We start from the raw sequence: 72,089 nt of genomic DNA, 5'->3' as shown, positions 1-72,089 counted from the left end.
AGCCCCTAGGAAAAAGAAAAGAAAGAAGAGATTATAGAGAAAGGACTAATGGTTTTTGTTAAAATACAATCACTGTCCAACACAAGATGGAATATACTTAGAATATGGAAAAGCAAAAGTGAAATTTTGTCATTAATTATGATAAACCAAAACCATTAGTTAGTAAAACATTAAAATAGCCAAATATGTAACACAAGAGTTCTATTTCATGTTGTTTTGAAACCATCATGTGCCAGCCTTCAGACAAACATTGTGAAAAACACCTTAATTTCTGAAACAAGTGAAAAATCAAAATAGAAATATATTTGTTATCTATAGCAAAATCAGATTAAGACTCATATAACTGGGCCTATTTCAAAAAGGTAAAATTTAATGCAACCTAGCAAATATTTACCAAAAACTTACCAGGAGCTAGACACTATATTTAACCTCTCCCTGCCTCAGTTTCCTTATCTGTAAAATGGGGATAATCATAGTACCCACCTCAAAATGTTGTCATGATGCTTAAATGAGTTAATAAATGTAAGACATTTAGAACAATGCCTGACAAATAGCGAGCACTCTCTGTGTTAGCTTTCAGAGACACCATCATCATCATCATCTCCACCATTATTAGTGTACTGAGCACCACAGGAGAGAGGAAGCTGAGGTGGTCCTGCCCACCTGGGGTTTGGCACATTTGAAGGGAAATGAGCGAAACACACCAGCCACAGGTGGAAACACTAAGCCACAGGTGGAAAGTTCCCTCGAAGGTGACCAAGCAGACTCAGAGGCGGAACCCTGGTCCGTGAAGAAGAAATTATGTAAGCGAGATTGCTCACCTGACATTGCTCACCCTGGGTATGGGAACTGTGACTCTCACAGTCAAAGGATCTACCCAGTTCAGGCGTCTAACACCCAGAAATGTTCTTTAAACTTGGGACTTCGTGTGAATGGGAAAAGGAGTTGTTTACAATGAATAAACATATATTGTGTAATAAGAACCACACACCCTTACGCACAATGAGTCAAAAGGATATGCTGGTGTCTGTCTCCAGGCCACTGTCGCTGAACTGTGGAAGCTTCTCCAGGGTGCTAATCATCTGCTTGCATCCCCTTCTGCGATGTCCAGACACCAGAGTATCTGCATCTTACTTCAGGGCACTCAGGATTGACCACGGGTAGCTTCAACTCTCGCTTTTTAACCCAGAAATGGCTACATCATAAATGCTTCAGCTGTCTCTCTACCCCAAGCATGTGTGGACGTCTATCGCCACTCGTCTGTTCCGTCTGTGGGATGAGCACTGGGCCATCCTAATTGCTGTGCCCTCTGCCTGCTGTGGCCATGAGGGATGTCTTTAAGTCCCTAAAGGAAGACGCTTCTAACTTGGGGTTAGAACTGAACATATATCCCTCATGTGTGCCATGCCACAAAACTTCCTGTGTTAATGCCCCTAAAATATTTCCCAGGCAACAGTAGCTTGGGACACTGTTGTGAATCATCTGGGGTTGGTATCTCGTGGGTTGTGATGTGAGAGCCAGAGCTAAGCTATAGGGTTTCAGAGGTGAGAGAAACCACCGGTGGGCAGGCTGGTAGATGGGGGTGGAGGTTGGAACATAGGTCAGGAAAGGTGAGGAATGGCATTTGATAAGGTCTTGGAAAAATGGACACGAGGATGGGAAAGAGGTGAAATGAGAAGGAGAGAAACATTGTAGACATTGGGCTGCTCCATGAGAGCAGGCCCTTCTCCACTATACACCTGGTGCCTTGAACACTGGCTGGCACATGGCAGGTTATAAATATTTAGTGAATGAATAAATGAATGAATGAGTCAAGGGAAGAGCACACGCAAGGTGCAATGGGGAATAGTGATGAGGCAGATTTTCACAACACTAATTATTCTGTTTTGACTCTAAGATGAAACCCAAGTTGGAGAGCAATGGGAAACAAGAAGTTTCTGTGTGTTGTCTAATAGTGACGCATCCTTGAGCAAAAATCATTTACTATTTTAAAGTCTAGGCTTCAGTTTTAAATTTAATCAGAATCTCTTCTTTCCTTCTCGATTTCTATCCTTCTTTCCCCCTCCCTTTCTGTTTGCTAAACCCTTCTCACTCTCCCTTTCATTCTTAAAATGCCTACTACATATTACTTCATTTATAAAGCACATATAATTTATGACTCATGAAAAATTAAAAGCAGAATCTATGCGGTAATGTATTAGTTGTCGTAATTTCATAACAGATGTGACTGACTGTTCCAAACAATGAGGTAAAGATGACTCTTTGCTGGCCTTCCAATCACTATCTTCAAGTCGGCCAAATGGAACAGGGCTCCTAGGAGAGATGATCTTCAAGGTTAGAAATGGGCTCTCTGGTTACAAATCTTCGTGCCATAAATAATATTGCATTTACAAATAGACTTGGAGAAGGTCAGTGCATTTCCTCTGCTCTTTTAAAGCTGCTCTCTTTCTTTATTAAGGTGTTTGGGTTACAGATTAGCTTTCTGCCTTTATTAATGTCTCTCCTGCCTTGAAAGCAAAACTGTACTTGGAGAGAAACAACCAATGCCTGGCTTACTTTATTGCATGTTTAAGTACCTTTAAAGATCACTTCATTTGTGAATTTGATTAATGTCTTGGGGGAAAACATTTACCAGCCAAGGAGAGGAATCAAGAACACACAAAGCCATGTTCAGCAAGAAGTGAAGTTTTGTTCTAGGAAAATATTAGATAAAATTTTAAGGTCACCGCTTAGAAAAAGAGTATTCATTTTTTTAAGGACTCAGTGCTCTGGAAAAAAATTACATTATGAATAATTAGTAACAGAAGTTGAAGTTTCCACTTTTTTTCCCTAGTCATAGCAGTTTACTAGCATACTTTTTCAGGAAACACTTTGAAAGCAAAAAAGGCGGCCCCACCCAGAACCTCGGCGCAGGTTTCTCCTTCCCCGGGCCAGGCTGCCTCAGCCAGCGTCTGAGTCACCCCAGTCCCGCGCCCACGCGGCGCCCGGAGCGAGCAGGGCCGGGCGCTGAGACTCGGGCAGCTCCGCGGTTCTGCAGGCCTCCCCGCGGGCGCAGGGGCGGCTTCACCTGCGGGGTCTGCTCTTCGCTAGCCCTGTCTTGTGAGCACTCAGAGACCCGTGTTGTTTTATTTTTTTGTTGTTTGCCTTCCTTTCTTGCTTCCTCCCTCAATCCCTCCCTCCCCTTTCTCTTCTTCCGTTCGTTCTTTCAAATTCTCTTCGTCTCTTCTCTTCAAATTTGTAAAATCTATTTTAATTGTACAATTAATATAAAAATATATTCTCAAGGTAGAAAATTCAAAAACAAAACTATATCCAAATTTGCCTTGACCCCTATAGACAGTAGCAGTCTGTCTCCTTAGAAGTAGGCACTGTTTTCAGTGTGGACAGCCTTCCAGACCGTCTGCAATGCGACTATGTACTCACAGACGTACGTAGTTTTGCCTGTGTGCATAGGTTAAGGTCAAAGTGTTATACTGTATGTAACATTCTCCAATTTGATTTTTAAAAATATTTTAATATATTACTAAATTTCAAATAGACAAAGTAATCTATAATGAGTGTAAGGTACACAATAACAATAGAACAAACATCTATGCATCTAATACCAGAGTTTAAGAAATAGAATCTTATCTTTGATTTGGAAAAGCCTTTAATCCCTTCCCCTACCCTCCTCCTTCAGAGGTAACCACTTACGTGAATTTTGTGTCTGTCATTATTTTACTTTTCTTTAGAGTTTTTCCATATGCCTATCATTCTTTAAAAATTTGCTGTATAGCCCCCATCCCCCACCCCCGTGGCGCGTAGTGGTTAAGTTTGTGCACTCTGCTTGGGGACCCGGGATTGCAGGTTCGAATCCCGGGCTCAGACCAACACACTGTTCATCAAGCCATGCTGTGGCAGGTGTCCTACATATAAAGTGGAGGAAGATGGGCACGGATGTTAGCTCAGGGCCAATTTCCCTCACCAAAAAAAGAAAAATCTGTTATATAGTTTTTAATGCTTTTGTACTTTATATAAATGAGACCAAATGCCTGTGTGTGTGTGTGTGTGTTTGTATACCTGTGGCTCATTCATTTTCACTGTTCTACGATAGCTGATTGCATGATTAGACCACCATTGATGTCTATATTCTACTATTGCCTATAATTTAGATTACTGCTAATTTTTTTTATGTATTTCCTTGTACATATCCCTTGAAGTACATGTACAAAAGTGTATCTAGAGTATATATGTAGGACTGGCCTGGCCAATGGGTATTCGCATTTTCAGCTTAACGGATAATGCCATAACGGAATGGTTTTCCACATTGGTGGAAAACCCTACAAGCAGGGTGTAAGGGTTGTGGTTGCTCCACATCCTGCCCAACACTTGGACATTATTGGATTTTTAAATGTTGGCAATTAGGTGGCTGTGAACTGGAACCTCGTTGCTTTTGATCTCATTTCCCTGATCGCTGACATGGTTGATGGTTTCTTCTCTTCTGTGAGTGGCCTATTCTGTTTTGGGTCCATTTTTCTAGATGGTTATTTGTCTTTCTGGGGAGAGAGGTTGTAGGAGTTCCTTGTATAACATTCATACTAACCCCTTGTTGCTCATATGTATTGCAACTTCTTGCTCCTTGCTTTGGCTTCTGTTTTTACTTTCTTTGTGTCTTTTGATAACAGAAGTTCTTAATTTTAATGTAGATAAATGCCTCAATATTTCCCTTTTAAATTTATGACACCATGTATTTTTAAGAATTCTTTCCTTCCCCTGAGATTATAAAAGTGATCTCCTTTTTGTCTTCTATGAATTTATGGTTTTGCCTTTCCCATTTAAGTTTTCAATCTACCTAGAGTTGTTTTTGTCTGATGAAAAATAAGATTCAATTTTCCTTGTTTCCATGTGCATAATCACTTGTCCCTGCTCCATTTAAAATAAGTGATTTACATTAAGTGTAATTTTGTTTACTCTCTATTTTAGAATCATCTCGTCAACTTCCATCAAAAGAACCCACTCATCCACCTCCCCAAAAATACTGTTGGGTTTTTGATTGGAGTGCACTGAATCTTTGGATTATACTGGAGAGAACAATATGCCTGTGTTATTAAGAATACCAATTTATGGACATGGACTATAGCACCATTTATTTTGGTCTGATTTAACATCTCTCAGTAATGTTTTATACTGCTTTCATAAAGTTCTTTCACATCTTTTGTTAGATTTATTTCTGTATAGTTTACATTTTAATGATTTACAATAGTATTTTATTATATTTTAAATTTGTCACTGTAGTATAGACATACAGTTAGGTTTTTTGTTTTGTTTTATTTTGTTTTTGGTGAGGAAGATTGTCCCTGAGCTAACATCTGTGCCAACCTTCCTCCACTTTGTATGTGGGACACCTCCACAGCATGGCTGGATGAGTGGTGTGTAGGTACGCACCCGGGATCTGAACCTTGAACCCTGGGCCACCGAAGCGGAGCATGAGATCTTAACCTGCTATACCACTGGGCTGGCCCCCACTTTACACATTTTAAACCCTTCTTTTATATTTTATCATATTAAACACATACTTAATACTCTGTTATAATATCTAAAATCTTTGCAGATTTGATTGTGTTGATTGTGGTAACTTCCTCAGTGTCTTTGTTTTCAGATAGATAGATGATAGATTAGATATGTGGATAGATAGATATTATTTTAAAATGTGAGCTCGCTTTTTTCAGACTTATCTGTGGAAGTTCTTTGAAGACTAGGTTGAAGGTGGCTCCTCTGGAGGTTTGTGTTTGTGTCTGCCGGTTGTCTGGGTTCCTTCCCAATTCTAGGTCCCTTGAATTTGGGTCACTTGAATTTAAGTTCCTGGTTTGAGGTTTGTGGATCCAACCCAAGAGTATGAATTCAGACTGAAAACATGTGGGATCCAGTTTTTGGTTATAAATATGGGAGTGGGGAGAGTCTTTTCTTCCCACTAAGTACCAAGATTTGAGATAGGAAATTTCCTTACTGGGTGCTGGGGGAGGAGGGGGAAGATACAGTTGTGGTCCACCACTATATTGAAGATTTAGTTCTTTAGGGCAAATTTAGGCAAGGGGCTATTCTTGTACTCCTCCATCTATCCTCCAGGGCAGGTCCTGGGCTTTGACATCTGTACTCATAGCCTCTACAAAAAGAAAAAAAGAAAGAAAGAAAACAAAGCAAACAAAGAAAAAAGGAAGCCCACACATGCCCTTAACATGAAAGCCTAACTCCCTGCTCTACGTGCCCCTATGGGTTCCCACTTTCATTCAGTCTTTGGCTGAGGAGTCCTTCACTTGCTGGCTTATCAATACAATTGAAAACATTTCTCTCTGTATTGTATGCAGAATGTGTAGTTGTTCTCAGCAGAAGGATTGGTGCAGTGCTGCCTCCAGCAACACTAACAAGGGCCAGCACACCTGGAGGACTTATCTTGGCCAGGCCTGTACTCCAACGATGCCTCATGGAATCCTCACACCAAACCCAGGAGACAGAGATGACTGCTTTTGCTATTTTACAGCTAGTTTATAAGTAGTCATATTTAAGAGTCCCATCATAATCTAGTTCGACTGTGCAATAAGTTTAGATTATGTGATTCTTGGACATATCGGAGCCAAGAACTTTCTCTGTCCAGAATTATCTTCCAAATAGAACCCACATCAGCACAGAGACAGCAGCTTAAAGATGACTTAAAAATTGAGTGATTTCATATTATGTATTAGCTTTTAAGAACCATTTGACCAGATGGAAAAGAAAGGTGCTCCTTGACTAAGTAACAAGATATAAACCTCTCATCTCAGAAGGAGGCATTCAAGGCCCTTTCACAGCCATCATCGTGGAAGGCCGGTAGAGGATTACTGTATTAAACGGGGAAAAGGTCTACTCGTGTGTGTACCTGGCAAAGACGAAGACTTAGCCCCCAAATTGTCTCTGTTATTAAGTTTTTCCAGTTCAGGTCTGATAGAAGGTTCATCATAGTTATTTTTCTTTCATCATATTCAGAGCATTACATTACTCTTCATTAAAAATTAATTTGTCACTTTAAAAAAATCCCTGAAAAACAAAACAAACAAACAAATATATGTCTGAGAATTCTACAAATATCGGGCGTAAATAATCCTTTCAGCAGACACACTAAATTGAACAATGTAACAGGCATTCTTAATTATCTTTGTTTAAGGCTGCTCTCTCTGTAGAACCTTATTCTAAAAACAAAAATTTCAAGCAAAACATGACACATAGGCCCTGTTTACTATTCCTTACGGCATTTTGAGTCCAGCTATGATTTGACAAATTTTTAGACTTCACAAATAGATTTCTTGGTAAAATTCTGAGGATTTAAACATTGTCAAACCATTCATTGGGATAAAGCTGTTCTTACCTGCAGCAACATGTCACGGGGTGAGACATGTCTCGCTTTTCCGGCAGTAATTTTTTATATTTAGTGGAAGCTGCATTTAGTACAAACACTTTGGCAGTGCAGCTTACATTTCCACGTGCATAACCTTTATAATACTTATCCATCCCGTGCTGGGATGGATATGTTGTAGCTCAAGGGTGAAACAACATTTTTACTTCCATCTCTCCCCTATTTTATTTTATGTCACTGTTCTAGTCAACAGAACAGAGATGAATTTTCTTAAGAGAAAAAACAGTTCATCCATGGAATTTGTCAGGGGAGACCAGAAACTCATAGGACTGTACCCGCTCACGTATGAAGTCAGAAAGTGAGCGACAACACTAAGAGCATACATCTTCCATGACATGCTTTCCCACCTTGCTCTCATTGGCATGAAGACTGGCCGTCTGGAAGACTTTATGACTGTAACTAAAGAGCCAGCCCTTCATAAAGATGGAGAACACCAGCACTGTGAAGACAGTCAGCCTTTAAGAGTGTGGCTTAAACGCCTATCTCATTAACAAGTCAAATGAAGTTTAGTTTGATGTCATTAGGAGCCCTTTGGATTATTCAGATTTACATGTTCATCTTCCTCGCGTGGCATGTTTTTGCTTATTTATTACATGGTACGATGGAGCCACCTGAAATCCTTTCAGGACTAAGTCAGAGCATAAATAGGTACGCACAAAAATAGTTACAGGACACCGTGCATCTGAATCCAGACAGGCAGAGCCTTGAGGAGGTGCGACTGGAGTCGTGTTTTCAGTTAGGATTCTTATATTTTGATAAGAAATTAAAAAAACAATTTAATTGTGGTGAAGTAACACATAACATAAAACGTACTACCTTAACCATTTTTAAGTGTGCAGTTCAGTGGCACTAAGTACATTCACATTGTTGTGCTGGCATTACCATTTGATAAGAAATTTTTTGTTTTGCTTTTTCTTGGGTTATTGGTACATGATGTCATTTTTTAAAAATCTTTACCAACTTTAGCCTTTTTTCTAGGTAGTATACAAAATAATAGTATCTTCAAGAAAACAAAGAAATAGTGTGCAAAATCTGGGTTGCAACGTGTGCTATTTTGGATCCATAAAGAGGATGTGTCTGAACCATCAATAGGGCAAATGCTGTAAGTGGTTTTCCCATGAACACTGAGGATTTTGCTATGATTAAGCCTATTTTCCTGGGCCCTGTTGGGACCAACAGCATGAGTTCTTTAAACGATCAGCTGGAACTTGGGGCTTTTAGTTGCTGCCATATGGTTTGGTTCTTTTTTTATTTGCTGAGGCAGATTAGCCCTGAGCTAACATCTGCCAGTCTTCCTCTACTTTATGTGTGGGTCACCACCACAGCGTGGCTGATGAGTGGTGTAGGTCCACACCCAGGATCCAAACCCACGGACCCAGCTACCGAAGCAGAACTCACCAAACTTAACCACTATGCCATGGGGCCAGCCCCTGGTTTGATTCTTTTTTAAAGAGATAATTCTAATAAAATTATAATAGTGATTTTGATTCTGAAGGAGCTTATTTGTTTCCAACAAGAAAAAGATTTTAAAAATACAGATTACATCCTCAGTTATAATCCTAACACTGACCAACTAATTTATAACTGTATGATATTGAAGAAGGAGGAGGAGGAGGAGGAGGAAGGGGAAGGAGAAGGGAGAAAAAAGGGAGAAGGGGGAGGAGGGAGAGAAAGAAGAAAGAGACTGAATATAAACTCACTCCTGTGGGAAATCATGATGTAAATGTAGATGTGGACACCATGGAGCTGCTGTGGCACAGACTGCCAGTTGCTGCAATAGATCCATTGTCTCTTCCTTGCTTTTATTAGTGGGTCCCAATATTTAGCTGGGCATATTGCCTTCTCACTACAAGACTATTTGGCCAATCCTCCTTTGCAACGTAAGATGTAAGTACATGTGCTATGTGGGGCTTCCACACATCTTAACCCATGAAGATAAGGGCCACTCCTTACACACAGTGCACCAGGATTTCTGACTCTGCCACCTCCAGGCTCCTGGTGCCAGGGAGCAGCCTACCAGCCCTGGGACTGCTTATTTACAGACTTCTTTTACATGAGAAAGAAAGAAACTTTTCTCTTACTAAGTTGCTACTGTGGCGGTTTCTCTTATTTGTAGCAAAACCAAACCCTAACTGATACAGCTTCTTAGCACTACAAATATTGTAAAATGTTTCCACATTTATTATTTCTTTATAGAGTACAAGTAATCCTGTGATTAGGTAGAGGAGATATTATTTCCATTTTAGATGAGGAAATGGAGGCTTAGAAAAGATGGGTATTAGGGCTGGCCCAGTGGCGTAGCAGTTAAGTGGGCGCGCTCCACTGCTGGCGGCCTGCGTTCAGATCCCAGGCGCGCACCAAGGCACCACTTGTCAAGCCATGCTGTGGCGGCATCCCATATAAAGTGGAGGAAGATGGGCACGGATGTTAGCTCAAGGCCAGTCTTCTTCAGCAAAAAGAGAAGGATTGGCAGATGATAGCTCAAGGCTGATCTTCCTCACAAAAAAAGAAAAAAAAAAAAGATGGGTATCTTGTCCAAGGTCAGAAGGCTATCTAGGACAGAAGCAAGTTTAGAATTCGTGTCTTCTGGCCATAATCTTACTTTCCAATATATCATGAATTCTCTCTGGCCTGCTGAAATTAGCTTACTAGCATCTTCATTGTATAAATATTGACCACTTACTATCTGTTAGGCATTACTGTTATTTAGCTTTGCTAATTCAATTAATCTTCACTGTTGCATGGAGTAGGCACTATTAGTTAGTCCTGTTTTATAGATGGGGGACTGAAACTAAGAGGTAAAATATCCAAGGTGACCTGGTGATTAATGGCAAGGCTGTGACCTGGTTGAGGCAGATTGGAGAATAAGCTTCAGAATATGAGAGCTTCACAAGGGTCCTCTAAGCAGATGAAGGAAAAGGTTGATGGACTGGTTGATGAACTGTGGAGTTTCTCCTGAAAGAAGATGAACCACACTGTCTTAGTCCATTACTAACAGAACACCACAGACTGGGTGGCTTATGAACAACAAACATTTATTTCCCACAGTTCTGGAGTCAGGAAGGTCCAAGGCCATGGTGTCAGCAGATCCAGAATTTGGTGAGGCCCAGTTCCTAAACATCTGGTCTTTTGCTGTAGTAGGGGAGCTGAGGGCACTAATCCCATTTGTAAGGGCTCCAGCCTCATGACCTAATCACCTCCAAAGGCCCCACCTCCTAATACTATCATCACTTTGGACATTAGGTTTTCAACATGAATTTTTTTCGGGGTGGTGGGGGGCCACAAACGTTCAGACCATAGCACATATATGATGTTATATTTGGAAGAACTTCCTTACAGTCAATGCCAAAAAAGAATATAAATCCTTCAGGAGTTTTGTAATAGTAGGTTAATCATTCAGTTCCTTGAGATAAGCAGGAGTCTAAGTGAAATTATCTCTTTTCTTCCCCTTAATCATAGGATGTTTTGATCTTTTTTGAGTTAATGAAGTTTTTAGGTCAAATAGGTAGCAATCTAGAATATTTGGAGAAGGGAAAGATATTTGTGTTACTGAATTATATATCTAGAGAAGATCAAATAGAAAAAGCATAAAATTAAATTAAATTAATATATGTATATGTTATACCAAGACTGCCTGGCATGTAGTAGGCACTCGATAAAAATGGTAGCAATTGTCTAAATTGGTCTTTGGATGTTGTACTGTGTAGTATACATCTGTTGTTTGATTAATTCTGTGTCTGCTTAGCCTTCATTCCTCCTTCTTCTGGTAACAGCACTTCAATTTTCCTTTGAAAGCCATTCTCACTCTCAGTCCATGTGATTCTTCCAGAACTAAACAGACTCCTTTTCCAGAGTGAACACATGACCCAGGGTTAATTTATAACATCAGTGGTCTGGCTGCCCACCCTTCAGCACTCGCTGTGATTCTCGTGGGTCAACAGTCACAGTTAGACCACCGGCACTGGGGCCTCTGTCGACATACACAGCAACAGAAGCAAGCAGGAGTTCAGGGGATGGAACTCATTTCGTTTGAAAAGCAAAGTGGGGACATTTCAATGTGACTGAGCATCACGAAGAAACATTGCTGCCATTAGAAATTTGACTTCTGGCATTGCATGGGCCTCCCGGTCTTTTAAGGCTTGCTATAACATGAAGGGCCATCAAGTTCACATGTATGGTTGACTTATTTCTCCCTTATTTACACTGGAGAAGGTCTTTCCTCACTAGAGGAGGGAAAAAAACTTTCTCATATCTTCTCCAAGATACTACCCAGGCAAAGAGCCTACGCTTTCAGACAGAATGATAACTTTGTTTACTGGCCATTGGCTTCAAGCTTAGTTACTACAATAGGCTAAAACTGGTCACTACAGGACCAATCCTTAATTCTGTTAGAATGATATGAAACCAAATCTACATTCAGGAAGACTTGCTAAAAAGGTTGTTGCTAAAAATGCTTGTTTTCATGGGATGAGATCCAGGCCTTCTCAGAAAACTCTTTGGCGGAACTCTATGCTGGCAATCTGAAAAGTTGCGGGTGCTTCACAGCCATTGCTGTGGAGATGCTAAGGGAAGTCTTGACAGTCCAGTCTCTGATAGAAGGCTGCAAGGGAGTTCTCCCAAAAGGTGAGGGCTAAAGTAAGGCAGGAATGTAAATTCTCTTTGGGGAAAGAGAAGGGGTGGAATTGTGTTTAGCATAGAGACTGCTTAAGTGATTGTAACCTGCTTCACAGAGGAGAGTAAGAGTCTAGAAACAGCAGATAGCCAAGAAGTTAGCAATGCAAATTAAAGCTGGTTTTCTAGATGGGCTCAGTGGTTATTTAAAAGAGAAATAGAGATGGGGTAGTGGGGGATGGGGAGAGAAAGAGAGGAGCCCTGATCTTTTAGTAAAGAAGGCAACCCCCTCTCTCTAACCAGTAGACAGATGAGAGTTTCGATACAATGTGAAATCACAGAGCCTAGAGCCATACAAAAGGATAGGGGTTGTTGCTAAGGCCTGAGAGATGTTGCTAAGGATTTCTCTTTTTGAAGCCATAAGGAAGGAAAAAGAAGAATCATAATACTTAAGGATTAGTGAGATAGGTAACAAGTTCTGGCTAAGACCAGAGATTCTCAAGTGGTAATGTGCACACTTCCCCTGGAGGGAGAGTCAAAATGTTTCAGATCATGTAGCTCATGGAGTCACTTAAAATTCCTTCAGTAATTTTTCTATTGCTTTAGAAATAAAATCCAAACTCTCTATCTTGGCCTCCAGGGCTGAGTGAGAGCTTGTTCTAACCTTTCTCCCAGCCTCGTCTCTTAGCCTTCCCCCTCACCGGAGGCCTGGAATGAACCTCACTGTTTCCCTTCCTTCTCGACAACACCCCAGCCTTCCCTCCTCCAGGACTCACTCTCGCTGCTGCTTCTGCCTGGAACACACGTGCCCTCATCCTTGGGTCTCCACTTGTCACCTCTCAGGGAAGATTTCCCTCCCCACCAGGGGCCTCCCTAATTGTTTACTTTCTCATCACTCAGTGTTTGTTCCAACCTGTAATTATTTGGTTTATTCATCCATTTATCTTTCCCCCTTAGAACAGTTATCCATTCAATAGTTATGCATTCAAGCAATATTTATTGAGCCTACCGCTTAGAACAGCACTTTCTTTTAGGGTTTATCAGTGGACAAAACAGACAACAATGCCCACCCTTGGCAACCTTACACGAGAGACAGGGGAGACCACAATAAGTGAAGCACCTAGCATGTCAGATGGTCACAGTGATACCAGACCTCTTAATCTCAAGTTCCTGTGCCCAATGCGCAGTAAGCCAATCATCAAAGCGTCGGTGCTTGGAGATGGAGAAAGGTTTATTCAAATTGGCCAAAACAAGAAGGCGGACGATAGGTTCTCTCAAACCCCCCTTAACAAGAGAAGAAAGCAGGGGGTTTTATAGAGGTGAGGGGCGTGGCAAGAGGAGTTTCAGAGAAACAAAGGGGTAATCCGTGTTTCTTTCACTCCAGAGAAGCCCTTGGGCAGTCTGACTTCTGGAGGTCAGCAGCAGCTGGGAACTGGTCATCTGGTGATCCTAACTTCCTTGAAAGCATTCTTTTTCTTCTGTAAAACAAGCTCATAAATCCTTGTGACCCTTGAGTCACCCCTCAAGTTAAACAAGAAAACAGCAAATTGACAAGATTAACTTCTTTTCATCTACGTCTGTTTTGGGAACAAGGTACTCTTGTTGAATATTTACCATAACCTGAGGGTACCTGCTTCAACATTTGCTGTGGAAATGTAAAGCAGGAGGTGAGTACAGAGGGCTGGGGGTGGGGTGCGACCTGAGCAAACTTTGTCATGTTTACCCAAGCACAGTGTGGCCTGTCCACCAGTGTGCGACAGAGGGAGGGAGAGAGGAGGAAGAGCAAACACCCAACCAAGGAGTCTTTTTAAATTTCTACCACACCTATAATCATGGTCACATCCTACAGGCGTGCTGGAGCGGAAAAAATTTGAGAAGCACTGCCTTAAACTGCACAGTTTTTAAACTGCTTCTCTGCACCCTCCTGAAATACAGTGATCTATGTGCTATTTCTCTGCTTTAGTGAAGTATTTTTTTGATTGTATGACAGAATTGATTGCAAAGCTTGCCAGACAATATGATATTAAATAGTCATGTCAAATCTAAGATGCATCTTGATTTAAGACATGTTAAAGTTAAAGTGTTGTAAAATGTTGATCATTATTTAATCAAGGAATTATTTTAATTTTTGATCAGTGGAGAAACCATGATCAGTGGAGAAACCATGAGTTTAATTTGGATTTTAGCCAAAGCTCTTGTCTTGTAATGCAACGCACCAGAAACTCTTATTGTCTGCAGGCAGTAGACAATCGTTACAGTGCTTAAGGAGGGAGAGGCAGCCTTGGGGCTTTATATGAAAGCTCAGAGAGTGCTAATTGCAGACGCTGAAGTCTCAAGGTGCTGTAAACCAGCCTAACAGCGCTGTGCAGGAACCCCACCATTACAACATGGAGTGAAGTTTCCTTCTAGAAACGAGTTTTATTTTTTTTGTGAGGAAGACTAGCCTTGAGCTAACATCCGATGCCAATTTTCCTCTTTTTTTTGCTGAGGAAGACTGGCCGTGGGCTAACACCTGTGCCCATCTTCCTCTACTTTATATGGGACGCCACCACAGCATGGCTTGACAAGCACTGTGTCAGTGCATGCCCGGGATCCGAACCTGCAAACCCCAGGCTGCCACAGCAGAGCGCGCGCACTTAACCGGTGCGCCACTGGGATAGCCCCTAGAAGCGAGTTTTAGATACTAAGTTACAAAGAGGAATTTGTACAAGGAGAGATGCTCATTATAGGAAAACCCCAGTGTATTTTGCATTTAAAATATCCTATTTGCATTTAAAACCAATGCAATAATCTCAAGAAGTGTGTGTGATAAATAAGCCAATAAATTTGACTCTCCTCCCTGCCAAATGCGATTCTAACAACAAAATAATTGCTTTGCTCCTGGAATTACATGCCTTGTCCGCCTGGACAAGAAACTAACAAACTACAAAATCTATCCTTACATGGCAATGTTGAAAAATCCAGTGACATTGCTCAGGGTGAAAAATTGCCATAACAAGCTCTAAGAGAATGCTCACATAGTTTGCACGTCCTGCAATGTGGTTGTATTGAATCTTGCTTTTACTATGCCATTGGTATCAGCCTAGAAGCTTTTCGTTGTAATGGAATTCAGCCTGTACTTCCTTTGTACTTCTTAATTATTCATGCTAAATGGAGAAGGCTATTAATTATTCAATTAATCTCTCTCTGTGGTAAAATGCTCTTTGGATCCTTATTATGTATTTTAGGTACGTAGTTAGACATAATTAGCCAAATAAATGATAACTCTCTGTTTTTTAGGAACCATTCATGCATAGCCCTGGTTTCAAGAATAGATTTCTAAATATAATATTATTACTCACAGCAAGACTGCTAAAATAGAGTCTGGTACCGCACTGATTATCAAAGTGACTGGAAATACTCTTTTGTAGACTAGACAGGCTGAAAGGTGGCCCACCTTTATTCTCAGCCCCAGCAACACTTCCACATTTTTCCACCTACCCAATCAATCAATAATGTTTTAATAACTTAGGTGGTGGTTATAAATCATCTGTGACATGTCCAAAACATTTTATTGCTGAGCCAAAAGATGATCATACTTGAGTCGGGCATCTCTTGCACACATTTCATGATCCTCCAAGGCCGCCTCTCTGAGGGCTCTGACTGCTTGTCACAGGTGCACTCTCACACCTGTGCACGCCTCATCCTCCCTGCCCTGGGGCCTGCTGGAGGCTATGGTGAAGGATGCCAGTAGGGACCCACTCTGTATTTGCACCTGCACAATCCAGAGTGCAGGAGACATGAGATGGATTCCAGCCTCTATTCCCTGCAGAAGACAGTTCTGAGATGCATTTCATAAGGCTCTTCAGAAGATCTGGGTTGAGCAGAGCATCAGTAGCCAAAATGGAAGCCTTTGGAGAATATGCTCTTGTATTAGCTTTCCCTCCTTCCCTGCTCAACGCCCCTTGTCCCACATTCCACTCCTGGGAAATAAACCACCCCTACACAAGCTTTTGTCTCAGGCTCTGCTTTGCGGAGGGACCTACGCAGCACAATACTATTTAGTTTATGTCTTTCTACAGAAACAAATATTTCATTTTTTCTTCAAAGCCCAAACAGAGACAATCCTGGTAGAAAATCACTAAGCCAATATATAGCCCGGTAAAGTGCTAAGAAGGGCCTTAAGAATCAAAAAAGAGGGCCCAAAGGGCAGACCTGGGCCCTCACTTGTGTGGTAAATATGCAGTGGGCGTCTGCCCACACCAGCTCTCTGCCATGGCCCTACGCCGGGGAGTGTGAGCGGGGCCTCGTCTGCCACCCTCCTCCAAGCATCTCTGGAGAGGAGATGCGTGTAGCATGGGGAGTCAGAGTCCCGGACTGGAATTTCACCTCTAGGTTATGTGATCTTATTATTACCTAAATTACATATCATACTCAAAATAGTGATTCCTATCTTATAATACTTAAAGCAATCATATTGCTCTGCTTGTGTGAGGTCCTGCCAGGCTGGGAAGCTGTGCTAACCCTTCAGGCCTCATGTTCCCCCCAGCTTTCCACACCACCAAGGCCCAGCCTCCAGCAGCGCTCCACCAGATGGTCTGTGTGGTGTAGAGGCGGCTGGTGGGGCGAGGCAGCCGGGCTGGGCTGGGCAGACCATTCCCCCAGGAGCCAGTAGGCGGTGCTGAGGCAGCACGGGACCCGGGACCCCAGGCTAAATTCGAGTTTAGCACTTCCCAGGTGGGAGAAATGAAACATGCTTCTTCTTTCGACGTTAAGCAGGGAGTGGATTTTGTAATCCTTAGTATTTTGCAACTAAAATCTCCAGGTCATTTGTCTTGAGCTCATTTTAGGCTTTATTTATCCCAAAATTTCAAAACTCAAGAAAAGATTCAAGGTTCTCAATAGCCTATTAAGCCAGAGGTCTTGTCTTACCTTTGTGTGGTCGAGACCTACCAACTTAGTAGGAGCTCTAGAAATGCTTCTGAGGTGGACGAGGTGCCCACACGGGTGAACGTCTGAGGCGGATGGGGCGCCCACAGGGGTGAACCATTCATGGATGACTGGGCCAAGACTGAGGGGCGAAGCTGCTTCTTCAAGGCCACACCAACAGCCTGTGGCCAGCTCCAGACTGGACCCAGGGCCCCCAAAGTCCTTTCTGCTGTTCCACACCACCTAGCTGCCAATTCTGAGAAGCTCTGGATTACCCTCTTTATTATTGTTTATGAATGTTTATTTTTATGTTTATTTTTTAAAGTGTTTTAGCATATGAATTTATATATAAATCAATGAGAAATTTTAAGTCCATGTACAGAGAAATTCGCCTCACAGGCATATCTATTAATACATATACACTACTTTTAATTAAATAAGAAATCTTCATGTCAAAGTCCAAAAACTTCAGTTTCCATCTATTTCAAATGATTCAGTGTGGCATCATTATACACAGCAGGGGAATTGTATAATAGTGAAACTTCAGTTATCCAACACTGGTGGGGGTACAATAAGCTAATTCAAAATGTGAAGTCACCAAATTCTACTGCTATGGACCTCTAAATACTTTTGGAAAATGCTAACCATTTTGTATGACTAAGTTTCTTAAACATAGTGTATAATTCTTGTCAGGAAAAATGGCATATAATCTGAGTGGTTCTTTACGGCTGAGGTCCCCCCCGAACTTCACTTTTCCCCTTCACAGTAACAACTTTGGGGCGAACGAGGCCATGTTTGACAACCAGCCCTGTTTGCTGTGGCAGAGAAGGGCCTGGGCTGCTTCTCGGTTTGGTTCTTGTTTCTGCTTGTTTGGGTTCTCGTCTTCTCTGCACTGTCACTGCGCTGTCTGCTCTGCATTTCCCTGCCGTATCTGTCGTCTTTCCGCTGCCGTCTCTAAAGACCTTCTCCACCCTGCCCACACACACAAGCTACTTCCAGTCTATTGTGGGCTGGGAAACAATTGTCTATAAAACTAGAATAAAAGTAAAACCCCAAAACTGTGTGCCTTGCATGAGACCACAGTGCAGGAAGTATGGATACGATTGTTACCTGCATGGCCTTTGAGTAGGAGTTCTGCGCCCTGTTCCAATGTGGGGGCCAGGGAGGGGTTTCCCACACCACCAAGCAATACTCAGACACCAGCTCGGTGTCCTATAATTCAATTCAATTCCGACACTATCTACCTGGAGATAGTGTCAGACCCCAGGTTAGGGGATCAGTCCTACAAGACTGCCCCCCACACCCTCCTTCAGACACCAGTTGTGAGTCTGGGTTATCACCTATGCTTCTGACCAATTGGCTATAGATCGGAGGTTCCAACATCCCCCCACCTTGAGTTCAATTAATTTGCTAGAGTGGCTCACAGAACTCAGAGAAATAGTTTACTACTACATTACTGGTTCGTTATCCAAGGATATAACGCAGGAACAGCCAGATGGAAGAGATGCACAGGGCAAGGCATGGAGAAAGGGCGCCTCTCCAGGCCCACCACTCTCTGCACATCTCCACATGGTCCCCAACCTGGAAGATCTCCAAAACCTGTCCTTTTGGGGTTTTATGGAAGCTTCATTACACAGGCATGATTGATGAAATCACTGGTGATTGACTCAACCTCCAGCCCCTCTTCCCTCCCCTGAGGTCAAGGGGTGGGACTGAAAGGTCCAACCCTCCAATTACATGGTTGGTTCTCCCGGCAAACAGCCCCCTTCCTTAAGGGCTTTCCAAAAGTCATCCCATTAACATAAACCGAGGTGTAGTTGAAAGAGGCTTGTTATGAATGTTAAGATATCTTGATTGCTCTCATCACTTAGGAAATTCCATTGATTTTAGGAACACTGCCAGAAAGGGGAATGAAGATCAAATATATATTTCTTGTTATAAGTCACAACATCACAGAGTACTTGCTTTTGGAGCGCAGAGGCTTTTTGCCTGACTATGCTTTATGTAGTGAGCTTGCTTGAGGAACAACTTCTAGTTCTGTGAGGTTTTCATTTTTCTTATTTATTATATTTAATGTTTGGCATATCCATTTAGCTGATTTTTAACTTCGGTGAGCTCCTGCCTAAACATTTGTAAAGTGCAGCGCACTAGTGATAGAGACAACTTAAACACCAGCAAGGACTGTGTAGTATGATTTTTAAGAACTTAAAAGAAATAAATCTCGTAATTTTCAAAGAAAAGAAACCAAGTAATATTTACTTGCCACAGTCCTGGAGAAAAGCCAGTATTTTGGGGGTGGCTCTCTCCAGAGCTACAGCTGTGAGAAGGGGCTGGCAGTCCAGGCTGCCAGCTGAGGACAGGATGCTCCAACAGCATCCGTACTTTCAGGAGTGACAAGTGCATGTGCAGCCCCACTGCAAACACCTTCTTCCTGAGCAGGACTTCTTTTTGTCTGAAGACCTGTTGGCTGTCCTGTAATCACTGGCCTTTTGTCTTAATTGTGGAACCACGTCTAGTGATTCCTATGGGCGGACGTGTCACATCCCTGGCTTAATTGCAAATTTTCCATTTTAAAAAAGCCCTGTTATTAATGATATTATTCAGCCAAACATGCTAAATTGAATATTGTCTATACTTCCCTCAATTTTGAATACTCTGGGGAATATAAAAATCTTTGAAATAACATGATTTCAATACCATACACTTAGCTTCTCTGGTCCTTTGCCAGAGAAGGTCTCTGGTTCTCATCTAAGCTCTCTTCTGGCTCTTTGTTTTGCTTTGGCATCTGGCTCTTCCTCTCTCCGCCCTCTGAATGAGAAGGCTCCCCAGAGGGTGGCCTCTGGCCCTCTGCCTCCTCCGCCCACAGCCTGTTTGGGAGCACTCCTCCACGTTCACAACTCCACTAACAACCCATGCACAAAACTCCCAAATGTACGTCTCATGCCAGCCACCCCCTCTCACCATCCTTTCAAGGTCAACCCAGTTCTCCCAGTCACCCAGCCTCAAAATCTGGGATAATTTTTGACTCTGTGAAGGCTTTAATGGGCTTGGTATGCCAGGCAGAAAACTTCACATCAATTTTCCCCTCAAAATGTCTCCAAACCCTGCCCCTTTCTCTTTATTCTTTGCTACATCTAGGCCTCCTCTCCCACCCCTATATAAGCCTCTGGGTAGTTGTACTTGCCTTCTAAATGATCTCTCTGACTTCAATTTTTCCCTCCTTTAATCCCATCTGAATATTACCATCAGACTTATTTTTAAAATATTACTACATTAATTATATTACTTCCCTACTTAAAAATCTCCGCTGGTTCCATTTTTCCTTACGGCATTCAGTATCAATTCCTCTGCCTGCCTTGCAGGGCTGTCTCTATAGCTGGGTATGGGCTCGGAGTCAGCAGACACAGTTTCATATCCAGCTCTGGCACTTACCATCTATAAAATAGGGATAATCACACCTACCTCAAAGTATTTTGTGAAAATTAAGTAAGATTTGCCACATCAAGAGCAGAACCTGAAAGATGGTCACTAGAGAAACATGCGCCATTACCCACCCAATTTATTTCTTGATGAGATTGAAAACAGTTACATTATTGACACTGGAGCAAACCAGCAGAACACTTGTGCAACGTGCTTGATGAATGGATGGATACATGAGGCTGGGAGTGTTCATCTGAATGAGTGTTCTGGAGATGGCACTGTTTCAGAGATGACGAATTCCACAGTAAGATGGTAGAAATGAGTGGCCAGGATGGCGGGGGTGGGCGGGCCCCTGGTGAGGAAGACTGTGATCCAGATGACAGCACTTCAGTGGTGACACTGTTACTGCTCAGATCCAAGGGTCCGTATGCACATCACGAATTGCAGGTACACCAGATGTCATGAGTCCTCTAAATTGAAGCAATATGAGGTCCACAATGTTGCCAATGATCCATTCTAGCCAAAGATTCTTAAATTTGATCCATCAAGTCTTAAGATATAATTTCCACTTAGATATAATTTAGATACAATTTCCTGGAAACACAGTTGTGGCAAAGATGGGATGTTGAGGCACAGAACTCCTGTTGTAGGGGGTGTGGTTGACTGAAGACCTCTGGATCCACCTGCATGGCTACCTTCCCACCCACATACCCCCACCCAGTGTCAAGAGCTGGGCATGCGTGGGGTCCTAGTGCAGGCCATTCCTGTGAAGTGCAGGTCTTCTCTGGTGGGCAAATTTTGGCTGAGGGCTCTCCATCAGCCTGGCTGGAATGTTCTTAGAAATGCACTGTAGGGCCGGCCCCGTGGCTTAGCGGTTAAGTGTGCGTACTCTGCTGCTGGTGGCCCGGGTTCGGATCCTGGGCGCGCACCGACACACCGCTTCTCCGGCCGTGCTGAGGCCGTGTCCCACATACAGCAACTAGAAGGATGTGCAGCTATGACATACAACTATCTACTGGGGCTTTGGCGGGAAAGAAAATAAATAAATAAAATCTTAAAAAAAAAATATTGAAATGCACTGTAGTTTGTGATTATACGATTAGACTTCCTAATTCCTTCCTTCCCCTTCTTCTTCTTCACAAGGTTCAGACCTGCGTCACAGTCTGACAGCTCACTACCTTCCCCAGTTCCCTCCCATTTATAATTCAAAGGCATATCTGTCAATAAATATTTTGCACATCTAATCCCATTTTGGCATCTGCTTCTCGGGGGACCAGAACTAACACTAATGGTGCCAGGAGTTGTCCAAGAAAATAGACAGTAAGATTGGACTTGGAGACTGGCTCATTTACCTCCCAGTGGACAAAGAGAATGTCATTCTGAGTGTTATGGGAGATGAAGGTAGTACCTGGCCCAAAAAGGGGCCCAAATGCTAAATATTTTACTGGTGGTGACCTGGGGAAAGTGCCAGAGAAGGAGAATACCCTTGTGGGTGAAATTATTCAGGTATTTGAAAAATACGGGGGGAGCAATGCCTACAAGGAGGGCAGAACTGGCTGATTACTGCTCAGTTGTATTGCTGCCCCGCAGAGGGATAGTGGAAGACTGAGGGCCATTAGCAAGCTAAGTGTGAGAGGCAGATGGTCTCTCTCGTATCTCACAAAAAGGCCCTTATCTCCTGCAGCAGAAGAGTGGACACGGCTGTGCAGCAGATGCAGGCCCTGATAGAGTCAGGGAGCTCCAGAGATGTTTAAATGCTCAGCCAAAGTCTGGTCTGCTAAGGGCAGGGCCAGTGGTATGCTGGAGCTAGCTCTTCCTAGTTCAGGAGAGCTGGTTATTGTGTCTCTTCAGAGTTCTACATTCAATGACATTGTATTCATAGCTTGAAATCAGCCATGGTAGAATATTCACACCACAGAAATTAGCAAATACTAAGATTCAGAGGAATTTTTCCCCTCCTTTTCAGAGAGCTGGTTGTTAAACACTTACCAGTACGCCACTAGTCAGAGCCTTGGCTGGCTAAGCCTGGGATTCTGAAACGTGGGATGAAGAGATCTGGATATAAATTCCAGAGGCTGCTGGCTCTGCAGATGGCCTGTTCCCTCAGAACCTGCAGAGGTGGCCCACTCTCCCTAGGAAGAGCTGGTGCTTCCCCATCCTCAAAGATGCTGCTGAGGCCTCTCTTCTGCAAAGCAATAGGTGTTGCTTCCACCTCCTCTCCCAGCCTCCAGGCCAATACTTAGGGTTAAAGCCAAGCATAATCTGGCTGGAAATGGGCTGTACCTTATTGATAAGGGAAGAAAGCGAATATACATGGAAGGAGCTGCAGAAATTACCTAGAATGCCCTGACAGGAGCCAGCGGGTAGCCCTGGTACTAGATTTTGAGGATGCTTGATTAAGAGGAACAGAATATAAGACTGAATAAGCAAGAATGTATTGATTTGGGGACACTTTTTGAGGCACAGGATTTAACACCCTGGCAAGGACCCCAGGGAGGGTTGCCAGATGAAATAAACATATGTCTCATACAATATTTAGGACATACTTACACTAAAAAGTATTTGTTGTTTATCTGAAAGCCAAATTTAACTGGACATCCTGTATTTTTATTCACTAAATCTGGCAACCACAACCCCAAGAGATGGGCAAACTTGCTGCTAGGGGAGTTCTTGGAAGCCTGGAAAAAGTGATGGCCAACACTAAGTGAAGTGGAAATGCCTGAGGTGTCCTGGCAGAGGTAGAAGAGATAAAGAGGCAGCGGGAGGTGGGCAGGCTGGAATGTATATATTATGAGGTCAGAAGGGCCCCCAGAGGATTAAGTTACACAGGAGGATCCCAAGGACACCCCATCCGTTAAGGCTGGCAGGCACACCCCGATGAGACGGCAGCAGCATCACTGGGAAGTTCAGTGGGGGGCTCCACTGCAGGCTTCAGTCTTACAGCCAGTGGGCCACAGCTCCCCTATCAATCAAGGAGAGACTGCAAGGGGACTTGTGGAGATGTTAACAGAAGATGGTGAGGGAATCCCAAATTTGCACTTTCAGATAGGCTCATAAATGAGGCCAAAGAGACATGCACAAGGATAGTCACTGCAGCATTTTTCTAATGGTAGAATAATGCAGAAGGCCTAAAGATCCAGGACTAGTTAAATAATTATACATTCACCCTAGAATAGACCTATTAAATAGAATGAAGTTGAAGTTTATGTGTTGTTGGGAAGGTCTCCACAATGTAGTGTCAAGTGAAAATAATAAGTAGTGGAAGAGTGTTAATGTGTGAATTGACTTTGAGATAATTCATCAAGCTGATTGGTACCCTTTTCTGTATTATACTATACTTCAGAAAAAGTATATTGACAAACAGAAAGTATGAATAGCACGATCTCATTTTATAAAAACAAACACATTACGTGAGCATGCATATACATGTGTGATTATAATTACATGCGCACATGAGACGTACATTCTTGTGTGTCTATGTGTATACATACTTGTGTAAAGATGCAGGTATGAGTCTACTGTGTACGTGTATACCTGTGCCAAAGTGTACATGTGCCTATACCAGGTACACATACACGTGCAGGTGGATGGCTGGGGGCTGGGTTCTGGGGTGCAAAATAGTTACTTTCAAATGTATACCTGATTTGAATTTTTGGCCAAGCACTTCTATTCCTTTTCCATTTGAAAGTTAAATTTTATGAGAAGGTGACGTCAGCATCATGGTGGAGTGAGCTTTCCCCATAGACTCTCCCCACCAAGACATAACAAAAAGGAGATTCATATACCAACAGAGGACATGCACAGAACACAAAAGATGTCTGAGAGATCCACACAGCCATACATTGAAGGTGGAGGTGCTGGAACCCCCAGAGGAAGTAGAAGGAGGTACGGAAAACTCCTCTCCTTCCCAAATAACAGCAACCCTGGGACAAGGACCATGTGGCTCTTGGAGGGGGGAGAGGCGGCCCTCTGTGGGAAAACTGTTGCTCTCCAAGATCTCTCACAGCCTGTGGGAAAGTCCCATATGGAGGGGACTGAACTGCTGTGGGGGTGTCTTCATCAAGCTAGCACCCCAGGAGAGCAGATAGCAAGGGAAGAGCGAGAAGCCCCCAGGATCCGGCAGGTGAAAGAAAGAGACCCTCCCCCCCACCCCGCACAGTGCCCCAGTACAACCGCTCGGTTAGAGAACCCACGGATTGCAGCAGGCTCAGAATACACAGCTCTTGACCACCACCTAGTGGCAGCAGGTGGAAGCTGTGACCAGATATTTTCAGAATGAGGAAAAATAAGCCCATGCCCTCAAGCAGTATGCAAAAATTTATTAAATCACCAGACCAGAAGGAAAATGACAAGCACCCAGAAATCAATCCTGAAGGCACAAAAGGTTATAACCTAAATGACAGAGAATTCAAAATAGGTATCATAAAAAAGCTCAATGAATTACACAAAAACACAGATAGACAATTCAATGAAATCAGGAACTTCTTCACAAAAGAGATTAAAACTGTAAAGAAAAACAAATGAGAAATGTTGGAGATGAAAAACACAATGGAGGAGATAAAGAAAAACCGTGACTCTTTACAGAACAAAGCTGACAATAAGGAGGAAAGAATTAGCATTATTGAGGATAGGAATGCAGAAATGCTCCAGGTGGAGGAGGAGAGAGAATTAAGACTAAAAAGAAAGGAATAAATTCTCCTAGAAATATCCGACTCAATTAGGAAATGCAACATAAGGATTATAGGTATTCCAGAGGGAGAAGAAAGGGAAAAAGGAGCAGAGAGCTTGTACAAAGAAATAACAGCTGAGAACTTCCCAAACCAGGGGAAGGAGCTGGAAATACAAGTGAATGAAGTCAATAGATCTCCTAAATATATCAACATAAAAAGACCCTCTCCAAGGCATATAGTAGTAAAGCTGGCAAAAGTCAAGGACAAAGAAAAGATATTAAGGGCAGCAAGGAGAGAAAAAAAAAACTTACAAAGGAATCCCAATCAGGCTCGCAGCCAATGTCTCGGCAGAAACTCTACAGCTAGGAGAGAGTGGAATGATATATTTAAAATTCAGAAAGACAAAAACCTTTAGCCAAGAATACTCTATCCAGCGAAAATATCCTTCAGATATGATGGAGAAATAATAACTATCCCAGATAAACAAAAGCTAAGGGAGTTCATTGCCACAAGACCCCCACTACAAGAAATACTCAAGAAGGCCCTCGTGCCTGAAGAAGTAAAAGAGAAAGCGGACACAAAGCTTTGAGCAAGGAGAAAAATAGGTAGATAAAATCAGAAAAATTGCAGCTCTCCCTCAACACAGGTTAACAAACATTTAATTATAAATCAAAGATAAAGGGAAGGAAAACACCCAAAATAAATATAACCTCATCACTTTAAACACAAACTCAACACAAGATGGAATAAATTGTGACAACAACAACTTAGAAGAGGAAGAGGAAAGGGATGGAATCAACTTAGTCTAAGGAAATAAGAGGCCATTAGAAAATGGGCTATCTCATCTAGGAGATTTTTTATATAAAACTCATGGCAACCACTAAACCAATAGAATAGAGACACATACAATAAATAAAGAGAAAGCTAAGAAAACCATCATACAGAACTACCAAACTGAAATGGCAGTCCAAAACACACAGAACAAGAAGCAAAGCAAATGCAAAAGAACCAGAAAATGAGTGACAAAATAGCAACATTAAGCCCACATATATCAATAATCACTCTAAATGTACATGGACTGAACTCTCCAATCACAAGACACAGAGTGGCAGGATGGATTAAAAAGCAAGACCCAACCGTATGCTGCCTCCAGGAAACACATCTCAGCTCTAAAGACAAATGCAGGCTCAGAGTGAAAGGATGGAATACAATACTCCAAGCTAATGGCAAACAAAAGAAAGCAGGTGTTGCCATACTTGTATCAGACAAAGTAGACTTCAAGATAAAACAGGTAATGAGAGACAAAGAGGGGCAGTGTATAATAACAAAAGGGACACTCCACCAAGAAGACATATCACTTATAAATATATATGCATGCACCACAGGAGCACCAAAGTACATAAAGCAACTATTAACAAACCTAAAAGGAGATATTAATAAGAACACAATAATAGTAGGGGATCTTAACACCCCACTTGGATCAATGGATAGATCATCCAGACAGAAAGTCAATAAGGAAATAGTGGACTTAAACGAAAAACTAGATGAGTTGGACTTAATAGATATATAGAGAGCACTACATCCAAACACAGCAGATTACACATTCTTCTGAAGCACGCGTGGAACATTTTCGAGGATGGACCATATGTTGGGAAACAAGGCAAGCCTCTATAAATTTAAGAAGATTGAAATCATATCAAGCATCTTTTCCAACCATAATGCTATGAAACAGGAAATCAACTACAAGAAAAAAACTGGGAAAGTCACAAAAATCGGAAGACTAAACAACATGCTACTGAACAATCAATGGATCATTGAAGAAATTAAAGGAGAAATCAGAAAATATTTGGAGACAAATGAAAATGAAAATACACCCTACCAACTCATATGGGATGTAGCTGAAGTGGTCCTGAGAGGGAAACTAATAGCAATACATGCCCACCTTAACAAACAAGAAAAATCCCAAATAACAAACCTTAAACTACACCTAACAGAGTTAGAAAAAGCAGAACAAACAAAACCCAAAGTCAGCAGGAGGAAAACAATAAAAATTTGAGCAGAAATAAATGAAACTGAAACCAAAAAAACAGTAGAAAGGATCAATGAAACTAAGAGCTAGTTCTTTGAGAAGACAAACAAAATTGACAAACCCTTAGCCAGATTCACTAAGAAAAAAAGAGAGAAGGCTCAAATAAATAGAATTAGAAATGAAAGAGGAGAAATTACAATGGATACCACAGAAATACAAAGGATTATAAGAGAATACTATGAAAAACTATATGCCAACAAATTGGACAATTTAGAAGAAATGGATAAATTCTTAGACTCATACAACCTCTCACAACTGAATCAAGAAGAAATAGAGGGGCCGGCCCGGTGGGGCAGCAGATAGGTGCGCACGCTCCGTTTCAGTTGCCCAGGGTTCGCAGTTTTGGATCCTGGGCATGCATGGACGCATCGCTGGTCAAGCCATGCTGTGGTGGCGTCCCATATAAAGTGGAGGAAGATGGGAACAGATGTTATCCCAGGGCCAATCTTCCTCAGCAAAAAGAGGAGGATTGGCATTGGATGTTAGCTCAGGGCTGATCTTCCTCACAAAAGAAAAAAAAAAAGAAATAGAGAATCTGAACAGACCAATAACAAGTAAAGAGATTGAAACAGTAATCAAAAACCTCCCCCCCAAAAAACGTCCAGGACCAGATGGCTTCTCTGGAGAATTTTACCAAACATTCAAGGAAGAATTAATACCTATCCTTCTCAAACGATTCTAAAAAATAGAGGAAGATGGAATACTTCCTAACACATTCTATGAGGCCAACATCACCCTGATACCAAAGCCAGACAAAGACAACACAAAGAAGGAATATTATAGGCCAATATACCTGATGAACATAGATGCAAAAATCCCCAACAAAATACTGGCAAACTGAATACAGCAATACATTAAAAAGATCACACACCATGATCAAGTGGGATTTATACCAGGGACACAGGGATGGTTCAACATCTGCAAATCAATCAATGTGATACACCACATTAACAAAACGAGGAATAAAAACCACATGATCATCTCAATACACGCAGAGAAGGCATTTGACAAGATACAACACCCATTTATGATAAAAACTCTCAATAAAATGGGTATAGAAGTAAAGTACCTCAACATAATAAAGGCCATATACGACAAACCCACAGCCAAAGTCACACTCAATGGGGAAAAACTGAAAGCCATTCCTCTGAGAACAGGAACAAGACAAGGGCACCCACTCTCACCACTCTTATTCAACATAGTACTGGACATTTTGGCCAGAGCACTCTCACCACTCTTATTCAACATAGTACTGGACATTTTGGCCAGAGCAATTAGGCAGGAAAAAGAAATAAAAGAAATCCAAATTGGCAAGGAAGAAGTGAAACTCTCACTGTTTGCAGATGACATGATTCTATATATAGAAAACTCTAAAGAATCCATTGGAAAACTATTAGAAATAATCAACAACTACAGCAAAGTTGAAGGGTACAAAATCAACTTACAAAAATCAGTTGCATTTCTATACTCTAATAATGAACTAACAGAAAGAGAAGACAAGAATACAATCCTATTCACAGTTGCAACAAAAAAAATAAAATATCTAGGAATAAACTTAACCAAGGAGGTGAAAGACCTTATAATGAAAACTATAAGACATTATTGAAAGAAATTGATGATGACATAAAGAAATGGAAAGATATTCCACGGTACCAGTACAAAAACAGACACACAGATCAATGGAACAGAAATGAATGCCCAGAAATAAAACCACATGTCTACAGACAGCTAATCTTCAGCAAAGGAGCTAAGAACATACAATGGAGAAAGGAAAGTCTCTTCAATAAGAGATGTTGGGAACACTGGACAGCCACATGCAAAAGAATGAAAGTAGACCATCTTCTTTTGCCATACACAAAAATTAACTCAAAGTGGATTAAAGACTTGCAGGTAAGACGTGAAACCATAAAATTCCTAGAAGAAAATACAGGCTGTACCCTCTTTTACATCGGCCTTAGAAACATCTTTTTGAATACCATGTCTACTCGGACAAGAGAAACAAAAGAAAAAATAAACAAATGTGACTTGATCAGACTAAAGAACTTCTGCAAGACAAGGGAAACCAGGAACAAAATGAAAGACAACCCACCAACTAGGAGAAAATATTTACAAATCATAGATCCGACAAGGGGTTAATCTCCAAAATATATAAAGAACTCAGACAACTCACCAACGAAAAAGCAAACAACCCAATCAAAAATGGGCAGAGGATATGAACAGACATTTTTCCAAAGAAGATATACAGATGGCAAACAGACACATGAAAAGATGTCCAAGATCACTAATCATTAGGGAAATGCAAATCAAAAGTACAATGAGCTATCACCTTTCACCGGTTAGATTGGCTATAATTACCAAGACAAAAAACAAATGCTGGAGAGGCTGTGGAGAAAAGGGAACCCTCATACACTGCTGGTGGGAATGCGAATTGGTGCAGCCACTATGAAAAACACTAAGGAGATTTCTCAAAAAATTAAAAATCAAAATACCATACCACCCAGCTATCCCACTATTGGGTGTTTATCCAAAGAATCTGAAATCAACAATTCAAAGAGACTTATGCACCCCTATGTTCATTGCAGCAACATTCACAATAGCCAAGACGTGGAAGCAACCCAAGTGCCCATAGAATGATGAATGGATAAAGAAGATGTGGTATATATATAAGGGAATACTACTCAGCCATAAAAAAAGACAAAATCATCCCATTTGCAACAACACGGATGGACCTTGAGAGTATTATGTTAAGCAAAATAAGCCAGACAGAGAAAGACAAACACCATATAATTTCACTCAGATATGGAAGATAAACAAATACATGGACAAAGAGAACAGATTAGTGGTTACCAGAGAGGAAGGGTGTTGTGGGGTAGGCATAAGGGGTGAAGGGGCACATATCTATGGTGACTGACAAATAATAATGTACAATTGAAATTTCACAATGTTATAAACTATTATGACCTCAATAAAATAAAAAAAAAAGGTAGGAAAATTTTTTGTGTTTCTAATTGCCTTTGACCTCCCTTCTTCCCCAACATGACAGCACTCTTGAAGACTATGGCCCACATTCAAAGTGTGGGACTCTAGTCCCTGGTTTTCGAGGGAGCAGAACAGGCCTGATTCTCAAAGAATTGTGCTTGTCTGTCCTCACTTGTCTGGGCGCTACCTGAAGGATGGACACAAGGTGCTTGCCTTTGTTTCCTCTAACTCACTGGTAAAGATAACCACATGTGTAAATAGAAAAGCCAGTATTAATGCACTTTTGGTTTGTAACTCATCTTTCTTTTAATTATATGATTTAAAAGGCAAATGTATAAAACAAAAATTATAAATCTATATAAATGGGCACACAATAAAGATATAATGTAAATCAAATTAAATAAATACATAAATAAATAAAATATAAAGATGGAATCTCTGGCAGTAAGGGGGAGAGATGGTGTAGAGGAGTAGGGCATTTGTAGACTATTGAAACTAAGTTGGTATTATTTAAACTAGGTAGTTATGAGTTTAAGATGCTAGTTTTAGTCTTACGGTCAGCATTAAGAAAATAAATTAAAAATATATAGAAAGAGAGGGAAGAAGGGAATCAAAATGGTGTACTACCAAAATTAAACTAAATTTTAAAAACATAGTAATGTGGGAATTGAGGAACAAAGAGAATATAGACATACAGAAAAGAAAGAGCTAACTGGGAGAAGTAAATTCTTCCTTATCAGTAATTACTTAAATGTAAATGGATTAAACACTCCAATCAAAAGGCAGAGATTGACAGATTGGATGAATAAAACATGACCCACTTATATGATATTTAACTCACTTAAGATACAAAGACACAAAATGTTGAAAGTCAAAATGGGGAAAGGTATTCCCTGCAAATGGTAAACAAAAGAAAGCTGAAGTAGCTATATTAATATCAGACAAAATAGATTTAAAGTCAAAAAAGCTTACAAAAGACAAATAAGGACATTATATTTTAATAAAAATTTCAATCCAGCGAGAAAATACAAAAATTACATACACATTTAACAATAGAGCCCCCAAATATATGAGGCCAAAATTGAAGGATTAAAGAAAGAAGTAGACAGTTCTAAAATAATATTTGGAGACTTATCCCACTTTTAATAATGGATGGGACAACTAGACAGAAGTTTAATGAGGAAGCAGAGGATTTGAACAACACTATAAACCAGTTAGACCTAAAAAAACACGTACTGAACACTACCAAAAACAACACAACACACATTCTTCTCAAGTATACATGGAACATTCCTCAGGATAGACATGTGTAAGGCCACAAAATGAGTCTCAATAAATTTCAAAAGATTGAAATCATGCAAATATCTTCTAGGAATACAATGGAATGAGCTAGAAATAAATAACATAAGGCAAACTGGAAAATGAACAAATAAGTGGAATTAAACAGCACATTCTTAAACAACCAATGGGTCAGAGAAGAAGTCACAAGGGAAATTACAAAATATCTGGAGACAAATGAAAATGAAACACAACATACTAAAACTTACGGGATAAAGTGGAAGCAGTGCTAAGAGGGAATTTTGTAGGTATAAATGCATATATTAAAAAAGAAGAAAGATCTAAAATCAAATCAGTAACTTAACTTACACCATGAGGAGCTAAAAGAAAAAAGCAAAGTAAACTCAAAGCTAGTAGAAGAAGGAATAATAAGGATTAGAGTGGCTAAAAGAAATAAAGAATAGATCCTCAAAAAATCAAGGATAGAACTACCATATGATCCAGCTATTCCACTGTTGGGTATTTATCCAAAGAACTTGAAAACACCAATTTGTAAAGGTACATGCACCCCTGTGTTCATTGCAGCGTTATTCACAATAGCCAAGACTTGGAAGCAACCTAAGTGCCCATCAAGGGACAAATGGATAAAGAAGGTGTGGTATATATACACAATGGAATACTACTCAGCCATAAGAAACGATGAAATCCAGCCATTTGTGACAACATGGATGGACATTGAGGGTATAATGCAAAGTGAAATAAGTCAGAGGGAGAAGGTCAAATACCCTATGATTTCCTTCATTAAGTAGTAGATAATAACAACAATAAACAAACACATAGGGACAGAGATTGGATTGGTGGTTACCAGAGGGGAAGGGGGGAGGGAGGAGGGTGAAAGGGATAATTCGGTACATGTGTGTGGTGATGGGTTGTAATTAGTATTTTGGTGGTGAACATGATGTAATCTATGCAGAAATAGAAGTCTAATGATGTACACCTGAAATTTTTACAATGTTATAAACCAATGTTACTGCAATAAACAAAAAATTAAAAGAAAAATAAGCAAATAAATCTATCTTTAAACATGTTAAAAAAAAAGAAATAAAGAATAGAAAGTCAATAGCAAAAATCAAGAAAAACAAAAGTATATCAACAAAATTGACAAACCTTTAGCTAGACTAAGGAAAAAAAAGACCTAAATAACTAAAATTGGAATTTAAAGTGGAAACCTCACTACCAACCTTACAGAAACACAAATGATCATAAGAGAGTATTATGAACAATTATACTTCAACAAATCTGATAACCTACATGATATAAATAAATTCCTGGAAACACACAAACTACCAAAACTAACTCAAGAAGAAGTAGAAAATCTGAAAAGCTATATACCTAGTAAGGAGATTGAATCAGTAATCAAAAGCCTCCCAACAAAAAGAGCTCAGGACCAGAAGGCTTCACTAGGGAATTTTATCAAATATTTAAAGAAGAATTAACACCAATCCTTTTCAAACTCTTCCAGAATATGGGATAGGAGGGAACACTTCCTAACTCGTTCTAGGAAGCCAATATTACCCTCATACCAAAGGCATTACAAGAAAAGAAAACTACAGACAAATACTCATTATCAAAATAGGTGCAAAAACCATCAACAAAATACTAGGGAACTGAATTTAACAGTATATTTAAAGGGTTATACACCATGACTAAGTGGGATTTATACCCAGAATTCAATTGTGATTCAACATAAGAAAATCAGTCAATATAACACACCACATTAATGGAATGAAGGAAAGAAAGACATGATCATCTCAATGGATGCAGAAAAAGCATTTGAAAAAATCATCATCCTTTCAGGATAAAAACACTCATAAAACTAGGAATAGAAGTGAGCTTCCTCAAAATGGTAAAGGGCCTTTATGAAACACCCACAGCTAACATCATTCTCAAAGGCGGAAGGTGGAAACCTTTCCCCTAAGATCAGGAACAAGAAGAGGACGCCCATGTTTGCCGTTGCTGTTCAGCATTGTACTGGAAGATCTAGCCAGGCAATTAGGCAATGTAAAGAAATAAAATTCATCTAAATTAGAAAGGAAGAAGCAAAACTCTCCCTATTTGCAGATGACATGATCCTATACATAGAGAATTTGCAGGCACACACACACACACAAGCCCCTCTAGAACTATTCAATGTATTTGGCAAAGTTGGAGGGAGCAAGAGCGACATGCAAAAATCAATTGCGTTTCTATTCAGCAGCAATGAACAATCTACAAAAGCAAATTAAGAAAACAATTCCATTTACAATAGCATCTAAAAGAATAAAATGCTTGGGAATAAATTTAACCAAAGAGGTGAAATACCTGTACACTAAAAACTAAAAAACCTTGCTGAAAGAAATTAAATACCTGAATATTTAAATGGAAAGATATGTCTGTTCATGGGTAATAAGATTTAATATTATAAGCATGGTAATACTATCCAAAGTGACCTACAAATTCAACGCAATCTCTATCACTAATAATCTTTTTTTTTTTTTTGCAGAAATGCAAATCCAATTGTCAAATTCATATGAAGTTAAAAGGAGTCCTGAATAGCCAAAACAATCTTGAAAAAGAAAAACAAATTTGGAAGACTCACACTTCCTGATTTCAAAACTTACTACAAATCTACAGTAATTAAAACAGTGGTACTGGCATAATTACAGACATAGAGACCAATGGAATAGAATTGAGAGTTCAGAAATAAACCTTCACATAGATGATCAATTGATTTTCAACAAAGGTGACAAGACCATTCAGTGGGGAAAGAACAGATTCTTTGACAGATGCTGCTGGGATGACTGGATATCCACATGCAGAAGAATGAAGTTGGACCCCTGTCTCACACAATATACAAATACTAATTCAAAATGGGTCAATGACCCAACCATAAGAGCTAAAATCATAAAACTCATAGAAAAAAATACAGGGGAAACTGCAACCCTCACACATTGCTAGTGAGAGGGTAAAATGGTTCAGCTGCTGTGGAAAACAGTTTGTCAGGTCCTCAAAAAGTTAAACATAGAATCACTATATGATTCAGCAATTCTACTTCTAGATATATACCTAAACTGAAAACAAGTGTTGAAACAAACACTTGTACATGAATGTTTATAGCAGCACTATTCACAATAGCCAAAAGATAGAAACAATGCAAGTGTCCATCAATGGATGAATGTACAAATTACATGTGGTATATCCATACAAGGGAATATTATTTGACCATAAAAATAATAAAATATTAATACATGCTACTATGTGGATAAATCCGAAAAACATTACGCTAAATGAAAGAAGCCAGACACAATAGGCCACATATTATATGATTCCACTTATATGAATATCCAGAACAGGTAAATCCTGAGACTGAAAGCCAATTAGTGGTTGCCAGGGGCTGGGGGAGGGGAAAACGGGGAGGGAATCCTCAAAGGGTACAGAGTTTTCTTTTTTGGTGATGCAAGTGTTTTGGTGGTGCTTGCATAGCATTGCGAATGTACTAAATGCTACTGAATCATTCACTTTAAAATGGTTAATTTTGGGCCGGCCCTGTGGCTTGGTGGTTAAGTGCGCGCGCTGCGATGCTGGTGGCCCGGGTTCGGATCCCGGGTGCGCATCGAGGCACCACTTCTCCGTTCATCCTGAGGCCGAGTCCCACATACAGCAACTAGAAGGATGTGCAGCTACAACACACAACTATCCACTGGGGCTTTGGGGGAAAAAATAAAATAAATAAAATCTTTAAAAAATAAAATAAAATAAAATGGTTAATTTTATGTTATGTGAATTTCACTTCCATAAAAATAGAGAGAGAGAAAGGTGGAAAGAAATTGAAGGCAGTGAATTTAGACGAAGTTTAAAGAGTTTTGCTGTAGGTGGGAGTGAAGAAATGGAACTGTGGCTGGTGGGAGAAGTGGAGTCAACAGATTTTGTTTTCTTTTGTTTTAAGATGTGAGAAAATTTTTTTTTTAAAGTGTGTTTCTTTGCTGATGAGAACTATTGATCAGACAGCTGATGACATAGAAGAGAGAGGTAAGAACTGCTGGAAAAATATCCTTGCATAAATGAAAGGGATGGCTTTACCTCCTACAGAGATTTACCCTTAAGAATATTTGCAAGATGGGGGCTGGCCTGGTGGCACGGTGGTTAAGTTTGTGTGCTCTGCTTTGGCAGCCCGGGGTTCAGGAGTTCAGATCCCCGGGGTGGACCTACACACCGCACATCAAGCACTGCTGTGGAGGTGCCCCACATACAAAATAGAGGAGGATTGGCACAGATGTTAGCTCAGAGCCAACCTTCCTCACCAAAAAAAAAAAAAAAGGGAATATCTGCAAGGACATCCCCTACAGTGAGGCAGCCTTGAGCAGATAAAAGGATTAATTGAACTCAACCTACACTGTACAGTAAACACAAAGAGAAAAATACCATAAAGTTTATAAAATGTGTGAACATGGCAGTGTTGTTCTGGAATTACCCATTCCTCCTGCCCAGGGCACTGTCAAACCCTGGGGCTGACGTGGGCCAGGAAGTACCCTCTTCAAGTACCCTCTTCAAGATTCCCCCTGGCTTCAATTTCTCAGATGTTCTTTCCCTGTCTATTTCCTGTATCTAACACATACCTCTTGACTATAGAAATTAATTTTTAAAATTCTCTGTTTACAGTTTCATGAGGATTTGCTGGGTTACTGCCTTTACATGGCGGGTTTTACCTGTAGATTCCTGAAGAGCTTGTCCTGAGCAGATACCACACTTTGTCACTCTCTAGGGATAGTTTTGGGCACACTGTCTCCTCAGGATCCAAATGGACGCTTGGTTACTGCCTTCTTACGTGTTAGAGGTTTTGGAATTCGATCAGAGCCTAATGTTTTAAGCTACTTACTGTCATGATGCCCATTTGAAACCAAAGTACTATCAGTTTTCTTCTCCATCATATAGGTCTACTACATAGCAGTAGAACTAGCACACTAAGTATCTTTTAACTGGGGGAGGAGAAAATCTTTATTCAGAGAAAAAGCTAAAACCAGAATACATACTTTAATAATATAGTATATGTTCAGAATTCAATCTTTTTTATTGTACAAAAGCTATTTCAAGAAAATACCTTATGTTCCTAATTTTAACAAAGTTAAGGATAGTGACTCAATCCTAATAAGAATCTGGATATCATTTTATTCTACTTAATTTTGTCATTAACATTTTACTTGGGATATGAAAAAAATTTTCCCAGTCTTTACATGGCTCACAAGAAAACTCCATGGGTACAGAGATTAGTTTTGATTTCACACTGAAGATCCTATATGAGATTTAATCATAAAACTAACCAGAAAACTAATTAAGAACTATTAGACCCACATAAAAGACAACTGAAAATAACTCTCATTTTCTATTGTGACTAAAGTCTAGGGTTCCCTATCCATTGATTAGTTTTTTTGATTTGATTAGTGAAGCAAAACTAAATGCAAAAATTGAATGTTAGCACAATATTCTAAGAGCATATTGTTTGTAGGACATGCACAACTGTGAGTCAACAGTCTAGTGATTTGGGATCATCCACATTTAATAGTAAATATTAAGATTAAAAGATGGTATGTTCTATTTAGCCATAGGCTGAATAACTCCACTTCATTCATCTTTGTCCTCATATGACACACAAAAGAATCTAAGTTTATTCCAAAGTAACAAAGCCAAAGTCCTACCTCATGAGGCAAGAGCTAAGGTACACCAGCCAAGTCATGGAGCTTACGTCAGTCCAAACAAGCAGGTGTCCCTGGAAGGGCACAAAAGGAGCATCCTTACGAATGTTTAGTGTTCATAAAATTGGCTCTGAAACATTTCCTTTTAACTTCATCATCTGTTATGAACTAAATGTCTGTCTCCCCCAAATTCATATGTTGACATCTAACCCCCAGTGTGATGGTATTATGAGATGGGGCTTTTGAGAGATAATTGGGTCATAAGGGTGGAGCCCTCATGAATGGGATTAGTGCCCTTGTAGGAAGAGGTCAGAGAGCTAACTCTCTTTCACCACCATGTGGGGACACAGCAAAAAGGCAGGAAGAGGCTCACACCAGACACTGAATCAGCTAGCACCTTGATCTTGAACTTCCAGCCTCCAGAACTGTGAGAAATGCATTTCTGTGGTTGATGAGCCACCCAGTCTGTGGTATTTTGTTATAGCAGCCTGAACTAAGAGATCTTCCCTCACTTGTTTTTGAATTCTCATTTTTTTACCTTAGTTTATCTTCTGTTCTCATGTCTACATAACTAAAACAGCTTGATAGACTAATTTTCTACCTTTCCAGGTCTTGACTTTTGATTTGTTTTAGTTGGAATACAAGTCTAACCACCATAACAATGGCCAAAATAGCAGTGGTTTCCACAAGATAGGATTGTATGTCTACCTCACCCAACAGCGTGAGTGCAAATAGACCGGGCTGATATTGCCTCTGTGGTGCTGGGGAGCTGGATTCCTTGTTGTTGTTCTGCTCTCTTCAACACACGGCTTCCAGCTTGTGCTCTGTGACGGTGCTCCTTGCTTCTGCTCGCTTTCCAGTCAGTGGGAGGGGAAAAGAAAGTGGAAAACGTCTCCCTCTGCCTTTAGACACACAACTCAGAAGTTGCATGCACCACTTCAACTCACATTTCATTGGCCAGAATTTAGTTCATGGCCACCTATGGCTGCAAGGGAGCTAGGAAATGTAGTCTGCCTGGGTAGCCATGGGTCCAGCAGGTTAAACGGGGCCAAAGGAAGAAAGAATGGACAATGGGAGACACCAGCACTCTCAATCACAGATTCCATTTCCCCAGCTCTGGGGATTTCCTCCACCTGTGTACTGCCCTCACCTGGAACAGGTATAACCAGGCCCAACAGATACTGTCTAGACACAGAATTTAGTGGTGGATCACTGATGGGAGGGCACGGTCTGTCATGCAGAATATCCTAACACATGCTCAGACATTTCAATCTTGGTCATTTAGATGTTGCTTTAGGATAAATGTGCGATAGCTTTGCTGATGGGAATGCAGCCAAGCAAACATCTTTTGGCAAGCTTGCTTTGCCAGAGAATTACATCATGAGTTCTTTGGGGCCAAGAGAACAGAGAAAGGAGTCAGGACCTCAGAAAGTGGTCTTGGTGGGGCTTGTTTGGGTCACTGAACGGAAATGTACAAACAGTTGTCCAGGAACTGACTGCTTGAGGGGCTTTCCACCACTTAGACTGCACTTAGAGCCGGAGAACAGCTGCCAAGTTAATTTTTGGTTGAGTGGGAACATCTGGTGTTTATGAAAGGTTAAGAAGCCCTTTTATGAGGGCTATGAGATCATCTAATTCCAAAAGTGCATGGCTTTGCCTAGTAGTAAATCTTGAACAGTTTCAGAAAATGTAGGAATGACAAGCCATGGACCTTTCAATAAAATCAAATGTAGCTCTCATATAAACTTTGATTCCCAGGCCATAATCACCAGGTTATAATCAAAACTTAAAATTGACTCTCTAGGGTCTTTCTTGGGAACGACAGTGTGGCCAATATTTTCCTTCTTAGGGATGCCTTGACGAATTTTGAGGAAGGAGGATGTCTGGAAATAGGCCCCAAAGCTTTTTTCATAGGACTGTCCATAAGGCTCAGCGTCCTTACATGAGAATGGGGCTCCAGAGCACGCCATACACACGCAGAATTCCTCCAAGCAGCGAGGTGACTAGATTCCAAACCAACCCTCCCACACACGAAGACTGATGGTCTTTCTCTTCAGGAGTTACTAGTAACCGTCATCAACTGTCTCACCCCAGTCTGAACCCTAAAGGTTTTTTAAAGCAACCACCTAATAAATAATTTTAATTTTTAGTAATTCAATTTAAAATAGTCCAAAAATGTGTGTATGTAGTAAGAGTGACTCTGCTTTTTAAAAACAATAGGTCCAGCAGCTGGGATAAAACTAAAACAGAAAATTCACTGAGCATTAATAATGACAGAAGGAGTCAACTTGAAAGAAGAGAGCACATTTAAGAAAATTTTGATGAAATGCAATTAATCTTACTAAGTAATTTCAGTTTGGGATTAGCTGGAAGTATGCAATTTGGGATAGAAAAAGTTTGATCCATTTGAAAAAAAAAAAGATGGGCACTAAAAGGTGAAGATAAACATGTGGTCTCAAGACAGAGACAGCAGCTATAATTAAGAACATCTAAAGATTTAAAACAATGACATCAAAAGGAGGCCTAATGAAAATAGATTGCTTGCTTTTGTTGTTAACCTGTGTAATAAGCCTGTCTGTTCCCTGCATAGTCCTTTTTCCTAGCAAACAACTTGGGAAATGAGCTAGCTAGGCAGAAAAATAATCCTTTTAAAATATAAATTATTTTAATAAATAAAGAATAACTCAAGCTACAAAGAGTTTGGAAAAGAAGAAAAATAATCACTCATAATATCACTACCATAGCATATTTACTGTTCCATTTCTGGTGTTTTTCTTTCTATCTTTAAAATTTATGCATCTTTTGTTTCATTCATTCACACAGCAGTGAACAATATAGACTAAAAACATCCCTGCCCTCATGGAGCTTATATTAGTAGGCAAAGACAGCAAATAAGTGAGTAAATTATGTGGTGTGTTTGAAGGTGGTAAGTGCAGTGGAGAAAATGAAGCACAGTAACGGGGATGGGTCCAGCAGGTGCTGTCCTTTTTAACAGAATGGTCAGAGTGCGGCTCCTCGAGAAGGCGGCTTCTGGGGAAGCAGGAGAGCAGCTGGGGAGTGAGCTAGGAGGATCTCCGGGGATCAGGGGGCCAGGCGGAGGAGCCGGAGACTGCCCAAGCCCTGCAGGGAAGCCGGCCTGGCAAGTCTGAGGAGCGCAACGCCGCCTGGGCTGGCTGGGGTCTGCTCTGGTCCTCCCGCCGGCCGTCAGCCGGGCAGGTGGCCTCGGGGACCCCGAGGCCCATCTGCCCTTGTATCACGTCACTCACTGGAACCTCTCCAGTGCTCCATGTTTTGCCTTTTTTTCATTTAGGCCCCAACAGTTTTTGTTAAGACTGTGAACCCAGGCATACTGTCTAGTTAGTTACTACTATGAACGGAAACTTTTTCTTAATTGCAATTTTTTAAAAAATGGTCATTGCTGATATATATGAACACTATTAATTTTAGTATATCTACTATATTACGATTTCTCAGTTGATTCTTTGGCCACTTCTAGGCTTAAAATTATGCCACCTACAAGGTGTAATAATTTTACCTTTTCCTTTTCTATACTTATGCAACTAATTTTTGTTTCATGCCCTCTTGTAATTGTCAAAAACTACCTAAAATATTAAATAATAATCAGAATATTGGGCTCCTTTATTTTATTCTGGATTTTTATGAGACTGTTTTTAGTAGTTACCCGTAAGTACAATGTTCACTTCTGATTTAAACTACATTCTCCATCACTGTGAGAACGCATCCTTACACTCCCATTTCCATGCATGATTTTATTAGGACGAGGGGCTGATGATCAAATTCCTTGATTATTATTTTTAAGAGTTCAATCCCCTGATGTGATGTACCAGTATTTAAGCATCTTCTAAAGCTGAACTATCCTCACATTTTCGGGATGACCTTGGTCATGAGTGAGGTATGGTACGGTGCTGGATTACAGTCACGGGTACTATTACACGTAAGACCTTCACGTCTGTGTTGACGCTGCAGTTTCCTTCTGGACGCAGGAAATTGAGCAGCGTATTAAACAAGAAGGATATTTACAGGACTCCACACTAGTCGACGTCAGACAGAAACAGCACAGGTGAAGGACACATTGCGGTGTTGCGGCAGGAAGCAGGTGACTCGAGCGGCCCCGGAGGCCGGCCCGGGGCGACGGCAGGTCTCAGGCGCCCCGCCCCGCCTGGCTCTGCGGGCGCCGAGCCCGCGACGACGGAAGCGCCAGTTCCGAGTCGAGAGCGCCCCCGCTCCCCGCGGCCCTGGACGCTGAACGCCGGAGCTGCGCTCGGAGCGCACGGGGAACTCACGTCACCTGTGCGGGGCCGCGTCCCCTGAGCCCGTGCAGATAGACGCTGGCTGCGAGTTACATTCTTCCAGCAACTATTCTAGAATGTCTCCAAATTGCTTGTAAAATGCTGCCCTGGGGAGAGGGGACGGGAAGCTTTCTCCGAGGAAGTCCCTCCAGGGAGACAGACGCTTAATTTGTTCTGTGGTCATTGAATACAGTAGGTTAAAAAGTTGTTTGCTTAAAAAAAAAATTCCCGCAAATTGGAATTCCGCAGTGGCTCCTGCAGTTATACTAAGGACTATATAAAATAGTCCTTACTAAAATCTTTGGAGTGCCACCTTCTCAGCCTGTGTAAGTTCGCTTCCCCGGCACATCACTATGTCTCTGTCATGCTTTGTGTAACAATATTAATACCAGAGAACATTACTGAACACATACAACATTCCAAGAACATTATCTTGTTTAATTTTCATTTCAACCTATGATTCCTATCATCTCAAACAATTGATAAATGACGACTCAGAAACTCAGATGCCAATTACATTTCCCTTGGTTATGTGGCTAGTCAGTGGGAACACTTGCGTAAAAAAACAGTTGCTTGCTGAGAGAGAGGTTATATAGATGGTGAGAGGGTAAATGGGATTAATCCAATCCAATGAATGTTTACTGAACATCTGACATGAACTAGACTCAGTGATAAAGTCTAGACTGAGTTAATGAAGTGGGCAAGAACCTTTAAGGTCTCCGCTTGCCTTTGTGCCCTTTTCCTACCAATCTCTTTTCTTTTTCCACTACTGCAGCCTCCTTATGACTCTATATTTTAAAATTAATTTTAAAATTATTTTGTGATTGAGAGGAATAGTAGTAATAATGACTACACAGCAACAGAAATAATCCGTAATATTTATTGAACCCATGCTTTGTGCCAGCCACTGTTCTAAACGCATTAACTCATTTACCCAACAGCCCAGTGAGGTCAGTGCTATGGTGATGGCACAACATTAAGTCACTTGCTCAGGTTCACACAGATGGAAGTATCAGAGCCACGCTTTGAACTTGATCTCGGTTTTTCTAGGGAATGGTCCATGAGCCAGGCCCCCAGCAATCAGTGTGCTGTGAGCACCTGCTGGTGTGTTTTCAGAAGGAATGCAGAGCAACGGTTAATGCAGCCAGGCAATAAAGGAGCTGTTTTTACTTCCGGGCTCTATGTTTAGGAAGTAACACAAAGAAATTTTGCTGAAATCAGAGAAAAAAACTAACAGCCAAAGTTATAAAGTAATGAAAAATTAGGTTCTTGAAAAAAATACGATTAGGAGTTTGAATTATTTGATGCATGGAAAAGCTGTCAGAGGGATGAAATCTGAGTGTTCTCAAGTATAGCAAGAACTATAGGAAAGGGTTTTGACTAGTGATGAGCCGTTTCTACAGAAGGCATTTAAAAGGAATAGACATCTTAGGATATAAGGTAATACTTGACTGCTGGTTAAGAGAGAACCATTGGAAAATCTGTAAAGGGACATAGGGAAATTTGTGAGATTTAGAGAAGAGGGCATGAATTCCAGATGGTCACAGTGTCATTCTGTCAAAGGTTTGGACAGAGGAGTAGTTTTCATAGTGTTCTCTGTGCGGCTCTAGCAGTTAATTTATTCCCTGAGTCTTTTTTGAGTATCTACCATTTGCCAGTTTCTGTGTGAGCTGCCTGGTTACAATAGCAAAGGGAAATGATGTGGACTCAGCCTTCATGGAATTTACGGTCTGAAGGGGCAGACAGATAAAAGAGTCAAATCACCACCTAATAAATAGAAAACTGCTTGACTAGATATCTTGATGGTGTCCTTCTCCTTCCCATGCCCCCCTGTCCTCCTCCCATTTGCTCTGCCAAGCCTGGAGCCCAGCCCGGCTCGTGGCCTCAGGGGAGGTAGGGTGGGGCAGAAAACCTAGCTGGTTCCAAGGCTGGCTGCTTTTGTAAAACAAAACACAAACCCTCAAGGGATGAAGATTCCGAGGGTAGAGGAAGTAGTAGAGCAGATAGTCCTGAAACTATAAAGTGATGTCCTTAGGCTTGAGGGGAGGAAGGAGAAAGAGAGAGACAGTGAGATCCCTGGTTCCTGGAGAGAACCCTGCTAGAGGTAGCAGACCCCTAACGTGTGTGGGGTCCCAGAGCAGAGAGGATCTATGATCCCTGCCCCACTGTGTGGCCCCACTGAGGGTGGTGAGACCGCAGCGGGGGAAATATCTTCAGGCAGAACAGCTCCGCTTTTCATAGGGGCAGGCATTGTTATTAGACTCTCTACAGAGAGGAAAATTAAGGCACAGAGATGTTGATACTGGCTTAACGCAAGGTTGACATAAGGGAAGCCATATTGTAGAAAAGAAATCATATTGTAACTTGGTGGGGTTTTTTTAACTTTTTTTATTGCAGTAACATTGGTTTATAACATTATATAAATTTGAGGTGTACATCATTATACTTCTATTTCTGCATAGACTACATCATGTTCACCACCCAAAGACTACAATCCATCACCACACACATGTGCCTAATCATCCCTTTTGCCTTCCTCCCTCCCCCCTTGCCCTCTGGTAACCAGCCACCCAATCTCTGTCTTGCTGTGTTTGTTTGTTTGTTGATCTACTTATGAGTGAGATCATTTGGTATTTGACTTTCTCCCTCTGAATCATTCTGCTTAGCATAATACCCTCAATGTCCATCCATGTTGTCACAAATGGCTGGATTTCATCGTTTCTTATGGCTGAGTAGTATTCCATTGTGTATATATACCACATCTTTACCCATTTGTCCCTTGATGGGCGCTTAGGCTGCTTCCAGGTCTTAGCTATTGTGACTAATGCTGCAATGAAAACAGGAGTGCATGTATCTTTATGCATGAGTGTTTTCATGTTCTTTGGATAAACACCCAGCAGTGGAATAGCTGGATCGTATGGTAGTTCTATTCTTAACTTTTTGAGGAATCTCCATACTGTTTTCCATAGTGGCTGCACAGTTTGCCCTCCCATGAGCAGTGTATAAGGGTTCCCTTCTCTCCACATCCTCTCCAACACCTGTTGTTTCCTGTCTTGTTATTTATAGCCATTCTGACGGGCGTGAGGTGCTATCTCATTGTAGTTTTGATTTGCATTTCCGTGATAGTTAATGATTTTGAACAACTTTTCATGTGCCTGTTGGTCATCTGTGTATCTTCTTTAAATAAACCCACACATCTATGGATAGCTAATTTTCGACAAGGGAGCCAAGAACATACAGTGGAGAAAGGAAAGTCTCTTCAATAAATGGAAAACTGCAAAAAAATGAAAGCAGACCATTATCTTACAGCACACACAAAAATTAACTCAAAATGGATTAAAGACTTGAATGTAAGACCTGAAACTGTGAAACTTCTAGAAGAAAACATAGGCAGTATGCTCTTTGACATCCGTGTTGGCAACATATTTTCAAGTACCGTGTCTGACCAGGCAAGAGAAACACTAGAAAAAATAAACAAATGGGACTACATCAAGCTAAAAAGCTTCTGCACAGCAGAGGAAACCATCAACAAAATGAAAAGACAACAAAGGAAATTGGGAGAAGATATTTGCAAACCATAATCTGACAAGGGGTTAATATCCAAAATATATAAAGAACTCATACATCTCAACAACAATAAAACTAACAACCCAATTAAAAAATGGGCAAAAGACCTGAAAAGACATTTCTCCAAAGGTCATATTGTAACTTTGAATGACCTCTGATTAACTGACATGCTCTGTAGATTTTATGGCCCCTCCCAGCTGCTATAAGTTGATAACTTTGTTCTTTTGAGCTCCTTAGGAATTCGATGACCCCTGGGCAGAGAGTCTATGCTGATAGCTGTCATCAATGATAACTGAAAGATCAGAGTATAGGGCGTTGCTCCATCTCTGATGCATGTCCAGTAAAACAAAAGACTATCAGGAACTAAGACCAGATGGCTGCCCCACCCAGAGACCAGATGCCTCCTGCACCTGGAGACCAGGTCAATATATAGCTGGCCTGTAGTCTTTGTTCTGTAAGATGGTTCTTTTGGACATTAGTTGGCCATCTTCCCCCATGCTAGCAAGCTGTAATAAAAAGCCCTTTCTCAGGGGCTTGGGCCCCGTGGCCTAGTGGTTAAGTTCAGCATGCTCCACTTCAGCTGCCTGGATTCAGTTCCTGGGTGTGGACCTATACCACTTGTCAGTGGCCATGCTGTAGCGGTGACCCACATACAAAATAAAGGAAGATTGGCACAGATGTTAGCTCAGGGCAAGTCTTCCTCAGCAAAATAAATAAATAAATAAAAGACATTAGAAAAAAGTCTCCATTTAAAAAAAAAAGTCCTTTCTCTCCTTCCCCCTTGCCTCTTGACTATTGGCATGTCTTGAGGCTGGCAGACGACCACATCCTTGGGTGGTAACAATGTTAAGTCATTGGCTCTGGATCTCACAACTAACAGCAGGGGTCAAGGGGGAATTTTAACTGAAGCAATTTGACTCTAGAATCCAAATTCTTAGCCATTTGCTCTCCTGCTTCCAAGTAAATAGAGCTCATTTCCTTATTCAAGCATGTTTGTTGACTTTGTCACTCCAGGACAGCACTCTTCTAGAAACGGTCAGACCAACACGGTGTAGTCATTGTTATCTTTCTATAAATTGTGTTTGCTAGTAAATCCTTGCAATTTCTAAAAAATGCAAATAAGGTAATAGCTGCCCATTACACATCTTTGCTAAGAATGAAAAGTGACCTTGCAGAATCTAAATTGTCCAGATGTGTAAGTTTATATTATATATAATACAATAATGTATACACAGTAGGCTAAAAGTATACAAAACACATACTTTATACTTTTTTAGCCCCAGATTCTCTATGCTTATTATTTAATATAATAATTTATAACCATTAATACAGAATAAGTAAATCTGATTACACTTTTGGTGCTGTTGGCTTTATCTGAATTCTTTTTTCCTTTTCACTTTCATTTGAGGATCATTGAAACTGGGGCCTACTTTTGACATTTGGTGACTCGTAGCCTTAGTAATATTTCACAAGCTGGTAAATATTTGTGAGTTGATATGTATGTATGTGAGTGTTTACATAGGAAAACAAAACTCGATGTGTATCAGAAGAATAATTAAGGTACATCAGAGTCATCCATAATTTTTTTTTCCCATTTTTCTCCCCAAAGCCTCAATAGATAGTTGTATGTCATAGTTGCACATCCTTCTAGTTGCTGTATGTGGGACGCGGCCTCAGCATGGCCTGACAAGCAGTGCATCGGTGCGCACCCAGGATCCAAACCCGGGCCACCAGCAGCGGAGGGCGCACACTTAACCACTAAGCCGTGGGGCCAGCCCTGTCATCCATAATTTTTAATACATTTCTAATATGATGGACTACGACTGAAGCAACAGATATAAAATAAAGTGGAAAACTTGTTCAATTGCCTTTTTCATTCAAATCCGTTTCATACCAGCTATGTGCCTAATTCAGAAAAAAAAAATAATGCTTTGGAAATATACAGTACGTGCACTGAATTTTTCACATGACCTTGGACAGCCAGTTCATTCCATTGCTTCTCCGAAGCACAGTATGTTTATGTCTCTTCTTGGTAGTGAAGCTAGAGCACAGTTGAATACGGGGCCATGATTGTATTACACTGTACAAATCACAACACCTTTCACATGCATGGTTTCACTTAGGCATAAAACCAGGCTTAGCTGTCAGTTTAAGAGCCATAGAGCTGGGCCTCATTTTAAACCTGTTTTATTCCTCTAAATCCAGTGTTCTTTCCAATATAAGGTAGCCATTCAGTGTTGGGCCACAGCTTTCAAAAAATATTTTGTTTTGTAGATTCATATTTTATTAAAAGTGCCCCTTCATCTGCAGAACCATAAGACCAAAGGTTCTTACTGTGGAGTTCATGGAAATATAGGGGATCCACGCAGGGAGAGTCTTTGGGCTCTGTGGCCTTCTTAACATCAGATGCAAACTGTACTGTGCATATGCAGACAAGCATTTATTTGAGGAAATAGCTAGTGGTTTCCAAAACATTCTTAAATCTGGGGACCTCTGCCCTCCAAAGGATAAAACCGTTGAGTTAGATATTCTCGACTCAGTCTCTACTTTTCTAATTCTATGATGTGCTTCATAATTAAGGATTAAGTATGGCATGGTTATGCTTGAAAATAATACCTTCTTAATAAATTTATAAAACCATGTGGCCTAAGTCTCATTGATTTGTTTCCTGCATCATTAGTTGGCTGGAAAATTGCATTTTGATTCTTACCAATATTTAGAGGAGGACAATCTCGCCCTTGATTCTGAAATTCCACTACTCAGTTTTGCTCAAAAGCGAAATATAAAAGATAAAAATTTTCCTCACGATCTGGCTCAAAACCACAACTTGGAAATTAAGAGCACAGATTCTTAAGCCAGAAAACTTGGCTTCTAATTTGGCCATAGAATTTATTAACTGTGTAAAGATTTACTGAATCTCCCTATGCCCAGGTATCCCTTTTTTTATTGTGGTAAATATACATAACGTAAAATTTACCATTTTAACCATTTTAAAGTGTACAGTTCAGTGACATTAAGTACATTCACACTGTTGTGTAACCATTACCTTCATCCATCTCCAGAACTTTTTTTATCTTCCCAAACTGAAACTCTGCACCCATTAAACAATAAATCTCCATTCCCTACTCTCCTCCAGCCCCTGGCAACCACCATTCTACTTTCTGTCTCTATGAATTTGACTACTCTATGTTCCTCATACAAGTGGAATCATATAGTATTTCTTTTTCATGACTGGCTTATTTCACTTAGTATAATGTCCTCAAGATTCATCCATGTTGTAGCATGTGTCAGAATTTCCTTCCTTTTCAAGGGTGAATAATATATCATTGTATGGATAGACCACTTTTGTTTATCCATTCATCTGTCAATGGACACTTGGGTTGCTTCCATTTTTTGGCCTTTGTGAATAATGCTGCTATGAACATGGGTGTGCAAATATCTGTCCAAGACTCTGCTTTGAATTCTTTTGTGTACATACCCAGGAGTGAAATTGCTAGATCATATAGTAATTCTATTTTTAGTTTTTTGAGGAACTGTCATACTGTTTTCCACAGTGGCTGTAGCATTTTACATTCCCACCAGCAACACACAAGTGTTCCAGTTTCTCCACATCCTCACCAACATTTGGTATTTTCTGGGTTTTTCTGATGATAGCCATCCTAACAGGTGTGAAGCAATATTTCATCGTGGTTTTGATTTGCATTTCCCTAATGGTTAGGGATGTTGAACTTCTTTTCTTGTGCTTTTTGGCCATTTGTGCATCTTCTTTGGAGAAATATCTACCCAAGTCCTTTGTCCATTTTTAATTGGGTTGTTCGTTTTGTTACTGTTGAATTATATGAGTTGTTTATATATTCTGGATATTAATCCTTTATTAGATATATGATTTGCAAATATTTTCTCCCATACTGTGGGCCAGGTATCTTTTTTTAAAATGAAGATTCTGTTCGTCCTCACTTTATAGATATATTAGTTTCCATGGCTGTTGTAACAAATTACCATGAACTTGGTGGCTTAAGTAACAGAAATTAATTTTCTCACAGTTCTGGATGCCAGAAGCTCGAAATTGGTATCACTGGTCTCAAATCAGGGTATTGACGGACCACACCCCTCCAGAGGTTTTAGGGAAGAATCCGTTCCTTGCTTCTTCCAGCTTTGGTGGCTGCTGGCATTCCAACCTCTGCTTTCGTGGCCACATTGCCTCCCCTTTTCTGCCTGTGTCAAATCTCCCTCTGCCTTCCTCTCATTAAGACACACATAATAGCGTTTAGGGCCCATCCTGATAATCCAGCTTCGTCTCCCTATCTCAAGTTCTTTAACTTAATCACACCTGTAGAGATCACTTTTCCAGAAAAGGCAACATTTACAGGTTGCAGGCATCAAGACCTGATATGTTTAGTGACCATTATCCAGGCTGCTAGAGGAGGCCTGCTCCGAGGAGTCAGGAGATGGCCTAAGTTAACACAGTGCCTGTGCTGTGGTCAATGGTCACGTGTGTGCACTGTCATCATCATTATTATGTATTTTGTAATAGTGGTGTCAAACGCCCCTTGAAATCACTAATGGGGCTCTTTCTTTACATATCTTTTAAATTTTTCTCAAAATTGGCAGTGATGCCAACTGGAACGTCCCCAAGAGAGAGCAAGATGGGGCAAATCACATGCCCTGTGCCCCTCTCCCGTCCATTTCTGCAGAGATGGAGTCTGGCTAAGACTGGCTCAGACCTTGGAGGAGAAACTAGCTCTCAAAAGCTCATTCTGCGGGCCAACCAAAGGCTGGTGCCCTGGTGATTAGGTGGGGCAGGGCTGTGGCTTGACGTGCACTGAATATCTAGTCTCCAACCTTCTCCTGGGACAGTGGTGCATCTCAAGGGCAAAGAGGTGGGGGAGAAAGAATCCTTTATCAGCTTCAATCACCAGAATTCACTCTCCTCTACGGACAACACTGCTATCAAGTGAGCATAGACATATGATCATTTTACTCAGTTTGAATTTCCCAAAGAGAAGTATTAATTATCTCTAAATGGAAAACCATACAAAAAATATTTATTTATGTACATAATATATAATTCATAATATACATAATAAAAATGTATGTATACATAACATGTATACATACACGCACATACGTATACTTCTCTTTGAGATATAAAATCTATTCAACAATTCAGAGAATAATCATTGAATGCCTACTATGTGTCTGGCTTTTTTTCAGGGCTGGAGAGAGAGTAGTGAACAAAATAGGCTCTTGTGGAATCTACATTCTAGTGGGGAAAGAAAGACAGCAAGTGAACCAATAAGTAAACCGACATGCAGTGTGTCACATGGGGAAGAGGGGAGGAGGGTGCTGTCTTCTATAGGATGGTGACTGGAGCAGGACTAAGTCCTGCAGGTGCAAGGGAAGACTTTTCCAGGAAAGTGAAACTGCCTAGTGTTGGGGAAGAGGGAGAATCCCCCTCCTCCGCCCTTTCCCTCAAGGTTCATATGGCTGGCCAAATAATTAAAAGACAGGTTAGCAGGAGAAAATAGTACCAAGTTTAATAACATGTACACATGGGAGAAACCACGGAAACTGAGTTTCTCAACAAAATGGCAGAGATTCTCATCTTAAATACTATCTTCAGCTAAAGACAAAGGAGGATGTTGTGGGTGGGGGCAGTCAGTTATGGGAGATTACCAGAAAAGCACAGTAAACAAGAGTAAGGTTATTATGCAGACTTAAGGCCTCCCCTTCCACATTGATAAGTTTCTAGAGATGAGGTCATCCCCCCTCTTCCCAGTACAGAGAGCAAGATACTTTTACAAATGGAGATTTCCCTTAAAAATGTAAATGTTTGTCTGGGAACTCTTTTCAGGGCCACCTAGAGAATGTGGCTGGGGAGAGACAGAATTTTTGATAAGAGGGGCTTGGTGTCTTTCCTACCGTAACATCTATTTTACATTATATTACAGCCATCGGATGATAGTGGCTCCTTCCTAAAATAGGTCTTCTATGTTAAATTCTTTAGGCAGTTTGGGGAAGTCAAATGTCTGTCAGAGAAAATAATCAAGGTATGGAGACATATTTCAGGGTGGCCAATTTTAATCTCCCACACTAGCAAGTCACAGTTCTTTCTTTATTAGTAGTACACAAAATAATGGTGTCACTAAAAATGGTAGTGTCTTAGAGTCACCAAGAGACACACAAATACTTTTATACTGATGACTATTTTTATTTTCAAGGAAAATTAAATCAGAAATAATATGCTTCTCGCTTAAATTGAATTAAACAAGAAATTAATACCACTTTTTATTTTCTTCTGTGATATTAATTTTAGTGCATCCTTGTGGAAAATATACAGTAACAGAAATCATGGAAACCCAACAAACACTTTTTCTGATCACCTAATTATCACCAACTAGATCATCCTTGTTATGAGTTGAATTGTGTCCTTTTGAAATTCATATGGTGAAGTCCTAAACTCGAGTATCTCAGAATGTGACCTTATTTGGAAATAGGACCATTGCAGACATGGTTAAGTTAGGATGAGGTCTTTAGGTGGGCCATAATCCAATCTGACTTGTGTCTTTACAAAAAATAGAAATTTGGACAAAGAGACAGATATGCACAGAGGAAAGACAATGTGAAGAGAGGACATGGGGAGAAGATGGCCATCTACAAGCCAAGGAGAGAGTCCTGGAACAGATTTTTCCCTCGTAGCCCTCAGAAGGAACCATTCCTGCCAACACCTTGATCTTGGACTTCTAGCCTCCAGAACTGTGAGACAATACATCTCTGTTGTTTAAGCCACCTGGTTTGTGGTACTTTGTTACCCTAGCAAAAGAATACAATCATAATCTAAAAACTATAATTTATTAATTTATAATTAGAGAGAAATGAATATCTAGTGGTTAAAAGCCCCAAAAAATTTCAAAAAAGGATGTTCCTTACTTCATGGATGTTGTCACCATTGGACAAAATTTGTTCTTAAGATAGTCACCCAAGTTCTAAAATTTTGCTCCAGAGCTGTGTAGACAACACACAGTGTCCTTGTGTGTTGTGAACAATGTTTTCACTCCATATTTGCAGGTATGTACACATGTATAACTTTCATTATTTTTCTAATAATGGGACTTAACCTACATTTCCAGGTATTATTCTGCCTAATGACAGAAATTGTGGTCATTTCTCTGGTATTTCCTGATATTTCACATTTAAACTTCAGTTAATTCATGATTTTGCCTTCTTCCTGAGGGACATTCCATTTTGAGGTCAGCTATGGAGTCATGGCCCTGGGGAGGTACAGTGGAAGGAGGACAGGGAGTGGGGTGGCACAAGGCCTCTGCTGTACTCAGCTTGTTCTTTCATCTGCTGGCATCTGCTGAGCCACAACCCATTCTGCCTGGGGCCTGGCTGGGGCCATTCCTCCCATTGACACCTACCAGGGTTGACACCTGCTTAGCGGTCTGCAGCCCCACTGTGGAAGCCAGTGTTCCATGGATGTAGTCTTCTCCCACCTGACCCCAAGGTTCCTTTGGGTGCATCAGCCTTCCCTCACATCATTCATGCCCCTTTTTGGGGATGGCAGGAAGCTTTAGGATCTCTCCCACACCCTTCAGAGGGACTCTCCTAAGCCTGTCTTAGCCTAGAGCTGCCACCACCACTCTATAGGTGCTGCAGAATGGAGGGAGAATCTCACATCTGGCTTGTTTTAGCCACTCTCCTGAGCCTTAAAAGTCACCTCTACCTTGGGCTCTCCAAATTTTCTGGGGGCTTTCTCATTGAATCCACACAGTGCACACACTTTCTGGAGCTAAACTGGCCTTGGTTGAGGGCAGCAAAGCACAGGGCTCCCTTCTCAGAATTACTTCTGGGGGTCAGCCCAGGGATTGCTTCTCTCTGCTAGGTGCAGACAAGAGAGCTGTCAGCTTACACCTGGACCAAGTATTTTGTTTGTCTTCCACCTCCTAAAATAAAAACTAAGAATTTTGAGGTCTCTCTTCTTTGGAGCACAAAAGACCTACATCCAGCAGTCAAAAAGGGGAGGTCCCAGGAACACAAGAACAGAAATGCATTGAAGCCCCTAAGGTAATTAATATGCCAAATACTACCCTGCCATGTACGTTTCCTTTTGAGACAATGTATTCCTACTTCTCTTTCTCAGGGGTTTACTTCTTTTGTAATAATTGTATTGTTGATAAGAGGCTCCATTGTCCCTGGTGTCCACATCACACTTTCTTAGTTAGCTGAGTGCTGGAGAAAGCATGTTAATTTGCATGTTCAGAAAACTTGGTAATTACACTGTTCCTGCTTTCATGTTATTGAAGGATACATATAGGACAGAAAGCATACGATTAATGATTAGTTATTAAATGTGCATATTAAGTTGAACATTTTCACAACAGAAAAGGGACCATTTCAACTCTCTTACAGTGTATCAGTCAAAATGCGGTGGAGTAACCAGTAAAAAGATTACTAAGTAATCTTTACGTTCTTCCTGTACTAATATTTATTTCATTCTTCAAAAATGCATATAATTTATTAGTGTTTCTTTTAGAAATTTAGTTTTGTCCACACTGAATCAACTTTAGAGTTAGAAGGGCCTTTAAAATTTTTAATTCTAATTTTCTAATTATATAGGATAAATTCAGGGCTGGAGAATTTAAATGACTTGCCCAAGGTCATTCAGAATTCAAGATCTTCTGTTTCCCCAGGTTAAACTTCTTTCTACTATACTGTGCTGCCTCTTACACCAGATTTAGAATGTTGTTTATGAGGAAATTTTGTTTAAGGTATGTCTGAATATATCTACCAAAATAGTAGTGAGGGGGAAAAAACTTAAAATAGGGACAGAATCCAATTTATTAGCATGCTTTGCCAGCCTCATATTGTTCCACTGACATAAAGTTCCTCAGAAATGTAGTTCATAGCCATTCTGAGACATATTGCAGGTCTGTATAAGTTATAAAAGATATGATCAGCATTTAATGATATTTTTTAAAACACAGCTGATAGTAAAATGAAATTGAGTCTTTTTCCCCATACATAAAAGTAAACTAGATTGAGCTATTTGATGTTTTCATCCACTTTCAAAAATAATCAGTGATGCAGCTCTGAAGATGGAGGCATGGACCATCTATTATGGTATCATTATTTCCAGAAGAATTGTTAGCATATCAGATAATGTAACCCAAGGAGCATAAATCAACTTGCAAAACAAAACGGAGTGGGGAGGGGAAGAGGATTCTATTTAAATGTGTGGAAAGAAGAGATGCTATAAGTAACAGTAACCCATATGTAGCAGGAAAGGAAAGTGTTCAAGGATTTCAAATGCTGTAAAAGATGTGTCCTGCCAAGGAAACAATAGTTCAAATGGCAGAAGCATCTTTTCTAAAATAGCAAAGCCCTTTCCCCTGGCCCAGCAGGGGAAGAAAAACTTTTGCGAAAGAAGGAGCAGGGAAGGAGCGTTGAAGAGAGCAAGGCAGGCAGCGGATGTAAAAGGACGCACAGTGCAAGGATATGTCAACTCCGCAGCAGAGGAGGGGCAGAAGTGGCAAAAGCCCCGCGCTCACCAATGAGACGCCCTGGGCCCTGCCAGAAGGAGTGGAGGTGGGGAGGGCAGCATAGCACAGCGGCTGTGCAGTCAGACTGTCTGGCTTCACACTCTGGCTCCGTCACTTTTTGGCTATAGGACTTTGGGCAAATTACTTTACTTGCTGGTTTGTGTGGAAGATTTAATGAAATAATATATGTAAAGTGCTGGGCCGGCCCCGTAGCTTGGCGGTTGGGTGCGCGCGCTCCGCTGCTGGCGGCCTGGGTTCGGATCCCGGGCGCGCACCGACGCACCGCTTCTCTGGCCATGCTGAGGCCGCATCCCACATGCAGCAACTAGAAGGATGTGCAACTATGACGTACAACAATCTACTGGGGCTTTGGAGGGAAAAAAATAAATAAATAAAATCTTTAAAAAAAAAAATATATGTAAAGTGCTTAGCTGGGTATATGGAATGCAGTAAGTTCTCAATAAATGTATTAGTATGTAGCACAGAACAGGCATTTTACAAATGTTTATTCTCCTCCTAAACTTCTTCAGGGGAGTTTTCCTAATACCACCTAGGAGAGGGCTTGGAGGCCCAGAAAGATGAGAGCTGGTCTCTAGGAAAAGAGAGTTTACCAACTTTAATGGAAAGAAAGGTATTAGTTTGCCAGGGCTGCTATCACAAAATATCACGGACTGGGTAGTTTAAACAACAGAAATGTATTTCTCACAGTTCTGGAGGCTGGAGGTCCGAGGTCAAGGTGTCCGCAGGTTTGGGTTCTCCTGAGGCCTCTCTCCTGGGCTTGCAGAGGGCCGCCTTCTCACTGTGTCCTCACAGGGTCGTCCCTCAGTCTGCGTGTTGTTTGTGTCCTAGTCTCTTCATTTAAGAGCACAGTCATGTTGGATCAGGGCCCACCCATATTAACTCATCTTACCTCAGTTACCTCTTTGAAGGCCCCGTCTTCAAACACAGTCACATTCTGAGGCACTAGGGGTCAGGACTTCACCATATGAATGCTGTGGGGACGCAATTCAGCCCATAACAAGTAAACATACATGCCTGTGTCAACAGTTTAGTAAGCGTATATAAATAATCACCTGCAGTATTTTTAAAAATTATTTTAAATTAATTCCATTGTTTCCAAGTCCTTATTCAAGACTGCTATTCTATTGTTTATGAGATAACTCCTGTATAATAATGAATTTTAAGAGATCCAGTGCTCTCACCTTGATTCAGAAGTCCTGCTCGAATCCTGTATCAACCACCTGAGGGTTTTGTGATCTCTGGATTTCTTAAATTCTACTTCTTCGTCTGTAAAATGGGGATAATAATTTCTATCTCAAAGAGTTGCTGTGAAGATGAGATGAGGCAATCTAGTAAGAATTCAAGGAATATTCTCTTTGTTTAAGTACACACAACCAAACTTGCGTGCAATCTATTGGTGTCAGTCATCAACTTGGTGCCTAGGCAGGGAGTACTATTAATTATTTAGGCCATCAGTTACAAAGACATCAGTTATAAAACAATTTCCCAACAGGGATATACTTGGTTTGGAAGTGATGACTGGCACCCAAGCAACCCTCTTGAACCATGAGGTAGAAGCAATGTGTTGAGGATGGCGGAGTAATGTGATAGAGGAATCTTGGCCCCTGATGACTCTGGAGCAATCATACAACCTTATACAGCCTGACTCTGGTCTTCAGTTATATGGGAAAAAAATTAATATTTGTCTTGTTTAGGCCACTATTCTTTTGGATTTTTGGCATTCACAGTTGAATCTAATCCTAAACTGACACAGAAGTTTTATTTTATGAATAATAAAGAGTTTACTGTATAATCCTAGTACAGTATCTGTACACAGAGTTCAATAAATTGTAGCTATCATTATTATGATATGAATATAGACTTATAGACTCCAAAAAAATCACTAAAAAAAAATCTTTAGAATAAACATATTCAGCAAAGTTGCAGGGATACAAATACAAAAAAATTATTGCATACCTTTATAGAAGCAACACAAAGGTAGAAAATAAAAGAGATTCCATTCATGGCAATGGCAAAACATTTGATTCTTGGGAATTATTTCAACTTGAACATAAGATTTTGTTAAAAAAAAATTAAAATCCCTTTGGGGAAAGAAAGGAACATAAGAACAAAAAAGAGACAAATATTCTACTCCTAACTAAAAAGACTAAATTAAGAGAACTAGTAGAGTTAGTTATAACAACAACAATAAACACGTAGAGACCTTACAAGGTGTCTAGCACAGTTCTCAATGCTTAATATGCATTAACTCATTTATATACAGCAGCTCAATAGCCCTGTGAAGTAGACATTGTTACAATATGTGTTTTACAGAAAAGGAAACTGAAGTATAGAGAAATAAAGTAACTCCCTCAAGGTCACATACACACTAAAAAATACAGCTAAATTCCCAATAAACCAGATATCTGTTTATGCATATTTGTTTATTCTGGTTCTGAGATGGATGTAAACACGTGACTATTGAATAATAGAGCTTAACATTAAAGATGAATAATCTAGGGTAGCGCTGGTGGGCTAGTGGCTAAGTTTGCATGCTCTGCTTCAGCGGCCCATGGTTCACAGGTTCGGATCCTGGGCATGACCTACACACCACTCATCAAGCCATGCTGTGGCAGGCGTCCCACATATAAAGATAGAGGAAGATTGGGCCTGGATGTTATCCCAGGGCCAATCTCACTAAAAAAAAAAAAAAAAAAAGATGAATAATCCTGTTGGATAAATTCAATTATAAAGTAAAAATGTAACAAAATAAGAAGGAAATTGATATTTTTATATCACAAATAAAACAAAAATTTTATTGTTCACCACACGGCACACTGAGTCTGCGCTTTGAAATACTCCCTTAGCTTCAAACACTTAGCAACAAATGGAAAAAGAATAAAAATATAAAACCAAAAGAAAATCCAAGATCATAAACAAGCAAAACCCCTGAGCGGAAAACTTTAAGAGCACTTCAGAGCAGCGAATAGTGATGAAGACAACCATTAAATTTGCTCTGGTTCTGGAAGGAGGAGGTGGTGGCCACAGAGTCCAGTTTGTGAGAGGCGGAGAGGGGCTGAAGAGCTTTCACTTGTAGAGAGCCAGGGCAGGCTGGGGAGGGGCTCTCACACTCTGAAAGGAGACTGAAGGAAAGAGTTGCTGCCCACCACTTTAATCTGTGAATTTTCGCAAGCTATGGGCCTAGACAGGGGGCAGGACAGACACAGCCTGGAGCCAGGAACTGAAGCCAGCCAACCACCAGCTTCAGGAATGGATATACACTATCCTCAATATTCCCAAGACATTGTAAGAACTCAAAATTCTAGAATTGGCCATTCTCTTCAAATTGATGCATAAAATAAATTCACTTTTTTTTCCTGGAACTCGATATCAGAGATATATATGGAGGAGACAAGAACCAAGAATTGACATTAAAATTTTGAAGAAGAACTGGGGCCGGCCTGGTGGCGTAGTAGTTAACTTTGGTGCACTCCACTTCCACGGCATGGATTCATGGATTCGGATCCCGGGTGCGGACATACAACACTTGTCAGCCATGCTGTGGCAGCGACCCACATACAAAATAGAGGAAGATTGGCAATAGATGTTAGCTCAGGGTGAATCTTCCTCACAAAAAAAAAAAAAAATTTTTTTTTGAAGAAAAACAAAGAGGGGGGAGGTTCCTATCACATATAATAATGCTAAAGTTTGGTGAAAGACTAATACACCAATGAACCAGAAGAAAGAGCCCCAAAGCACAATCATATATATGGCAGTCAGACAGATGACAGAAATCACAAACTAGTGGGGAAAGGTAGGTCTCAATAAACGGTTTTGAAGACAACTGATTATCCATAATGGAAAACATGTGGCTCTCCACCACATACACCAAGAACTCAAATCAATCTTCAGGTAGATTCAACAACTAAGCATGAAAATCAAAACATGGGAAAATATCTTTATGACTTCAAGTTTCTTAGAGAAGATATCAAAAACACAAGATATACTTAAGAAAAGATGGAAAAAATGTAACTTCTCTAAAATTAAAAACTCCCTTGCATCAAAAAACACTATACACTGAAAATGTAAGCCATAGATTAGAATAAAATACCTGTGATGCACATAAGCTGCAAAGGATTTGTATCGAAAGCGTAAAGACCCACAGACATTACGAAAAATGACAAAACTTTTCAACAGAAGAATGATCAAACTAGGTGCACAGAAAAATGACAGAGGAAGAAACAAGAAAGATCTTCAACCTTACTTGTACTCAGGGAAATGTAAAATTCATGGGTTGGTGAAAAACTGTAACGATTTTGCAAAGCAACTGAGTAATAACTCAACCATGTCACTTCTAGGTATATACATAGTATGAGTGTATACATGTATGTATACACACATAGATACATGCATACATATAGGTATATTTACATATGTACATACATCATAAGTATATATTCGAGCAGAAAAAAGATGCAAGAGAAATGAGCAGAAAAAGAAATGCCGGAGAATGTTTATTGAGTTATGGTTTGTAATCTCAAAAAAATTAGAAACTGACCTGATAATTGGGAATAATATACAAAAGCTAAAATAATAACACTAGATCTACATGTTTCAAAGAGAATGAAATGTAAATAGCATATTTTAACATAAAAAAACAAAATTAAAGCATGATACGTACAGAAAATTCCATTTAACTAAAGTTTTAGAACATGCAAGCCATATCATATATGTTTTATGTTTACATATATATATAGGAATAGTATAAAACTGTGCATGGTTATAGTAAATGCTACATCTGGAGGGATGCTTAGCTTTAGAGAGGGAGGGAAGGGGCCTGCATTGAGGAGGGTTACACAGGGGGCATCAAATATATCCCCTCGTAAAAATCAAAACAAACAAAAACTAACAAATATGGCAAAATGCTAAATTTATATAGGTCTATGTGGTGTTTTGGGGGTATGTTTTATATTTTTTCTATACATTTCTGTGTGCTTGATACATTTGATACTCTTTTGTAAAAGCTTGCTTTCTAAAACGTGCAAATAACTGAGACAAATTTATAACTGCTAACACTCAAACTCCATGTGATTATTGGTTAAAGGAAATGAACTGAGCATTCAAAAATAGGGAACTCAAGAAATCATCACACCGATTAATCCATATCCCTGTGGTTGTTTAATAAACAGAAATTTTAGCAACATTAAGATACCATTAGATACCTATTTACTAAATAAATAGAAATTATAAAATGCCACTGCTGTCGGATCTGAGAATGACATAAATTTTAAATGTTTTGATTACATGGTCAATTGTTTTAGTTTTTCTGGATAAAAAACATGATGAGCTATGAAACTATTGGATACGATTTGGCACAATAATCCTGCTCTATGGAACATTCTCCAAGGAAATAAACAGATTAAGAAGTTATTTACTTAGAAATATTTAATCTCATGCTATTTATGATTGCAAAAACAAAAATACATCAGAGAAAACCCAAATGTCTAAGAATAGGAGATGGCTAAGCAAGAAAGTCATATTACAACATAAGATCACTGCAGAGCTATAAAAATGTCAACTGTGTGCTCATGCTGACACATGGAAATATGAAATAAAATTAATTTTATAAAGCAGAGTTGTAAAAATGTCAACTGTGAAAACCATATGGAAATATAAATTGAAATTAATTTGAAAGAGCAGAACACACCATTTCCTGATTTCATGATTTCCACTATGCAAAAACAACAATATTTGGTAAAGATAAGAAGAGAATTTGGAGGGAAACAAATAAATTGAGTCGAGTTTATTGGATTCTTATTCTTTCCTTTACAGTTGCCTAAATTGACCTATATTCCTTAATAAAACAACCACAGGGATTTTGTCAGTAGTGTAATGGTTTTATGAATAAACAAACACGTTTCTGCCCATGAGGTGTGAGGAGAAAACACCTTCCTTTGGTCTTCCAACACTGTTCATCCTCTAGGCACGCAACCACATGATGTACTGGGGAACAACATTTTTCCCTAATAGATATGCCCAGTCTGAATACACCACATTAAAATTTTACAATGGTAATAGTTGTTTATTAGTTTCTTATTTTATAAAGAATATAGCTGCTGCACAATAAAATGTTAAATCCATTCACATAACACTAACTAGAATAGTTTATAACAATCATGTCACCATGAGCTACAAACCTGTATTTCACGTACATTTCCATAGGTCATTCTGTGCCATAGCTAAGGTTGATCTTCCACCTGGATCAAAATGCATATGAGTCAAAGGAACAAATAACGCACAAAAAATCTAGCTTAGTTCCCTTGCCAAAAATCTTTTGTTATAAATGAATGCATGAAGGAAATTATAGAGGAGGTAAAATTCTAACAAAAAGGTTATATTAGAAAAACAAAATTAGCTCTCTGAGACAGAGAAGATGTGAATAATTTTTCCATAAGAGAAAAATTATTTTTAAAGTCTCCTGTTCTATCTTAAAAATCCAGGCAGATTTTGCCCCTACTCCATAATGTATCCATGTTTATTTTAATATGAAAATAATGTTTTAAGTCATCACTTAAATAATTTAATTCTATCTCCTGCCAAAGCTAGAGAAAAACCAAGATTCCAGGAAGATAACTGTGAATTGGTAGACTTTCAGCACATGGTTGCCCACCCCTCCAGGGGAAACCAACCCCTGTCTGGGACCCCGGGCTCCAGAGTACACCCTGAGTGGGAGGGTTTGAATGACAGCATTAAAGCCATGGAAGGAGGGAGAAGAGCTGATGTTTGCTTTGCTCATAAGATTGTCTTTACACTTAACCTTTTTGTTTTTCAAAAAGAAAATGAAATCAGCAAATCTTTTTCAAGGTAAAGGATGTTGATACTTATTATTAGAAAAGAATTTATATATAGTTTAATACACTGTTTCCAAACATTAGACTTCTTGGTGAAAAATAATATACAGTATTAACTTTTGCTTCATAATATCTTTCTTTGTTAACCTACAAAGAATGCCGCTAAAAGTTTTGCCATTAGATATCTGGTTATTTAAGATAAGATGTTCTCAAAGTTGGATTGTCAGAAATCAGTGAAACCTAATTAGCAACATTCTAGAAAAAATGGAAAACTATAGAAAAAATAATTATTTTTTCCGTTTATAAAGAAAAAATTATGCTAATAACTCAATGTAGTAAGAGATGATATTAAGACTGAGTGAAATATTTAGAAAGAAAGCCCTAAAGGGGCATTGACAATATGATAAAAGGCCAATATTGTACGTCTGCAATTTGCACAATTTGCTACTTAAAATTTTCCCTCAGAGCTTAAAATGGAATGTAATGATGAATAAGAAGAAACACGTGGATAAATGTTGACCAAAGCTTGTATGAAGATTATTGCACAAAAATGTTGCAAATACTATTGGAATATAGTATAAAAGTACAGTAAAATATAAGTAGAGTGTTAGACCTTATCTACATGCTGAGTAAACAATGGAGCAATTCAATGAGCACAAATCAATGTGTGGTACTCTGGCTTATTGGTCTTGTACACATGAAAAATTTAGTTTGATTATTAAGACTGTTAGTGATAAAGTAGGAGTCCCAACTTTTGATTCATATTTCCTATTCATTTATTTTGGTCGTGGTTTGTTTCCAGGCTTAAATTAGAGCCTGTGGAAGAAAGATGAGAGCAGAGCACTAGCCTGTGGGTTGGAACTCTATAATAGAAACCAGTCTGAGCATCAAGATTTATGTGTTGAGTTGGAACGCAAGGTAAGATAATGGAAGATTCAAAAAGGGCAGTTAGGTTTTTTTTGGAAGATGGAGGTTATCAAGTTGCGTGTCTAGAGCTCTATTTCGTAGCATCTGGGTCACTCTATACGCCAGAGACTAAAGAGTTGGCACTAAACAGAGACAAGAACTAAAGTGAAAGGAAATAAAAGGTGGAAGGGAGGTGAATTAATTTAGCTTGAGAAATAAAATGATGATTAAAGAGTAGACTATAACCCCAGATAAATAGGCTAGTTACTTGCATACATTTCACCATGACAATGATTAGTGAAGGCAGACAGAGAAAGAAAAATCTGAAGACATAATAATGAAAGCATACATAAGAAATATTAAATAGGTTCCTGAAGGTTGAATTGTAGACACAGCAATTCTTCTTATATCACCCTTGTCATCTTCAAGTATTTATTGAGCACTTGGTAATTGTTCTGGCAATTGTTTGAATATGCCTACTTTTCTTCAGAGGCACTTTATTCATGTAAATATGGAATCCGCAACACAGAAAGGCTTCAAGTTCATCCAGGTTAAGCCTATATTGATGAATGAATTTCCTCCACAGTATATTTCTGATGAGCATTCACTCAGCTTGCTCTTGAACATGATGAAGCGGGTTCAATTCCAGAAACTTTGCACTTTTCACATGTGCAAAGAACTGTGCAAGGTGCTGAGAGGGAAATAAAGTCAAATTAGAAATGGAAACTTGGAAAAGTCACTGAATTAATCTTTGAAGTACCCATCCCGATCCAAACAAAGCCGCTAAAACAAATTAAAATGAGAAGGCACTCATTTTCATGTTCTAGAAATAAACACCAATACAAATACACAGGGGAATGCAGCGGGTAACACTAGGAGCTTCTGCGTCTGGAAATATCAGAGATGAATGACAGTTTGTGCATGACGGAGGACTGGAGCCAGACACGATATTTAAAACTAGGGTTTGGGTGCTCTCTCCTAGCTTAAAGGAGCCTGAAAACTGCGATTTTTGCTGCATCCTTGCAGTGCAGCCAGAAGAGGAAGGTCCTCACTGTGTTGGTGACTCTGTCTACAGTACCCTCCACATCACGGTAGAAGAGAAGGCCAGGGCTGCCAAGAAAAGACCTGAATCTGGACAAGAAGGCGAGAACCAGGTGGAGGCAAAAGAGGGGCGGCGCGGAGAGAGGGCCAGGGGAAAACAGATCTCTATTTAAGCTTCCAAAGGTAATTAACACTGAGAAAAACAGTCAATAAACCAAAAGTGGAAGATGAATTTACCAGTAATAAAGAACAAATAAGAGGACAACATCAAAATGACTCTAAAATAAGTATGTTTAAGACACTCTCAGAAATAAAGGAATACAATCTATGCAGTAAGTCATTATGGCTCCCGGTCGCGGGCAGCCGGGCGTAGAGGGCGGTCGCGGCGGCAGGGTGTCGGCTACAGAGTTTTAGCCTAGCTGGCAAGCGAGCAACGTCCACCTCGGTGTGTGCACGAGCACATGGAAGTGTTGTGAAGAGTGAAGACTGTGCTCTCCCCAATTGTGTCGACCGTCGTGACTATCCCTTGCCTGATGTGGCCCACGTCAAGAACCTGTCCGCCAGCCAGAAAGCCTTGAAAGAGACGGAGAAGGCCCCCTGGAGCAGCCTCTCCACTGATGAGCAAGTTGAATTGCGTCGCAGTAAGTCCAGCGAGAGCTTTGCTGAAATGAGCAGGAGCACGAACGAGTGGAAGACGGTTGCGGGCGCTGCCACGTTCTTCATCGGCTTCGCTGCTCTCCTCCTGATCTGGGAGAAGCACTGTGTGCACGGCCCCGTCCCGCACAGCTCTGAAGGGGCGTGGGCGGCCAAGCAGACCACGAGGATGCTCCACATGACGGTCAGCCCCATCCAGGGCTTCTCTGCCAAGTGGGACTACGACAGGAACAAGTGGAAGAAATAAGAACCCGCCGTCACCGTATCCCAACCTCACCTTTTCCGTCACCTCCACGCGGCTCAGCATGTTTACTGGAACCATTATGTCGTGAACCAGCGCTAATAAATGAGCAATTTACGTGAAATCCTTCATCATTGTTTCTTAGATAACTAAATGGAAATGTCTGTTATTTGAAATACAATAGGTTTCTCCCTCCTCCCCCAAAAAGAAATGTCATTATGAAAGAGAAAAAAAGTAACTTTCTCAATAGAAGTTGAATGGGCATCTGATAATATCCAAACTTGTTCATGTAAAAACAAATGAACAAAAAACACTTGGTAACAAAAGATAGTGGAATTTCGTTTACCTGGAAAAGGGTGTCTACAAGGGCCTACAGTAAACATAGTAACTTTAACTTTAGAAGCATTGCCATTAGAGTTGGGAGCAAATTAAGTCTGCCCATGATCCCCGACAGTTCAAATATGGACTTGAGGTCCTAACTAATATACTAAGATTAAAAAATATTTTAAAAAATATCTTTTATACCCTTGAGTAAAAGAAAGATTTCTTTAAAAGACACAAAACTCAGAAATCGTAAGGATAAAGGCTTGTAGTAAAAGGATATGCACCAAATTCATAATAGTGGTTGCCTCGGGAAAAGGAGGCAGAGAGAGACGAATGACGGGATGATAAAGGACTTCAACTTTATATATAATGTTTGGTTTCTTAAAAAATGTCAATAACGCTTTATAAGTGTTAACAAATGTTCCTTCTGATTGGTAGATACATAGGTGTTAATTGCATTACCTCTTGCATTTTTCTGAAAAAAATTTTTTTTTGAAAAAGGACTAAAACTGAAAGCAAGCCCCCAAAATTTAAACACTAACTTAAAAGACATGGATCCTCTTCTTCAGAAAACCATAGTTATCCGAGTTACATATAACCTAACAAATAATTATAGTAAAAACCAAAATAATATAAATACAATATAGATGTAGAAACAAAATGCTATGGGTATGTAGAAGAAAAGAAGCAAAGCAACAAAATTGATATAAATTCTTCATGGAAGAGATTTCATCAGTGCTGAATCCTCAAAGATACATCATGTTCCAATACTCAGAAAAGGCCTCGCTAGAAGAGTGTTCCTGGATAAGACTTCTGAGAATAGGGAGTCTCTTGTCCACCGAGATGGAGTGGGAGCTGGAGCTGGTTGGGTTATGTGGGGCAGAGCATCTGGCCTTGAAGGGTTTAGGGTAATGTCTAAACGTGGAACCACAGGCCAAGGAGACCCTGGAAGGTTTTTGAGGAAGGCAGCTTTTGGGGTATCTGCCTATCCTATGCTACACCTGTGCTGGGTGTGAGCATCTACAACATTTTGAATATGTGTCCCTGCCAGCTTACAGGTTAAGAGTAGATATGTGAGTTAAGCTGGGCCAACTAATGTTTCTCTCCCAGGAATTCAGCAAAGCAAATCAATCTGTTAGGTGCTTGAACTGGAAGTGATATGAAGTTGGGCCTGAAGTGGCTGGGTTCAGCCATGTATATCTGCTGAGGCAGAGACAGACAGTGTACAAAAGAGAGCAGAAAGGACTTGAGAGACTGGAGCACCTGAAGTGATAGGTCCCAGTGCCTTGCAAGGTCAGGCTGTGCTTCTGGACTTTGAGGTGCAGAAAGAACCCTGATTCTGTCTGATAAAGTTGCCTTTTTTCTAAGCGATCTCAATGCGCTTTTGCCTCTGACCAAGGCCAAAGGATAGGATTTGAAGGAGATCAGGCTCAGTGTTCTCAAAAGTGACAGAGGAGTCCAGTAAGTGGATAACCAGATCATGAAATGAATTTGGACAATGCTAGGGCCATTTATGACCTTTAAGAGAGCTGTTTCAGTAGAGCACTGGGGGCAGATGTCAGACTTCAAGGAACTAAAGTATGAGTATAAATTATGGAGAGGTTTTTACAGAACTTTGGTAATTAAGGGAAGAGGGGGGATGGGGCTGCCTACCAGGGAAGCAAAGTCAGAGGAAGGCTTCTGTTGCTGCCATGCAGGATGAAACACTTAAGTGTCTGTGTAAACAGAAGAGGGAGAATTAATAGGGAGGAGAGAATGGCTACATAAGGGAGGACATTAACAGAGAGTGATGATACTGTCGGGGAGGAGGGAGAATCCCCCTCTGCCCTTTCCCTTAAGGTTCTTCTGGCTGGCCAAATAATTAAAAGACAGGTTAGCAGGAGAAAATAATACCAAGTTTAATAACATGTATACATGGGAGAAACTGGGAATAACATGTATACATGGGAGAAACTGGGAAACTGAGTTTCTCAACACCATAGCAGAGATTCTCGTCTTAAATACCATCTTCAGCTAAAGACAAAGGAGGATGTTGGGGGTGGGTGGTGTTTTGGGATTTCAGAGGGGAAGAAGACAATTTACATGAAGAGGGAAATGTAAATGTTTGTCAGACAATGCTTTGCAGGGCCACCTATAGAGAATGCGGCTGGAGAGACAGGAATTATAGTAATCAAGAGTATGTACATTTTAGTCTTCTCCTTCCATACTGATAAGAGTTTCCAGAGAAAAAGCCATCCCCCCCCCCCACTTCCCAGCACACAGAGGGAGATACCTTTACAAATGTAAATATTTGGTAAACAGAACTTTGAAAAGAATGGGCTTGGCGAGGACTCTGCCAGTCTGTCCATACCCAGAGTTAAATTCCTTTAGGCAGTTAGTGGGGGAGGTCAAATGTCCGTCAGAGAAAATAACCAAAGTAAAGAGATATATTTCAGGGTGGTCAATTTTGATCTCCCACAATACTATATACTGACCCACATTTGGGTAAAACACACAACAGCTGCATCTGCTTCCTGTGACTTTGTCCCTGACATCAGCAATCCTGCACTTACAGAACATTCAAGTTTTAGGGGAACAGAACACCTAGCAAGTTACTGATTTTACTCCAAGACAAAAGAAATTACATTACTTTACTGTTATAATAAATAAACTTGTTTGTATCACACAGCTATTGCTGCATAAAGAACACCCCAATACTTGGAGATCCAACAGCACGATTGTTTCTCATTTCTCACATGTGTGTAGGCTGGCTGGCTGGTCTGCTGATCTTGGCTCTGCCGATCTTGCTGGGCTCCTCTATTCACGCCTCTGCAGTCAGCTGGGGGTTGACTGGCGGCTCTGTGCTCTCTCACACATCCAGGGCCTCAAACGGAACAACTGGCTATGTCCTGTTCTCCAGCAGGTGAGTGTACCCTCGGAGCGGTCACGTGGAAACAAGACCGAATAGGGGCACACGAGGACTTTGAGGTCTAAGCTTGGAACTGGCACATCGTGACTTCACCCCCTTCTATTTGCCAAAGCAAGTCACAAGGGCATCCTTGGTTCAAGGAGTGGCGAAATCCACTCTGCCTCATGTTGGAAACAGGAGCAACGTTGCCTTGTAAGGGCTATGAATAAAGGGAGGCCACTAATTCAGGACATTAATTTGATCCACCACACTTACAAAGACGTGGGTTTTTTCCTGTTTAGATCGAGTAGGGAAGTATCAGAACTGTCAACAAGGGGTTTTTCAAGGAGGTCCCGAGGTGCTCAGTTTAGTGCTAAAACAGAAGGCTTCAAAACTACTTAGGAACAACTGCTTTACTCTTATATTTCATGTTGGTGGCTCAACTAGACTGAGTTGGTGAGCTTTATTCCCTTCAAGTGTATATATCTATATATATACTCACTGTACACTTAGTAATCTAAAAGTCAAAAAGAAACGTGCAACTTCTTTTCCTGTGAGAGTGGATAAAGCTTTTTTACTTGTTCATGTAAATGTCACTTTAGTAGTTTTAGATCAACTCATATTTCTAACATTAGAAACGAATTTTGTAAGAAGATGTATTGAGGGCCTTAAAATGAGAAAGAACAAGTGCATATTCAATCCTGAAAAAGTGGACTCTATATTTTCTAATGGAATATTAGATGTTAAGATAATGGGCTAAACAAAAAACTGATCTTTTAATTTTGGTTAAAGGTTTAATAAAATAGGGAAATTGAAGTGGAAATAATTCTAACAGGCTTGGATTTAGGTAGGTGGTACATAAAGTATGATGGTAAGTTACTTTTGGATTTTTGAGACTGGGTCAAGAAAAAGCTAAGAAAAAGCCATCCTCTGAGAGAGCCGAAAAGGAAAGATAAATGAGCTTATCATTCTGCAGAAGCAGCCCTCCCCAAGAGACGGTTTGTAAATATATACTGCCGATGGAGATTTTTAAAGCACCCAAATCCAGTCCAGGTGATCAGGGAGAATCCCAAGGATTGGAATGCAAAAAGAAACTGGAACTCAACAAATGGCCTCATATGCAGCCAGCAAAGGCTTTAGGCCTCTTGGCTGGAGATGTCCCTCCATGAGAATGGTTCTATCAGACAGTTGTCACTTGTCACACTACTCATTAAGAGGAGCCAGCTCTCTTTGTCCTGATTTCATGGTCAGTTGGCAATCTTTTAACTTAATTTGCCTTTATAGACTATAGTGGTGGGAAAGTGTTAACCTGAAACCATCGGTCTTTTTGGCGTTTATGTCCGTCAGTATAATTGGCCTTCTTGCTTTTCGCTAGTTCCCTTAGCCTGGTCACTTCTGGGAGCATTCACAAACAAGTTTCTGGACGTATGATGCTGAGAACTAGACGTAGACCCTGAACTTGGTGATCTCTAAACTAAGTCCTGTGCTGTGAGATGCGCCCTGTGGAGCCAGCTGGTCTGGGGTCCCTGGCAGAGGTGGGAATAACAACCACCTTTCCTGACAGCTAGTGTGTGTTCTACATATTATACCACTTGCTAGTTTTTAGATAATGCATGTCTAGCTACAGTAATTTTGGGCATATTGCTATTCAAGAAACTGTGAATTGCCTACCTCTGAATTTTCCATTTTTTTTTCTAGATCTCTTACCTTGGAGATGGTATGGTTGTGTCATCAATATCTATGAAAACGAGACTAAAAAGGATTGATAGCTTTCCTCCTGCAGTTTGCATGGCTTTCTCCAAATCCAATTGGTTTATTGAGTACAAGTTGTAGTGGGAAGTGAAGTTTGAAGTGAGACTCCTTATCTTGTTCAGTTTATACAAGACTCTAAGCATCATCAGAAATACTGCATATAAATTGGATTTAATTCCAGGGTATAAGTATATCTGGAAGTATACTGGGAGAGAGTATATGTGGAAATGGTGATTTTATGTCACTTTATGATAGCTTTGTTCTACTAAAAAAAGTACAAGTGTAAAAATAAATAGATTTCTAAACAGATTTTGTCATTAATTAAAAACAGCAAGCTGGCCCAATGGTGTAGTGGGTAAGTTTAGCATGCCCTGCTTCCACAGCCTGGGTTCATGAGTTTGGATCCTGGGCGAGGACCTACACCACGTGTCAACCATGTTGTGACAGCGACCCACATACAAAATGGAGGAAGATTGGCACAGATGTTAGCTCAGGGCTAATCTTCCTCACCAAAAAGAGGAAGATTGGCAACAGATGTTAGCTTAGAGCGAGTTTTCCTCAGCAAAAAAAAAAAAAAAAGCATAATATGCATATTATCTTGTTTATGAGGCTTTTTGGTATCATTTACTTAAAATTAGTTTTAATTCTTCAGTATTATTGAAGACTTCTTTCTGAATATAAATTTTTTAACATTTTGTAAAATTGTAAAATTTTCAATATTTACATTTAAATAGAACTCTATGCAATCATTTATATCTCAACCCATTAAAGCAAGTTAAATATTGGACAATCCCCTTAGGAAAATATTACTGTAACAGAGAAAATGTAACAGGAAATAGAGTGGTATGGGTGAAATTATTAACAGTGGCATTAATATGAAAATAAACGTGATGGTAATAATTATTGAAGATAAATTATGACCAGTGAAATGATTTTAGCTGAATGGACAATTTGCTTGTGGACCAAGCATAGAATCCTGTTAAGATAACTTCTCTTCAATTACACTCACGTGTGTAAAGGATTCACTTTGTGCTTTACTCTCACAAGTGGTCCTATGCACATACTAGAAAACAATTGTGAGTTTTAAAAACACATGTGTCGGGGCTGGCCTGATGGTGTAACGGTTGAGTCTACACACTCTGCTTCTGCAGCCCAGGGTTTGGGCGTTTGGATCCTGGGCCCGGACCTACATTGCTCATCAAGTCATGCTCTGGTGGCATACCATATACAAAAAAATAGAGGAAGTTTGGCACAGATGTTAGCTCAGGGAAACCTTCCTCACCAAAAAAAGAAAAAGAAAAAGAAAAAAAACTATGTGTTAATGGCCAATCTTGCTATTGATCAAATAATAAAGCAATGCCATTTAATTCTACTTGGGAAAAAATCACATAAAAATAAAAATGTCCAAACAGAAAAAAGTAAATAAATTAAGCAGATTTCAAAATGAAGTGTCCCTTAAATAAAGCCAATCACTGTTTTAGCAAAGGGGAAGGTTTCATTTCCACCCACAATAGATAGACACAGACATGTTACAGAACTGCTGCGACAGTGTTACATTTTGATGACCTGCAGAAAGGGGTTCTTCTGTGTTTACTGTGCCACCAGGGGTTCCCATCCCAAGAATAAATCATCCTTATCTATTTGGTTATCATCAACTTTGCTACTTAGAGTTTGTCAGATTCAAGTGAATTCTAAAAATAAAATGTCTAGTAACCATCAGTGTTCTAAACCCCATTGTTTATAATGGGCCACTGGTAATGTTACAATAATCAACATTGGGGCTATTTCATTTTGAAGAGAGAAATATAAAACCCTTTGCTAATGCAGCTGTTCAAATAAAAGGAATTTACTACAACAGCTTTTCAAAAATTCTGTAATAAGTGTACCAACGCATTCCTGCGTATATTTCCATATAATTTGAATAACACTATCATTTCAAACAGATGTCAGCTTCTTTGAATATAATCAGACGTCGTCGTCAGCACTATGCACCCCTGGATTTACGTTTAAGTAACTCAGGATGAGGGGCACTGCCTGTGCCACCTGTTTCGTTGGCACATCCTTTCCCGTATTTAAACTTAGCCCATGAAAATAGTGTTTCTGTTTTGATAAATGTAAGCCAAATATATTCCATAAACATGTTATAAAAATAATTGTTTCCCCCAAAAAAGTGCAGACTATGTGATGTAAATTCACTTTATTTGGATTTCAATCCGGCTTTCTTTGATTTTGTATAACATTAATATTGATTTTTCTATGGGACAGGTGGAAACAGCAGTGCCCTTAACTCTTTCTCTGCTGGAAACATTTTGATGTTTCTATCGCTAAGACTTCAAGTCTTCAGTGATAAACAAACACCGCTGGGAAGGACTGGGGTTACGGCTCAGTAATTGGAGCACTTGTCCTTCACCAGAAGGACACCTATCTGGGCTTATGTAAGTAGCAGCGAGGGGGACTGCCATCTACCCACTGAGTCCCACTCTGATTTCAAGCAGTCGGGTGAGCAGGTATGCAAAGGTGGTACCCTGAAGTATGCCTGTTGTCACAGAAATAAGCCATACCTCTACAAGGTCTTTAGCATAAGCATGTTAAAATGGGACGAAAATAAGTACACCTCTTCCTTAGATCTGCTTTAAGTCTTCTCTCTATCCTGATGCCTTCTGCTTCCCTTTCTTTTTCTCTCTGCCCCGAATCTCTTTTTCTTAACTTATTAGAGCACAGAACACAGTTTGTGTGTATGCGTGTGTTTGTACTTATAAATTTCTAATCATCATTGTTCCTAATTTAAAAACTGCATTAGCAAAGGGTTTTATATTTCTCTCTTCAATAACACTAAATTATGTTTCTAGCAAAGGACCAGTTTCGCCTGAAAAACAAAACAGTTTTAGTTCTTGGTTTCTTGTA

The 72,089-nt window shown here is 40.2% G+C and overlaps 1 protein-coding gene across 1 annotated transcript; it reads left to right on the top strand.

Annotated features, from left to right (window-relative positions):
* The first annotated feature begins 40,073 nt into the window (after positions 1 to 40,073).
* Positions 40,074 to 64,228, top strand: LOC101400134 (cytochrome c oxidase subunit 4 isoform 1, mitochondrial-like). The gene is made up of 4 exons (XM_004421129.3): positions 40,074 to 40,167; positions 41,098 to 41,191; positions 63,269 to 63,440; positions 63,701 to 64,228. Exons 1-4 carry the CDS (start codon positions 40,074 to 40,076, stop codon positions 64,226 to 64,228), a joined length of 888 nt encoding a protein of 295 aa, XP_004421186.1.
* Positions 64,229 to 72,089: the final 7,861 nt, after the last annotated feature.

The sequence above is a fragment of the Ceratotherium simum genome, chromosome 14 (assembly GCF_057802395.1).
Source record: "Ceratotherium simum simum isolate JZ-2026a chromosome 14, ASM5780239v1, whole genome shotgun sequence".
Lineage (NCBI taxonomy): Eukaryota > Metazoa > Chordata > Mammalia > Perissodactyla > Rhinocerotidae > Ceratotherium > Ceratotherium simum.
Note: the sequence above shows the minus strand (reverse complement) of the source record. Positions and strands in the feature narration are given on the sequence as shown.

Bases quoted from the DNA above. Each gene is read 5' to 3' on its own strand.
- LOC101400134 (XM_004421129.3), top strand. From the start codon at position 40,074: ATGGGTCCAGCAGGTGCTGTCCTTTTTAACAGAATGGTCAGAGTGCGG. The intron at 41,192-63,268 runs GTGAAGGACACA...GCTCTCTCCTAG, and splicing joins GTCAGACAGAAACAGCACAG to CTTAAAGGAGCCTGAAAACT. The intron at 63,441-63,700 runs GTGGAGGCAAAA...AGCCGGGCGTAG, and splicing joins GACAAGAAGGCGAGAACCAG to AGGGCGGTCGCGGCGGCAGG.